We start from the raw sequence: 72,089 nt of genomic DNA, 5'->3' as shown, positions 1-72,089 counted from the left end.
CGGGGATCGTTTGTCACGGTGACAAACAGGTAAACCCCCTGTCCAGCCAACCCCTGGATCAGTGCTTAAGCTGCCATATAGGTTTAGGGGTGGGGAGGGAGGGGGATTAAAAACTGCAATATGGGTTTAGGGGAGGGGAGGAAAGGGGGGTAGGGACTGTCTGCCTTAATGTGTAAAAATGGGGGATGCTGTCTGCCGTAATGTGTAAAAATGGGGGATGCTGTCTGCCGTAATGTGTAAAAAGGGGGACGATGTCTGCCGTAATGTGTAAAAAAGGGGGACGATGTCTGCCGTAATGTGTAAAAAAGGGGGACGATGTCTGCCGTAATGTGTAAAAAGAGCACACTGTCTGCCGTAATGTGTAAAAAGGGGACGCTGTCTGCCGTAATGTGTAAAAAGAGGGACGCTGTCTGCCGTAATGTGTAAAAAGAGGGACGCTGTCTGCCGTAATGTGTAAAAAGAGGGACGCTGTGTGCCGTAATGTGTAAAAAAGGGCACGCTGTCTGCCGTAATGTGTAAAAAGAGGGACGCTGTCTACCGTAATGTGTAAAAAGAGGGACGCTGTCTGCCGTATTGTGTAAAAAAGGGCACGCTGTCTGCCGTAATGTGTAAAAAGGGGACTCTTTTTGAGTATTTTGTGTGTGGCCCTCGAATATTCGCTGGAAGTGTTAAGCGGCCCCCCAGCTGAAATAATTGCCCACCCCTGGTCTAAACAGTTACATTTCCAGTACACGTGTATGCAAATAATGACAAAAGCAAAAGGATTAGGCACATATCGTGGTCAGGGACTGTTACAGGATCTGATACAATAGTGCAGTACTGGATTAACATCAGGTCAGCTGGTGCAGTCACACAGGGACCCCCGACACACAAGGGTGCCCCCAAATCATCATAGGGGCACTGTGGCACATGTGAACTGTGGTTTCTGTGTGGCATAATGTGTACCTCCAACCAGTCCGGATTTTAGCAGAACAGTCCCGTTTTTTGGGCACTGTCCCACCTGCGGGCCACAATGTCCCGTGGGAGTTTGGGAGACACTTTGTCACACCTCTGCTCTAGCTGCAGCCTGTACAGAGCAGCAGTGAATGGACACTGCTCACATTCAGTGGCTGGAGGTAACCCATCCACTGCTGGAGTGCTGGGCTGCCCTGTCCCCGCTGTGAAGAGCAATCGGCGCACAACAAGGGGCTTGGCCTGAGACATTGCCATACCTCTTCCAAAAAGGCTCAGCCCCATTTTGGACATGTGCACGCCTCCCGATCACAGCTGCTTACAAGTTGGTAGATATGATTGATTATGTGAATTGGGGTTGCTACAGTGTGATTAACACATTTGCGGTGCTGGGAGTATTTACACATTATACTTTTTAATAACTCATTGACAATTGTATTGGTAGGGGCCCCCACAAATGGTATCTGCAAATGATAAGTACTGAATGTATCTACAGCGGACCACAGCTGATATCGGAGAAACCTATGGGGGCTACTTTCTTGTCTAATTTAACAAGCGCATTCTGGAGCTTTACCGGTAGTTAATACCATCTGAATATGGCGTTAGCCATTGTGGCCTGTAGACTACGTATAAGAAAAAGTATGGGGAGAGGGATCCTATTGGAGCTACGGTCCCTGCATTTGTACAATACAACAACCTGTATTACATCCTGGTGGAACTTAATTTCTTATTTCTATGAACAGTGGTGATAACAAATTCAGGTCAGGACCCGATAATTAGTAAATATGTCCCTTAGGGAGAATATAGATAGTGATGTTCCCCAAGAATGGTCATCTGGTAGACAGTAATATTTCACCATTGGACCAGAAGGGTATTTCATATACAGTATTTGATATGCTACAAACTGTATATGGAAGTGGTATCCGGTCTCTAGGTCGACCACACTTAGGTCGACACTGTCTAGGTCGACCACTACTGGTCAACAGTGAGCAGGTCGACATGGTTTCTAGGTCGACAGGGACTCTAGGTCGACATGTTCTAGGTCGACATGACAAAAGATCGACATGGGTTTTTTTTCCATTAATTTTTTTAACTTTTTCATACTTTACGATCCACGTGGACTACAATTGGGAACGGTAACCTGTGCCGAGCACAGCAAGGCACCTTGCCCAAAGCATGGCGAGCGAACACGGTGCACTAATTGGGGATCCCGGTCACTGTACGGAGAAAAAACAACACCCAAAAAAGTGCAAAAACTCATGTCGAACTTGTGTCATGTTGACCTAGTACATGTCAACCTAGAGTCCCTGTTGACCTAGAAACCATGTTGACCTACTTACTGTCGACCAATAGTGGTCGACCTAGACACTGTCGACCTATGTGTGGTTGACCTTGCATACGACACCCATGGGAGGTGGGAGGGATGTGTATATGGAAGGTGGGTGGGTCGTGCTGCACACCCTAATTTTAAACCTAATAAGAGGTGCTACCATGGTGAGACTTGTATTGCCACACAGCTAAAAAAGAGAAAATGTAGATACACACACTAAACACTAAGAACTTCGGCAATCAGAACAATTATAATGAATTCTGCAATTTAACATGTAGTAAAATTGAGGTTCTTAGCATAATTTTGCCCCCAAAATATGGGCCCATCTACTATACCATGGCCAGGTGACTTGATCAGGTGGGTTCCTAACATCCCTAAGGATCAAGTACAGAGCATGGGGCCATCAATGGCAAAATCAGCAACCATCTGTGGCAAACCATTAATGGTTGGTAACCATCAATAGGTGATGGCCACCTCTATGATGTGTTAAGTATGGAAGTCCTATTTTCTGTACACAGGGCCTAATTCGGAGATGTATTCAAACCCAGTGGGGGTATGCAATCCCAAAAAGTAGTGGTGGTGGTGGGGGGGGGGGTGTTGCCCCTGTTTCTGGGTTTGCTAAGGCCAGGTTCTGTCTCTTCCGACGTAGACTTCCTGGCCTTGGCTACGGAGCTGCAAGGGCTAATCTAAGCAGTGGTGTAAATTCATTCCTGTTGCCCGGAGGCAAGTCACAGTTTGGTGCCCCCACCCCTCAAGAAAAAAAAGGGAAAATTATATATAATTTGGGGCTAGGACAAAGATGACAGGAACAGCAGGGACAGTGCCAGGACAGGGATGACAGGATCAGTACTGAGATGACAGAGTCAGTATGGTGGGGCCAGGACAGTAGGGCCAGGACAGACTAAGACAGAGAGGACAGGGGTGACCGAGACAGGGCACAACAGAGGGAGCAGAAGAGATGGGTGACAGGACCAGGACTGAGAGGACAGTAGTGACAGGGCCGTGGCAGAACCGAGGGGACAGGAGAGATGGATGACAGGACCAGAACAGAGAGGACAGGGAGAGAACAGGGGTGACAGGGCCAGTATAGAACAGAAGAGATAGGAGAGAGGGGTGAAAGTGCCAGGACAGGGGTGACATGACCAGTACTGACATGAACAGAGACAGTATGGTGGGGCCAGGACAAGAGGATCATGACAGACTAAGACAGAGAGAACAGGAACAAGACAGGGGTGACAGAGACAGGGCAGATCAGGGGGGCAGAAGAGATGGGTGACAGGACCAAGACAGAGGGGACAGGAAGAGGACAGGTGTGACAGGGCCATGGCAGCACCGAGGGAAAGGAGAGATGGGTGACAGGACCAGAACAGAGGGGACAGGGAGAGGTCAGGGGTGATGGGGACAGTACAGAATAGAGGGGACAGGAGAGAGGCGTGACAGGGCCAGGTGAGAGATGACATGGACAAGATTGAGGTGACCAAGGCAGGACCAGGACAGAGGTAATAGGACAGAGGGGACAGGGGCAGAACCGAAGGGATAGGAGAGAGGGTTAACAGGACCAGGATAGGGGTGACAGGGACAGGACGGGGTGGCAAGGACTGGGCAGAGTTGAAAGGGACAGAACCAGGACAGAGGTGATAGGGCAAGGACAAAGGGGACACAGACAGAATAAAAGGGTCAAGAAAGAAGGATGATAGGGCCAGGATAGAAGTGACAGGGACAGGAGGATCAGGACAGGGGTGACAAGGACAGGCTATCTGTATGTGGCGGAGTGAGAAGGAGTAGTGGTGGTGGCAGCGCTCCCGGGCTCCGCCATGAAAAGGGATGGACACTAGCGCAGCCTGTAACTATGGCACCACTCTAGTTATGGCCCTGGGCTGTACACACTGCCAGCATCCGCTGGCACTGCTCTCCACTCGACGGGTCCTCTGTCTGTTATACTAGGAAGGGCACGGAACGGCTGGGGGACAATGGTGGAAGTACCCCCTTCAGGACTGGAGCCCGGCGGCAACTGACTCTGTTGTCTCTTGCAGTTCCGCCCCTGCATGGTGATTGACACTCCACTTGCGCAGCAGGAAGGACACAGAACGGGCAGCATGGGAGGACACACAGCCGGGGAGCTGGAGGCAGCATGGGAGAACAGGGAGGGGAAGACAGGGAGCGGGGGAGCTGGAGGCAGCAGGGTAGGACTTTGTTGATTATTAAAAAACAAAAAACTTGAGATGAGAATACATTATATTGCATTCGCTAAAGAAAAAAAAATGTGATACACAATCATTATAGTGATATTTAATTTTAAATTAATCAGAATGAAAAAACAATAATAGAGGAACAGCTAATAAAGACAAATAGAAAAATATGTTCAAGGTATGCTACAGATTTTTAGCTTTGTTTTCACCATGAAAAATTCATCTTGTCTGTAATGGTTTTTTAGAGTTTCAATTTGGATTTAATTTTTTTTTTTTTAATTATATTTGAGACATAATGTACAGCACTGCCCAACTATCTTGACTGTGGAGAGTCCCAAAGCCCTGTTGTTACCAGACTATAGGGGTAATTCAGACCTGATTGTAGATGTGCTAAATTTAGCACATCTACGATCAGTTTCTCTGACATGCGGGGGCGCCCAGCACAGGGCTAGTCCGCCCCACATGTCAGGCCCTAAAACCCCTCCCCCCCGCACAGCGGCGATGCTTTTGTACCTGACAAGTAGCTCCCTGCCAGTGCAGCTCCTGCACGCTGGCAGGGGGCTAATCATTGCTCCCCGGGTCGCAGCGGCTGCGTGTGACATCACGCAGCCGCCGTGGCCCGCCCCCCCAACGTTCTGGACACGCCTACATTGTCCGGACTGTGCCGTTGGCACGCCTCCTCCCGGTCCGCGACTGCCTCTTCCTGTCAATCAGGCAGAGGCGATCGCACCAATGAGATGCTTTCGCATCACACTGGGTGCACATGCTCACTGCGCATAGTAATTCAGACTGCAATCGCTGCCGTTGCAGAGATGCGGTCTGAATTTCCCCCAATGCCCCTTTCATGTCCATTTAAGGCCACATTCTGAAAGTGAATGAATCGCAAGTAGAATGCTAATGCGACTATACATAAGTCCTTATGCATACGTATTGCACTGCTGCACTTTTTCCATATACAAGAGCAGCGATCATTAGCAGGGCCTGATTAAGGGTCCTAGCCACCCTAGAAGTGGTTGCCCTCCGCCCCTTCCCCACTCCCCACCACCAATTTTTTTTGCGTAGATTTTTTTCTCTTATATTCAGATAAAAATCTGGAATTATGTGTCAAACTTGGGGAGAACCGTGGTCCGCGGCGCTGGGTGGGGAGTCGCTGCAGGCACTATCAATCTCCAATGATCCACACTTCAGCTCTGCCACTCTAGACTTACATGATACCTCTAAAAATGTTTAAGCACAGCCGAATAGCAGGAGAAAGTCCTGCTCACTCTATTTACTACTATCAGAACATTTCCTCCCTAAATCCTCACCTCACCTTGCAATACTGGCCAAACCACTTTTACCTACTTCTTCTCTATCACCAGCAGTAAAGCTCATCCCCTCCTCTCAATCTTGACCCTCTCTTCCTGCCCCCTCTACTAGATTCCCTCCTACCATCTCCGCTCCCTCTCTCTCACTGCTTTCTCCCACCTTGTATACCTCTTTAACCTCTCACAATCTGATATTGTTCCTTCCTCCTCCTCCAAATATGCCATTGTGATGCACAGACCTGCAGAATGCTTCAGATGGCCTCCGCTCCCCTCCACAGTCAGTAACAGCCGGTCCGCGGTGCTGGTTTGGGAGAACCGCGGTCCGCGGCACTGGTTGCAGAGTTGCAGCGGCCAATTCTCTCCTGGGCAGGGCCGCTGTACTTAACGGCTGCAGGCTGCAGTGGCTTTGGGAGCGCTGGTGGGTACGGCGGGTGATGTCATGACGTACGTGACGTCTGCACCCAGGGCAGCCATCAGCAGCCCTGGCTTCTAGCACCAATACCTGGAGATTTGCACCAGGCTATGAAACAACAGCTGGCTGATGCACAGGGAGGACTTCTTAAAACAAGCCTTCAACTGCGCATCAGCTCTCTGTGAACTTTTCCTGTAGGTCTGCAACTCTCCACCTATATGTAATATCACAATGTATGACCTCATATAGGGGTGGGGCGGTGCAGCAGAATCTTTTTTTGGGTGGGGTGGAGAGCCCTGTCTCTTTTGTCAGTGCTGGGCCTCACAATTTATTATGGCAGCCCTGTATGCACCCACTGTGCCCCCCCTGGACCCAACACTCCAGGCTGCAGCCTGATCAGCCTATTGGTTGATCAGGCCCTGATCATTAGCACGGACACCTACCCCATGCTGGTTGCAGCAGATCAGTCTGAAATTGATGTCCAGAATGCATATGTGGGATAGTGGGAAACTGGCTACACACCCACGACATAAGCACAAAACAGTTCTCTTGCATGCATTCGCACTGTTGCTGTCTAGGTGCCACCCAGAAATTCCCATTGAGTGGCTACAGAGAAACAGCGGACCTGTGAGCAATTCAGAAGCAGGCACAATATGTCCTGAATAGCTGACCGTCAAAGTTGGTTGGTATGCTGAAGATAATTAAAGATTGCATTATATGCATATAACTTATGAAAACTAGTGGATGTGTGTCTCATTTCTAGAACATAAAAACAATTTCCTTATAAATATTTTTAGCAAGTTTCTGAGACATTCAGGACAAAGGCAGCACACGCTAAACCATCAGGCTCCTGACAAACATTTACCATAATATTCTAATCCAAACTAGACTCTTCCGTGTTGTGATAAATGCTCAACTACATAGCACTGACGATAATTAAACTTGCTTGTATTTGACTGAACACAAATTTGTTTTCTAAAGTAGAACTTGTTAGGATATGGTGCACACTGTACCTGTCTCCTTCTTTGTATGAGTCTATGGGAGCATCCCCTAGTGTTAGAGGCAGAGTTATGTGATGTAGTTCCTGTTCCTCCATCTCAGAAAGAGTGTTGAGAGTGTGACACACACAGAGACTGAGAGACCTGTGTGTACAAGTGTGCAGAGCTAAGACTGGGAGCAGGTCTCAGCTACAGAGACTCACAGTGTTCCAGTGCATGCTGCATCATCTTCTCTACAGTGGGAGTCAGACTGCACGGCTGTGCAGTCCTCCATCCCACACCACCACAGACATCTCCTGATAAGTACCACTACCTAATGCTGTTACCTTGTGTGATATATGGGCTCCTAATTACCGTTATCAGTGTTACATCTGAGTCACCTGTGTACACTAAATAAACCTGTATTACTGTTTAAGTCATCTAGTGTGTGGACTGACGTCACTGCACCAGATAGCACAGTACCAACAGAGCTTACCTACCTGGTATTCTTTAGTGAGGTGATCTGATCTTCATTGAGGTGAACTGAAAATTGTTCTTCTTGATTCTTGATCACGTGTTTTGATAAACACAGTTCATATACTGATATAGAAAAATTGGTTTAATGCTTCTACACAAAATGCTTACAGTTTATGTGTCAGGTATCAGCGTTCAGTGGTATCTCACCAGCGCGCTGGTGTGCAGGCCTCTGGAGGTCACGGCCCCAGTTTGCTGCTGCATGAATGCCCTGTCCACGGAGCACAGTACCCATTGTCACTGTGTACCCCTGAAGTCCATCCAGCATGTACCCCGCTGTGTGCCCGCCATATGTACAGCATGGGCACCGCCATGACACTTGCGGTCAGCTGACCTGCAACACACAATCCTGCACTGTGTCTGCATACATGATTCAAGCATCCAATGCCTGCTGACCAGGGGGTATAAATCCAGATCATCAGCTCAGTCTCATAGCCTTGAACAATGCGTCACATCCAGTGCACAGTGCCTCCTGGCTCTAGTCTCCTGTCTCTGGTAATTTCCTAGCTCCAGTTTCTCCGTAGAACTACAGGCACCAGCCATCCAGCTCTGCTACAACTCTTCCACAGTCTGCTTCTACTTCTACATGCAGTAAGAGACTCTCCAGGTGCTGCTTTACCATTCTCACCTGTGTGTTGTTAATCTGCATCCAGCACTGTGCTTTTGCATCCAACACTTAGAACAACCAGCTTGTAAATTACCAACTGTCTCCTGCTATAGCCTTGCTTGGCTTTGTGGACTTTGTGCATTCCTACTGACTGTGTGAATCTATTGCTGTCGGTTTTGTCAAAGTCGAAAAATATTGCAGAACACACAGCACGTATAAAATACACACACATGCCCACTGCGCGTGCACTTGTTCCGCCGTGCGTGCACATATCCGCAATTTGCGTATGGTCGCTCCCGCGGTCCGGCGCGTGGTATGGGTATTTACGGCGGAGTTTGTGAACGCATGGAGAGCTATCACAACATTACATATTTAATCCAAATAGTGCACAATGTACACATAGTCTCCTTGCACCACATCAGAAAGTTATAGCTGTTTAAATGGTTGCAGAACAAAGGGATTCACCTTTACAGGAGGGGACAGACTTAGGTTATAAGGTGGTGTTTGGTATCCAGCTGTAGGGTATTTTAAGGGTAACATTCCGGTGTTGGTTTGCGGAAGATCGCATGTTCCTGCGGATAGTTAGGTGCAGAAGCAGAATATAGATATAAACTGTATTTACTGTATATTATGTATGCAGCGGGAATCCAGAGGAGACCACCCACAAGAGCAGTTGAGAAAGACATCGCCCACCTTTTCAAATCAACCTATGACCTCTCCTGTACTGTAAAGGTGCATTCCTGTGTCCAATGGACAAAGGGATTACAGTATCCATTGTATTGCTTTTGGAAGTATTGTATAAAAAGCCTGTTGCAGCCTGGCCGGACACAAGACTCTCAACGTTATCAACCTGATAGCGGAGGACCGGACCGGGAGGCGCATGCGAATATTCTCACGTATGTACATTGACTGTAGCCATTTACTCTGTTGTATTGTAGTGCATAATTTGTATTGTTAACCCCCTTTCAGAAATATTACTCTGTGGTGTCGGAACCCAGTGATTAACTACAAATCGGTGTTGTGTCCTCTTTTCCCTGCTAAGGTTTAAAGTGTATTACATTGACTAACTGTATAAGGTTTAAAATTGTATTAATTGGGTGTGTACGTGCTGCGTGTACTTTGTACCCCCAGCACGGCGTTTGTACGCAGAGTCCGTACATGGTACGGGACTCATTACGCAAATAGCGTAAAAGGTACGTAGAGTGCATATTAAGTCTATCGGCCGCAGCGGCTCCATGGTAAAAGTGTGTTTAAAGGTATAGCTTTATGTTTTAAGATAATATCGACATTATCAATTGGGGCATCGTCCGGTTTTTCCACATACCCGCAGCTTAGCAGGTTAAAGCAGACTTTATCTATCAGCAATGAGCGGACAGGTATCCTACGTAAACCTTTTTCTGGCCGCTGGATACACTGGAAACCCTATTTTATTGCTGGTTAGATGGCGTCTGCTCTGCATGGTTTGTAGGGATGCTGGTGGGACCCGTAGAGTAAATACGCAAAGCTATTTAAAAAGTCTGTGAATTTCTGTTTGGCGCCAAATGCGCACACAACACAAGCGTACACCTGTACTCTGTATACCTGCTCACATTGTTGCCATAAGTACTGATTACTAGATTCATTTAGATCTGTGCGGAGAAATTTGTTGCTATTTAGTTAAAATATAGAATAAATATTAAAGAAGTAAACGTAAAACACAAACACAGTCTGGCCTAGTTAAAAAGGTTTATACAGAAAGAAACTGTGTTGTGTTAAGTGAGCGATTATAGGTAATATCGCTTACATTTATAGAAGTGTGGGATTTGTACTATTGCGGACGTACGGTTTTTGTACACGTGTCTCGGACAAAGTACGGGACTGCGTACGCAACGTAAAGACATACACACGGTGGCGTGTTTACGCAATGTGCGTAAGGGTACGACCGCTAAGTACAAATTACACAATAGCATTGTTTAGTTTAGGGGCAGGACAGTAGCCATGCTACATTAGCACAAATTGCTCGGTTTCCAAGATTTAGTTTAAATAAAACCTTTTTTACTGTATTGCCTCTGGGAGTAAAGCTGTTTATCTGAATGAAAGATAATTTTCTGTAGAGAAAAACCAAAGTGTATTTGAGTGAGCGAACGTGAGTGAGCAAACGTAATAAAGGTTTAGTGGACCCAGGGAATTCGGGATCCCGTCGAGTGGTACATCAAGTGAGTGGAGACTTGATGGCGTCAGGCAGCTGACTCATGTTAATATAGATTTAAGTACAAAGGAGCAAGGTAGGCAATTGTGTTAGAGTACCGCGGCCCAGGGGGTTAGCGAAGGTTTACCCATTTAGTTTTTTTTTATACGCTCCGGCTGAGGATTTGCAGCCTGAAAATCGATTCCAGTGGTCGTACGGCAGATAAGTAACAAGTACCTATACGCTGTGCGATTGGACCGCGCGTTCATGGGTGCAATATTTAGCGCAACGTGATACCCTTTTTACGAGCTTTGCGTAAAATCGTGGTATCATTAGCACTGTATATAGCATACGCAAGCGTGATTTGTGTATAATAAAGGTTTAGGGAGTTTTAGCTGGTCTCTCTCAGGAAATCTCCAACGGCTTATATTTGCTGGAAAGGGTAAGTTATTCCCAGAAACTTCCAGTAAATAGAGGTTACATAGGGCCCTAAGTTGGGTACATTGCCTTCGCTATCGACAGTGTATGGTAGTACTGGCCAACGTGGGCGGTGAGCGGGTGAAGAGTGCTCAGAGAACTTTCGCTGTTGCCTTATATTGAGTATTTTGGTTTTTTTTGTGGGATTAGCCGAAAGGGCAATACCTGCAAAATATGGGGGCCAGTTGCTCAAGTAAGGGACGTTCAACCAAGGTTCAGGTTGACATACCGCGGCCCAGGTTCATAATGTGTGAAAAGTATGGACCACACACAGAAGTTTTATGCAATGAATGGGAACGTATGACTGCGGGAGATAGGGAACCATTCCCTAAGGTAGGCAGTTTTATACCAGAGGTATTGCAGAATTTAAGGATTAGGATATGTCTGATAAAATCTCGAAAACAAAGGGTCAGACACACAGATTATTTAAAGTTATGGCAGCAAGAGGGCGATATGCAAAGAGAATTAGCTCACGCAGCAGGTTCCAAACCTAGCAGGAAAATGATGGCAACCGCACCACCACCACCGTATATTGTGGGGGAGAAAGTGGCTACAGGCAATGGCATATTGGTATCCGATAAGAGTATAGTTGATAAATGTACGAACGCTAACCCTTGCCAGTTGTATCCCATTTTAAATTTTGCTCAGGACTGCGAGCAAGAAGATGAGCCCAGCACGATATCGGCACTCTCTCTAGTAGCCACCATACAGAATACTCAGGTGGGCACGGCCCAACCAGCAAGAGCAGTAGTAAGGCCCCCTACTGGAGGTATAAGTGAAGTCATGTCCACAGGTAAGTACGGTACCATACATTATGCAGGGACAATAGCACCTCAGATTGTGGAGTCAACTCCGAATGACGTAATTGAATTAAATCCTGTCAGGGTGATTGCAGTCCCCAATGGGAGGACTGACGCTCAGGGAGTCACTCCCATCAGGAACATTGCTATGCATTGTCCCTGGTCCCGGACAGAATTGAGGGCAATTATGTCAGAATTTCCCGATCCCAGAAAGGATCTAGTCGCATGCCAGAGGTTCATTAAAGAGTTAGGTAACACCACCAAACCCACAAACAAAGATTGGCGAACAGTGCTACGAGTATGTTTACCTTCCAATATTGACCCCACGAAATTCATTACTGATTGTAAATTAGACGCAGAAGTGCCTCTCACTGATGAGTACACTCAGGAGAATGTACGACAAATCAATCTGCAATTAGGAGTATATTTCCCTACTGTTGCCAAATGGAATAAAATCTTTTCCATAAGACAAAAAGAAGGTGAAATGGCATCTGAATATTTCCACCGAGCACTGCAGGAAATGGCTAGATACACTGGGATCGAGGGCATTAAGGACAATTTACATCACAGGGAGGTAGCTGTGTCAGTATTAATGGACGGGTTAAAAGAGACATTAAGAACAAGGATACAAACCACTCTACCTACTGGAGAGGTATCTCAGTGGCTGCATTAAGAGAATCCGCTATCGAGCACGATCGGAACATCATTAAGCACAGGGAGTCTCAGGGGGATAAGCTGATGACAGTAAGTATAAATGCTCTTACAACAAAACCGCATCAGCCAAAACCCAAGGGTAAGTCAGCCAATATATACACAGATTCTAGGTATGCCTTTGGAGTAGTGCATGATTTCGGGGCCCTATGGTGCCTCAGAAATTTTATGAAGGCAGCTGGCACACCTGTAGCGCATGCGTCCCACATAAAAAGGCTTCTAACAGCGATACAAGAACCAGACAGAGTGGCTGTTATCAAGTGCAAAGCACACACTTACAACCAAGATCCAATCTCACTTGGTAACAGCCGGGCAGACGAAGCTGCTAAATCAGCAGCCAGCACCCCCATACAAACAAACATCACATCACTGATGACATTCAACACAATCAACACACAAAAATTTATTGAAATGCAAAATTTGTGTTCTCCACAGGAAAAGGCGGTCTAGAGGTCAAAGGATATGGCCAGGAGTCCTCAGGACTCTGTACAGGTGGACAGGGTAAGCCAGTGGCCCCCAGAGCATATCTTCCAAGCTTAGCTGAGGCGGCACACGGTCTGACTCATCTGGGTAAAGAGGGTATGTGTAAGCTGGTGAGAGCCTACTGGTGTGCGCCAGGATTCTCTTCTCATGCGGGTAAGAGAGCAATGACATGTCTTACTTGCTTGAGGAAGAATATTGGAAAGTCAATACCAACAGAACCATCCCATATCCCTCCGACAGACGGCCCTTTTCAGGTAATACAAATTGATTTCATACAGTTACCACCCTGTAGAAATTTAAAATATGTGTTAGTCTGTATTGATGTGTTTTCCAATTGGGTAGAAGCGTTCCCTGTGGCCACAAATACTGCTACATTCACTGCAAAGAAAATTGTGCAGGAATTTGTGTGTAGATATAGTATCCCTAGAATAATTGAAAGCGATAGGGGTACCCATTTTACAGGTGAAGTCTTTCAGGTTATGTGCAAACTGATGGGAATTAATAGCAAGCTGCATACTCCGTACCGACCACAGGCAAGTGCGAAGGTGGAGAGAGCGAACAGCACTATTAAGAACAAGCTGAGCAAAGTGATGGCTGAGACTGGATTGTTGTGGCCAGAAGCTTTGCCACTAGTATTGTACAGCATCAGAACCACTCCCAGGTCCCCCCTTAACCTATCACCCTTTGAGATTCCTTTTGGCCAACAACCTCATGTAATGATAGACCCCCAGGATGATTTGAAATGCAATAACGAAGTGACTGTGAGATATTTGGTTAGGATGAGCCAGCAGTTGAGGAATCAAAATAGGAATCTAAAGCTGGTGATTCCTGACCTACCGAACAGTAATTGTCATGACATTGAACCTGGGGATTATGTAATGATTCAAAATTTTCTATGCTCAGGTTGCCTCATTGACAGGTGGGAAGGACCGTACCAAGTCTTGCTAACCAGCACGACAGCATTAAAGGTTGCCGAGAGAGAGATTTGGGTCCACTCGTCCCACTGTAAGAAGGTCGCTGACCCGGAGAGAACCCGTGCCAAAGAGCAGAGTGTAGAGAACATCGTATCACTGGAGTGTCTGTTCCGGGAAGGTTGAGAGGCAGGACTGTTGAGACGGCACCTGAGCGCGGAGAACAACAAGACCAGAGGCGGTTGTCGCACCAGTTTTTTTTATCATTTTCTTCATCTCCCACTACCCTCCTTCTCTCCTTCTCTTTCTCCCCCTTCTTGTTTCCCTTCTCTTCCCTTAACAAGATGAACTTACCCCAAGAGACTGCGTTCCGGGTTTTCCTGTTAATACTGTTGTTGACCAGGACAGTCTGTTTCGATGAGGGTCCCAGAGAGGTCGAGAAAGGATCTGGAATGGGTTCTGATGGCGGGGATGGATTTGTAGAATCTCAAGAGCAACACATCACTCGAGCAAAGGCGAGTATCAGAAAGCGATCTGGTAGTCAGGGAGCTCGGAGGCACTGTGAAGGGTTATTGGCTGAGGAAAATTGCATTTGTAAGAATTGTGAGAACATAGTCGAGGATGGGTGCATCCAGAGATGTCAGTCCAGCCTTAATATCAACATGGAACGTCATACATTGAGTGATTACCACTCACTAGTGGGTAAGGTCTTAAACCAGACAGAATGCTGGGTATGCTCACAAGTACCTCAAGGTCAGAGAAAGTCAGGATTAGTACCGTACCCTTTAGCAATAGATGAGGTACTCGAATTACGGGGTGGGAGACCGGTGGACAAGAAATGTAATATTTCTAGGCCCCCTAGTTTGAAGCTCCACCAGTATCATGTAGATAGATCCTTATTATGTTTCAATATTTCCAATTACCGAAAACCGTGAAATTGGGAAGTGACATGGAATAACCAGACAATGGCCTTTTCGCACAGAGCTGATAGGATACCCATAGACTCTGAACTTGTACGCCAAATAGCCAACAGTGGAAGGTATTTTCGGTATAGGTATACTCGAGGAAGCAAGACCATGTGGGTTGGAGAAATATCACCAGGGTACTGTGCTCATATCATCCAGCCTGATACTTGTACTGAGCAGATGGGAGAACTAGGGATTGGGTTTTTCACTTGGAAAGTTTGTAATATGGTAATGTCATATTCTGTCCCATATGTGCTCCCCGATGATGCCTATTTCATATGTGGGAGGAAGGCGTATAAGTGGCTTGCCCCGAACTCAGAGGGATTGTGTTATGTTGGAAGAGTGTTGCCAGAGGTCATGACCATAACCCATGATAAGATGAAAGATGTTCACCGCAGTGCTCAGGCTCCTTATACTCATACTCACTATGAACACATCGTCAAGAGACACCTCATAGAGAGGACAGAGCACGTAGCCTCTGATTTGATCCACGAATCCACCGGGATTCAATTCCTTCTCGCATTAGACATCACCCGTACTGCCAGAGGAATTATAAATTATAGGTATATCCATGCGCTAGCGAACTTGATAGATAATATCACTGAGATGTATGACGACACCTTCAGGTATACGGGAAGGGAATTACAAGCTTACAAGACGGAACTGATCCTGCACAGGATGGTCCTTAATTATATCACAGCGGTTACGGGTGGGTACTGTGTCACTTTGGCAACTCAATATGGTGTGAAGTGCTGCACGTATATTACAAACAGCACTGACGACCCCACAGAGATTATCGATCAAAAGATGGATTTGCAGTTGAAGTGGGAGTTCCGGAGGAGACACAACCTTACCCTGACCGCTGTGGGTAATGAGCTGACCGGCTGGGTCTCATGGTTGAACCCACGAAATTGGTTCTCAGGATTAGGAGAGTGGGCTCAAAATGTTATTATGAGTGTAGGAAAGTTTCTCCTTTGTATCCTGGGAGTCGTGATAATTATTGGCTTGATATTTAGGTGTGTTCGAATTCTAACGCGGCGCAAGCACGGCACAAAACTGATGAGTCTAAGGAGCGGGGGCATTGTTACAGCAGCAGATTTAATTTACGACCCATCCATAGAGACAGAGTTATGATAAGGATTGCAAATGAATTCCATGGCCTGTTTCTTTCACCCGTTTTTCCTTTGTCTCCCCCTCTGCCCAGATACACCCATCCGGAAAAGACATCGACCCTACCCAAGAATGATTATGAAAATGTTATGTGAATGTATTTTAGATATGTGTCTTATCTTCATCTCTACAACCTTCAGTTAATGACACACATAGTCAATAGGTGATATCCACATATACTAGCACTCACATATGTTCCCCCTCCATGTATCATCAACTAAATGTGCACCCCATTTGTTGGAAGAAGAAGCCGAAAAGAGCTCGGTAGTGTTTGTTGGCCCACTTACAGACCCTTAATACGGGATAAGAAGGATTTAATGTATACTTCGCAATACCTCGAAGCTTATCTAAAACATATACGGCACGATGATACATGCCCCTCAGACATGGATTCATACATACATGCTTTTTACTATCCCACTAGGTCATACATTTCCCGCCTACAACTCTCCTCCTACCATCCAATCGTCTGTAGATATTGTATTGGTATTTTTCTGTTTAGTGATTAGATAGTGGCAGTTATTGTTGACTGCCAAAGGGTGAACTGTCAAAGTCGAAAAATATTGCAGAACACACAGCACGTATAAAATACACATACATGCCCACTGCGCATGCACTTGTTCCGCCGTGCGTGCACATATCCGCAATTTGCATATGGTCGCTCCCGCGGTCCGGCGTGTGGTATAGGTATTTACAGCAGAGTTTGTGAACGCATGGAGAGCTATCAAAACATTACATATTTAATCCAAATAGTGCACAATGTACACATAGTCTCCTTGCACCACATCAGAAAGTTATAGCTGTTTAAATGGTTGCAGAACAAAGGGATTCACCTTTACAAGATAGGATGGGACAGACTAAGGTTATAAGGTGGTGTTTGGTATCCAGCTTTAGGGTATTTTAAGGGTAACATTCCGGTATTGGTTTGCGGAAGATCGCATGTTCCTGTGGATAGTTAGGTGCAGAAGCAGAATATAGATATAAACTGTATTTACTGTATATTATGTATGCGGCGGGAATCCAGAGGAGAACACCCACAAGAGCAGTTGAGAAAGACATCGCCCACCTTTTCAAATCAACCTATGACCTCTCCTGTACTGTAAAGGTGCATTCCTGTGTCCAATTGACAAAGGGATTACAGTATCCATTGTATTGCTTTTGGAAGTATTGTATAAAAAGCCTGTTGCAGCCTGGCCGGACACAAGACTCTCAACGTTATCGGAGGACCGGACCGGGAGGCGCATGCGAATATTCTCACGTATGTACATTGACTGTAGCCATTTACTCTGTTGTATTGTAGTGCATAATTTGTATTGTTAACCCCCTTTCAGAAATATTACTCTGTGGTGTCGGAACCCAGTGATTAACTACAAATCGGTGTTGTGTCCTCTTTTCCCTGCTAGGGTTTAAAGTGTATTACATTGACTAACTGTATAAGGTTTAAAAGTGTATTAATTGGGTGTGTACGCGCTGTGTGTACTTTGTACCCCCAGCGCGGCGTTTGTACGCAGAGTCCGTACATGGTACGGGACTCATTACGCAAATAGCGTAAAAGGTACGTAGAGTGCATATTAAGTCTATCGGCTGCAGCGGCTCCATGGTAAAAGTGTGTTTAAAGGTATAGCTTTATGTTTTAAGATAATATCGACATTATCAGTTTCCAGACCGATTACCGGAGTTATTCATTGCCTGTAATTACCACCATCGGTTGCATTACTTATCTACTGCATATTGTTCCTGTTTACCATCTGCTTCCAAGCCGGCCATCGATGTTTGCTATTGGCTTCCAGGCTGATCATCACTGTTTGCTAATCACACTGGTTTCCAGACCAGCCCATTACCTGTGACTGTTATTTTACCTGTCAGCTTCCTTGCTAAAAGCCAACTGTGTTGCCATTTGCTCCAGTTGCTGTTTATACCTCTGTGTGCTAAATAAACATAATTACGCACATGTGCAGGAACTTACTGCAGCCTCCTCGTTTCCTCCATCGCACCACCACTGACCCACTAGTGCCCCCTCCGGGAACAGACACAGTTTCAGACCTGACAATTTGTTCAAGGCACATGGACCTGGACGGCGGTCAGAGTGTGGGGGCAGGGGCCCTTCAAAGTTTAGTGTCACGACTCAATGGTCAAGAGGCTGCACAACAGCAAATTAGACAGTTTCTGCATAGGTATGTCTTCACGACTGGACACTCTACAACAGTCCCTTCCAAGTTCCATTGCTCCAGCTTCAGCTCCATCTCCAGTTCCCAGTTCCACAGCTTCAGGTCCTCCAGTTGCTACCGTTGCAGTGTCTCGTCTTCATCTTCCTACGCCGAGTAAGTTCGATGGCAATCCTAAAATGTGTTGTGGATTTTTGAACCAGTGTGAACTCCACTTTGAATTGCTGCCGCACAACTTCCCGACACTTAGAACAAAGGTTGCATACATTGTGTCCCTCCTGACTGGTCCTTCCTTGAATTGGGTCTCCCCGTTATGGGAGCGAGCAGATTCTCTTCTAAACAACTATACCGAATTTGTTGCTGCACTCCGACACATCTTTGATGAACCTGGATGTACAACATCTGCTTCCTCTGACATCCTCCAGATTTGCCAGGGAACACGCACCGTGGGACAATATGTCATCCAGTTCCAGACATTGGCATCAGAGATTAAATGGAATAATCAGGCGTTGGTTGCTGAGTTCTGGCATGGTCTGTCTGATCGTATAAAAGATGAGTTGGCAACCCGAGATCTCCCAGAGCAACTAGAAGCATTAATTTCCTTGCGTGAAGTTGGACTTGCGTTTACGCGAACGAACCAGTGAACGTTCTCGAAGTGACCTTCGCAAGCATCGAGTTATACCTCAAGTACAGTCCCTACTCACTGCTTCTGATGAGCCTATGCAAGTGAATAGGTCCCGCTTAACCCCTGAGGAGCGGTCAAGAAGGTTACGGAAAAGACTGTGCCTATATTGTGTTGCTACTGGTCACATGATTAGTGGACAACACCATGCTGATTGGACTTATTACGGATGGAGAGGAGCAGTACAAACAATTTTCAGCTAAATACATCGAAAACGGTTGAGATGATCGTTGATATTAGGAAGCTTCCCCCTACACTTTCCCCACTCACAACTGCGGACAGCGCAGTAGCTGTGGTAGACTCCTTCAGATTTTTAGGCTCCACAATCACCAAGGATCTGAAGTGTAAGACTAACATAGAGCGCATTGCGGGAAAAGGCCAACAAGGCTGTATTTCCTATGCTAACTAAGGAAACTCAATCTGCCGCAGGAACTTTTGATCCTCTTCTACTCGGCAATCAATCAATCTGTTCTCTGCACCTCAATAATAGTGTGGTTTGACTCGGCTTCAACTCACGACAGGAATAGACTACAATGAATAGTAAGGGCAGAGAAAAAGATCATAGGGGCAAATCTGCCGGCAATCAAGGATATCTACCAGGCTAGGGTTAGGAAATGGGTGGAAAGGATCATCTATGACCACTTGCTCATGACCTGTTCCGGTGGCTGCCATCAGAACTGCTAGACACAGGAACAGTTTCTTTCCCCAAGCGACTATCTTGATCAACTCAACACTTGCTTAGTCTATTAATTTTTCCCACTCGAACCATGTATTCAAGCATCCATTATGTTCCCTTCTCTATGTTTATGTCACGTTGTTGTTTTCTTTTCTTCTTTTTCTCTTTACTTTTTTCTGTCTGAGAGCTGTGGTTATCGGAAACAATTTCCTTGTGTATTATGTACTGATATACTGATGATTCTGATGATTGGTTCCTACCCTACTCGTTCGGGAACCACCAGAACCTAACTTGCAAAGGAGGAGTCAAGTTAGGAACTTTAACCAAAACTCCTTCTTCTCGAGACCTCATCCTACCTGTAACCCTGGAAACAGAATGGATTACATACCTTTTCTGCTTTAGTAGATTGTGGCACTGCTGCAAACTTTATTACACAGGCTGCAGTCGACAAAATCCATCTTCCTGTTTCAAAGTTATCTCGCCCAGTCTACCTCACTGCCGTGGACGGTAGTCGTATTGCTGAGGGTTCCATCAATCAGCAAACTAAGCCAGTGGTCCTGGAAGTGGGCTTCCTCCATTCCGAGTTCATTGAACTTTTGGTCATCCCTAAAGTCACTTATGAGATCGTACTGGGTATGCCCTGGCTTCAATTGCACAGCCCACAAATCGACTGGTCCACACTACAACTCACAGCATGGAGTCCTTCCTGTTTCCACTCCTGGTTGGCTCAAGTCCATCCCGTGAGATCTTCACGGTTAAAACTCCAGTCCGAACTTCCTGAGGCCTACAAGGATTTTGCTGATGTCTTCATGAAAAGGCCGCTGACGTTCTGCCTCCCCATCGGGAATGGGATTGTCTCATTGATCACATCCCGGGGAGAAAGCCACCCAGAGGACGCACATATCCTCTCTCCGTTCATGAAACTCAAGCCATGAGTGAGTACATAAAAGAGCATCTGCAGAAACGGTTCATCTGTCCTTCCTCATCTCCAGCAGGAGCGGGGTTTTTCTTCGTCAAGAAAAAAGATGGAGGATTACTCCCCTGCATTGATTACCAAGATTTAAATGATATTACCATTAAGAACCCCTTGCCATTAATTACGGAACTATTTGACAGAGTCAAAAGTGCCAGTATTTTTTACCAAGCTAGACCTTTGTGGGGCTTATAATCTCATCAGGATCCGAAGTGGCGATGAGTGCAAAACCACCTTCAACACCCGCGATGGCCACTATGAATATCTAGTGATGCCGTTCGGACTAAGTAATGCCCTGGCAGTGTTCCAGAACTTTGTCAATGAAATATTTCGAGATGTTCTGTACAAATATATGGTAGTCTACCTCGATGACATCTTGATCTTCTCCCATGACTTGGCTTCCCCTCCCCAACAAGTGAAAGAGGTTCTTCAACGTCTTTGACAGAATCATCTTTATGGTAAAGTGCACTTTTGAAGCTTCTTCAATGCCCTTCCTGGGGTACATAATTTCCGGTTTTGATCTTCAAATGGACTAAGCCAAGTTGGAAGGCATAGAGAACTGGTCTCTTCCTACTACACTCAAGTCGGTTCAGTGTTTTATTGGCTTCGCCAACTATTATAGAAAGTTCATCAAAGGATTTTCCACATTGATAGCTCCAATTACTTGCCTCATTCGGAAAGGCCGAATCCTTCCCAGTGGTCTGAAGAAGCAGTCTGCTTTTCAAAAAATTAAACAAGCTTTTGTTTCAGCTCCTGTGTTACAGCAGCCAGATGTCAACAGGGCTTTCGTTCTAGAGGTGGACGCCTCGACGGTTGGCATTGGCGCAGTCTTGTCCCAAAGCTGGCACCAATGGTAAGACTCACCCTTGTGGGTTTTTCTCCCATAGATTCTTACCCAGAACCGGCCTTAGCTATAGGCAGGCTAGGCATTTGCCTAGGGCATCCAAGCATGTCTTGGGGCATCCAAGCATGTCCCTGCAGTATCTCATGCTGGGAGGGATAGTCTGCAAACTAACTGTTACTTTCCAAATGTATTTAATCAGTAATTGTATACACTGCTGTTTACATTTGTCAAATAGAATGTGCACTGTCCCTTAAAGTTGGTTAAACTCCCTCCGACATACTTGAATGCCCCATACTTGTGAGATGACTGAGATGACAGCAGAAGCCTGGTAACTGCAATTCCTGGACATGTGACATTTCACTGACTATATAAGGTTATTACTGGATGGCTCCTTATGATACCACATGTGTATGTTTGAAGACTGCTTCACATAAATCTGACATCACCTATACTGCTTGTGCACATGGGGGAGGGGAACCCTGCCATCCTGTTTGTGTCCCTTATCCCTGTGCAAACCCCAGGTGTCTGCAGGGACATAACATTGGCAGTGTTCTCCCCACACTTTATTTCCTAGTCAGTCCATGCCATAAAATTCCCATGCCATCCAGTACTGTAACGTGGTCAGTAAGTTGCGTTGCGCTATTTCTATATGAAACATCAGTGCAGCGTGACTTTCTGACAAGTCAGACTGGAGGGCAGAGCATATCGCTCGCACAGTATAAAATAAAGGGCATGCAGTTGCCGGGAGTAACAGACACCAGCAAACATACTGAACAGTGAAGAGAATGGATAGTTGCTACATGTAAGATACTGGTCTTTTTGTATAACCAGCAAGTGTGGCAGTATCTAGACATTACTGCTATCTGTTTCCAACGAGCAAGCAAAAATAAAGGGTGAGGCTTGCAAAGGATGGCATATCCTGTGAGGTCACATCCCTTGTACGGGTGCCCCTTTTTACGGGTGCGAGCGCAAGCACTCCCCCACCCATCCTGCCAGCCCCATCTCACAAAACGCAGTCATAAGTTTTATAAATAAAGCTACTAACATTACTATTGTGGGGCATATGTGTCAGGTACATTATTGTGTGGAATTATGTGTATTATGGGCATTACTTCTGTGGGGCATATGTGTAAAGTGCATTACTGTGAGGAATTATGTGTTTTATGGGCTTTACTAATGTAGGGCATATGTGTAAGGTTAATTACATTGTGGAATTATGTGTATTATGGGCATTACTAATGTGGGGCATATGTGTAAGGTGCATTACTGTGTGGAATGATGTATATTATGGGCATTACTGTGTTGCATTATGCAGGGTTGAACTGGCCCACAGGGTAAACCCCCAGTGGGCCCCAACTGCCTGAGTGTTGCTGGATCAGATGCAGAACTAGCGGCGGTGCTAGGGGGCACCAGACAGAATTTTGCCTAGGGCATCAAATTGGCTAGGGCCGGCTCTGTTCTTACCCGCCAAGATGAACTGCTCCATCGGTGAACAGGAGCATCTAGCAATTAAACTGACCCTTGAAGAATGGAGGTATCTGTTGGAGGGCACAAAGCTTCCGATTACCATCTATACCGACCATAAGAACCTCCTTTTCAGTGTCTAAATCCTCATCAAGCAAGGTGGGCCTTATTCTTTTCTCGTTTTAATTTCAAGTTGCAGTTTCGTCCTGGCTCTCAGAATGTTAAAGCAGACGCTTTATCATGCTCCATGAGTTCCAATGAAGAATCTACAGAACAAGTCACTCGTCCAGTTCTCAATCCTGTAGTTTTTGCTTCCACTAATGTATCTCCAGTTCCGCCTCCTAGCAAGATGTTCGTTTCTCCTGCACTTTGTCCAAATCTCCTGTCTTGGGCTCACACTTCCAAGTTCACTGGTCACCCTGGGATCCTCAAAACTTATTATTTATTATTATTATTTATTACCAGTTATTTATATAGCGCACACCTATTCCGCGGCGCTTTACAGAGAATACTTGGCCATTCACATCAGTCCCTGCCCCAGTGGAGCTTACAATCTACAGTATATTCCCTACCACATGTACACACACAGATTCACGCTAGGGTTAATTTTGTAGGGAGCCAATTAACCTACCAGTATATTTTTGGATTGTGGGAGGAAACCGGAGTACCCGGAGGAAACCCACGCAAGTACGGGGAGAATATACAAACTCCGCACAGTTAGGGCCATGGTGGGAATCGAACCCATGACCTCAGTGCTGTGAGGCAGTAATGCTAACCATTACACCATCCGTACTTATAAATTCTTGTCTCAATCCTACTGGTGGCCTCATATGAAAGCTGATATCCAAGAGTTTGTGGCTTCATGTCACAAGTGCGCCTAGCATAAAGTTCCTCATCAAGCTCCAACTGGTCAACTGTTGCCATATTCCATACCAAGTCATCCCTGGTCTCATCTGTCGATGGATTTTATTTTGGATCTACCTCCCTCCAAAGAGTACGATACCATCTGGGTAGTGGTCGACAGGTTCTCTAAGATGGCCCACTTCGTTTCCCTCATTGGCTTGCCTTCTGCTCCAAAACTTGCACAATTATTTTTACGTGAAATCTTCAGATTACATGGACTGCCAACTGAGATCATATCCGACCGTGGAGTTCAATTTGGGGCAAGATTCTGGAGGGCCATATGTTCTGCCTTGCAAGTCAAATGCAAGTTCTCCACAGCATATCAACCGCAAACGAATGGGCAGACAGAGAGAGTAAACCAGGAGCTTGAGACCTTGTTAAGACTCTACATCTCTTCTTCACAAGACGACTGGGTAGATTTACTGCCTTTGGCCGAATTTGCTCACAATTTCCATTATCATACAGCCACTGATACTACTCCTTTCTTTGCAGTTTATGGTCAACATCCCAGAGTTCTGGATTTCCAAGATCTTCCCGTTGTTGATGTACCCGCAGTCTCTTTAGTTCTTCAGCAGTTCTCTCAGATTTGGAAAAAGATTAATCTCTCTCTCAAGAAAGCATCTCACCAGTACAAAGTGTTTGCTGATCGGAAAAGGCGAGCAGTTCCCCAACTCATTTCATATTTCTCTCCTTAGACCACTGATTCTTAACCGTTTTCAGAAAGCTCTTCCAGCGGCTCCAAAAGTTCAAATTCATTGGGGTGTAGAGTATGAGATTGAGAAGATCCTGGATTCCCGTTGTCGGTATGGTCGTCTACAGTATCTGATTGACTGGTCCGGGTATGGTCCTGAAGACTGGAGTTGAGTCAACGCCACTGATGTACATGCTGCATGGTTAGTCCAAGCTTTTCATAGACTTTTTCCTTCCAAGCCTCATGGGTATTCAGTGCCCACCCATAAAAGGGGGAGTACTGGCAGGAATCAACATTCAGTGTTATCTCACTTACCAACGCACTGGTGTGCAGGCCTCCGGAGGTCATGGCCTCAGTTTGCTGCTGCATGAATGCCCTGTCCATTGTCACTGTGTACCCGTGAAGTCCATCCAACATGTACCCTGCTGTGTGCCCGCCATCTGTACAGCATGGGCGCCGCCACGACACTTGTGGTCAGCTGACCTGCAACACACAATCCTGCGCTGTGTCTGCACACATGATTCAAGCATCCAATGCCTGCTGACCAGGGGGTATGAATCCAGAACATCGGCTCAGTCTCATTGCCTTGAACAACGCGTCACATCCAGTGCACAGCATCTCCTGGCTCTAGTCTCCTGTCTCCGGTGATTTCCTAGCTCCAGTTTCTCCGTAGAACAACAGGCACCAGCCATCCAGCTCTGCTACAACACCTTCCACAGTCTGATTCCACTTCTAAATGCAGTAAGAGACTCTCTACAGGTGCTGTTTTACCATTCTCACCAGTGTGTTGTTAATCTGCACTCAGCACTGTGCTTTTGCATCCAACACTTAGAACAACCAGCTTGTAAATTACCAACTGTCTCCTGCTATAGCCTTGCTTGGCTTTGTGGACTTTGTGCATACCTACTGACTGTGTGAATCTATTGCTGTCAGTTTCCAGACCGATTACCGGAGTTATTCATTGCCTGTAATTACCACCATCGGTTGCATTACTTATCTACTGCATATTGTTCCTGTTTACCATCGGCTTCCAAGCCGGCCATCAATGTTTGCTATCGGCTTCCAGGCCGGTGATCACTGTTTGCTAATCACACTGGTTTCCAGACCAGCCCATTACCTGTGACTGTTATTATACCTCTGTCAGCTTCCTTGCTAAAAGCCATCTGTGTTGCCATTTGCTCCAGTTGCTGTTTATACCTCTGTGTGCTAAATAAACATCAATGCGCATATGCGCAGGAACTTACTGCAGCCTCCTCGTTTCCTCCACCACACCACCACTGACCCACTAGTGCCCCCTCCGGGAACAGACACAGTTACAGACCTGACATTATGCTATTGGCTTTCTACTACCTGGGAGAAGGTTACCCTCACGCCAGTTTAATTACCAATGCACTTTGCTTCTCTGATTTATAGATATCTGTTCATATAGGCACGTCAACACTCCCTTTTTCCTACCCTATCCTCCCTTTCCTTTCCTCCACTACTCCCATTCTTCATCTTTAGGCTGAGTTTTTCGCTCCTGATGTTTCTTTGTGGGTAATTGAATACCGGCCTTTTTATTAAATAAATATATATGATATATCCTCCCATGTGATAATTAATCCTTATCAAGTTCCACTTAAAGTGTGTTTGTTTATAACAAGTTACTCCTCCTTCATTTAAATGCTTTTAAATTTTTCTCCTGTTTGACCAGACTACATAAATATGAGCTACACTATCATGGCTGATTATGTAATATTCAAGTACAAACAGCCTGAGCAATTTGAAATATGTACGTCACTGGTAAAACTGCACTTAAAATCTTATTGTGCAATGGGTTGCTTAGAAAAATATAGCTCTTTGGAGAATAAAGAAAGCAATTATAAAAAATAAAAATTAAAAAAATTGCAGAGATACTTTCAATGCACCATCTCTCAAATTGCCTTGACACAGACCGCCACCTATTTACAATGAAGCTTTTAGCTAAAGCATTAAACAATTCCATTATTTTTGGCAATCATAGCCATGGCCGTGACCTATTTATTACAAAGTACCGCTATAGAATGCACTGCAGTGCTTAATGCTGATTTTCTCCATTACATTAAAGCTGAAATTATTGGCATGACATGTCTTCCATTAGTTTGCTTGGCAAGTTAATAAACATTTACAAAGGACAACTACAGTATCATGGACCCTCTTACCTTATTACATTTCTATGGGCCTAATTCAGCATTAGTTGTAGTTGTGCGAAAAATTAGCACAACTACTACTCTTTCCACTATTCCACTAACATGTGGTGGGCCATCCAGCACAGGGCAAGGCCGCCGTGCATGCCAGGTCCTCCCCCCTACGCTGAAATGCAAATGCTTCGCTAAATAGCGAAGCCCTTGCATGATTAGGGTAGCCCCCTGCCTCCACAGCCTAGAAACGGTCCAGACACGTATGCGTTGTCCAGAGCACTCCCCCATCGCTGCAACGCCACCCCAAAAACAGCATCGATGCCCCCACCCCACGAATGCCTCTGCCTGCCAATCTCACTGTGTGCACACGCGCAGTGCAGCGCTCCTACGCATGCGCACACTGCACAAGGGCGCCTGTATGCGAACGCACCATTGATGTGTTCCATCTGAATTAGGCCGTAAGTCAGCAACATCTGATGTAACCCAGTTAATTTTGATTTTCCACAAGTACCCTACAGATAGGTGTTGCTAATTTAGGACTACTGTACCATGATAGTAAATTGCTTCTCATGCCAGATGGGAATGTTGGCATTAATGCCTATAAACAATTAATACATGCTGGTATGGCTCTTTGAGAGGATCACAATGCATTTCCTGTCCAGCAGAAACAGATACCATTCATTTCCATTCTGAAACAGACTGCAATGTTAATTGCAACAAGCTCATTAATGCAAGTTAATGAGCTTGTATTATTACCTTGTACTGCTTATCATGCTGAATTTCACATTTATATTATGACAGCAACAGATGGTAAACATAGAGATCAATACTAACCACTGCCGTATTGTCATTGTTCTACGCTGGGAACACAGCTTCAGAAGAAATTAGACAGAAAGTAATCTTAAAGAAGATGATTACACTTTGTGCAGGTCTGTAAAAATATAAAATAAGACTTAACTTTCTTTAGTACAATTTGCAGTTATTGGATTACTATGAATGCTCTGGAGACTTTATAAAATCCATGGATTTCTGAGAAGAATAAAATCATGCTGTATAATTTGTGAAAGCAGACTTTAGTTTTCCACATTCAGTGCCAGTTTATGAAGTGTAAACATCCAGTACATGCTATTTCAACACAGCTGAGAAATATTCATCGAAACATATTTCCTTGTAATGTTTAGATCTGAGAACTCATCTGAAAGATGTTAGACTGGCTGGAAAAGGAAGGTGCTTATCATAACAGGGGTGTTCTGAGATATTAGGTCTGTTATGAAATGTCTAAAAAATGAAACCAATCCTTATTTCATGAAATACTATTTCCATGTGCATGAAAGCATATCTGCTGAATCATTTGTGGCCAGCAGGTATAACATACGTATGCGTGGCAGGCAATTATCCTTATTTGGTTCCCAGAGCTATAGAGAAATAAATTATTGGGAATATGAACTTGATTATTGGGTCCTGGAAAGCTGGCTCTTTGTAGTTTTCGTCCAGACTTGTTATGGATGGGAAACTGAAATGGTAAACTACAGTGTTTTATCATGGATATTCATTCACAGCTTTAAAGGTCTAACCCCTGACAGGAAATTCTAAAAATTACATAGAAACAGCAATTAAGTGCATGTTATGCTAATTAACCGGGCACCATAGCCAGATTAAGGGGGGGGGGGGATGCAGGGCATACTGTACCCCGGGCCCCCCTTTGTCAAGCCCCGCCCAGAGCACACTGACATCACTAGCTTTCCATCTTAGGCAGCAGCATAACCAGCAGCCAGAATGCGAGCAGGACAGTATACAATGCAGGCAAAGACACAGGAATATCATGTTTTATGAGTTACCGACAGAGCTTTCTGACCAGATGAGAGATAGGAGGGTGGAGAGAGCCCTTTAGCGACACAGGGATCCCAACTTCTCCTACTCCCCACCTGGGTGTCTGAATCCTGTGTAAACTGTTATGCAACTAAACCATTTGGGTTTAGAGATAGACACACACAAAGAGTCCTCCTGAGTCTTATCCTAGTGTGTAAGTAGTACAGAGGCTGCTGCTATACTTGAATGTGACAAGATAAATTATTTTATTTTTCTATGTGTATTTTAAGGTTAAGTTGTCTTTGTTCCACTACAAGAAAAGTTTATCAAATAGTTGTCTTTCTATTAAGTGGAGCTATAAACAGTACCCAGGCATTATTAAACTATTAGTTAAAACTAATATACACCATTGGTTTAAATTTAATATACACAATCTATACCTCCCACCATGACCCATTTCAGGAGGGACAAAATGCTCTCTACCTGGACTTCATTCTTAATTTATGATTGCAATCACCTGTGTTGAAGTACCTTTCTTAGTTCAACACAGGTGATGCCAATCATATATTAAGTGGGAAGTCCAGGTAGAGAGCATTTTGTCCCTCCTGAAATGGGACATTTGGGAGGTATGCACAATTTAATATACATCTCCCACCTTTCAACAGGGCCCCTCTGTCTTAAGTGCCCCGGGCACCCCCAAGGCTTAATCCAGCCCTGCTGGGCACTGTTACTTTGTGTAAGATTCTGTGTAGAACAGAGGGTCCATCATGGGGTTAATTCAATAATCTGCAAAGCGGATCACCCCACGAGTTAGTGAGATTATAAACCACCCTTACAGTATACAGTAGCTTTGAACTTATGGCTTTGTGTTCACATGCCAATGCCCATAGGGCTACGTACAAAACAATGTGATACAGGGTAAGATCGAGCCGCGAAGCTCCCTTTGCTGGTGTTTATACACTGTTGTTTCAGCAACACACCTCCCTCACAGCTAATATAAGTGATCCCTATAATGAAGTAGTACCATGGCTGCATCTGTATGGAAATGGCTAGGATGCTAGGTCTTGCAATCAGTTTTCACAGAATATTCTCTAATTATCCAACCCAGCTGCTAGTTTCAGGAGTGCTAAATGTAGGATATCCGACTCAGGTGTCCTAAATATTTTGGGCCATTGCAATAAGCCCAAAATAACCCTAATTTTACTTTTAATCTTGGGCTGTGTCTCAGTGATGTCTTAAGTGTCAATGTGGACTGTGATATTACACATTTTGCTAATTATATCTGCTGTGAGTATAAATACTGTTGAAAGTATCAAGTATCAATCCATTATTTTTGGTCTCCAGGTATATATTTTGAGTTATAATACACTAGTCTGACACATGGATGGTGTCATATTGAGGTTCTCCAAACCTGCTTACCTCTCCCGGTGCTGTAACTATTTCTTATGGGGATTTATGGCAAGTCCCCGCAGCCCAGATTCCACATATCTTCCAAACATGGATTCTGGGTGATAGATTCGTGGGTAGTACGGATGGTGTAATGGTTAGCATTACTGCCTCACAGCACTGAGGTCATGGGTTTGATTCCCACCATGGCCTTAACTGTGTGGAGTTTATATATAATCCCTGTGCTGGCATGGGTTTCTTCTGGGTACTCCAGTTTCCTCCCACAATCCAAAAATATACTGGTAGGTTAATTGGATTTAATTGGGTTCCAACAAAATAAACCCTAGCATGAATGTGTTTGCGTATAAAAATGTTCTAGGGAATGTAGATTGTAAGCTCCACTGAGACAGGGACCGATGTGAATGGACAAATAGTCTCTGTAATGCGAGGCGGAATATGTGGGTGCTATATAAATAACTGGTAATAATAATAGTGTTTCCTGAGATACAGTGTGGTAGAGGGCCTAATTCAGATCCAATCAAGGGCAGCGATCGCAGTCTAGCCCTTTCTGTAGTGGGCTCGCGCAGTGGATGCACTGCATGTGCGCATCAAGTACAGGCCGAGGTGGTCGCGGGGTGGGAGATGGCATGCCCGGACACACAGCCACTGTGACCCAGAACATTTTGGGAGCCACTTGGCAGGTGCGAAAGTGGGGAGGGTTAGAGCCTGACATAAGTGAGCCCCCTGCATGTTTCCGGAGATCTGCACATGCGCAGTAGACTCTGGCATGATGAGTCTATTTGCTGCCAGAGGGGGCATGTAACGGAGGCTGCACGTGGGTTCCCTCCTCTTTTAAAATGCCCATGGACAGAGAGGAGCTGAGTATGAGAGAAGGAGGGGAGAGAGACTGGAAAGAGAGAGAGAGATAAGGGGAGAGAGACAGAAGCTGGAGAGAGAGAGAGCAATATGGGGAGACAGACGCTGGGGAGAGAGAGAGACAAGTTGGAGGAGGGGGAGAGAAGGAGAAGGGTAAGAGAGTGGGGATAAGGGTGGAGAGATAGAGGGGGATATGGGGAGAGAGAGAATAGGAGAGGGCTAAGGAAATTCAGAGACAGTAAGGAATTGCGTAGGGACAGTATCGACAGTAGGGAATTGTGACAGAGCATCAGAAGAAAGACAGGCATAAGAGAATAATTAGACGGTATAGAGCGATGAGTGACAATGGAACATGCAGCACAGTGTGTGCTGAGAGTAATGGGCCCTACACACTGGCCAATTACACTGAAAGATATGAACGATGTCGTTCATTAAGGAACGAGATATCGCTCATATCTTTCAGTGTGTAGGCACCAACAATTAATTTTTTCCTGTCCAGGAGGAATGTAGTAGGGAGCAGGGGGAGAGTGAGGACGGGGCAGCAGAAAGACAGCAGCATCAGTTTGACGATAGACAGTACACTGTGGGGTAAATGTATGAAGCAGTGAAAAGAGTGGAGAAGTGAGCCAGTGGAGAAGTTGCCTATGGCAACCAATCAGAATTGAAGTAACATTTATAATTTGCATACTATAAAATTCTAAAGAGCAGCTGAATTGGCTGCCATGGGCAAACTCTCCAGTGGCTCACTTCTCCACTTTTATTACTGCTTCATACATTTACCCCTGTGTGATACAGATACTGGGAAGAGGGAGAAGGGAGAGAGAATGTGTGAGAGAGCACCAGGCAGCCAGCTGATGCCATGCAGCAGGGCTGTGGGAGGAAGAGCTGACCATCCACAGCCCCCTGCTCCAATGACAACCATACCCATATATGGCACCTGCTCTCAGGATTGCGCTCTGCCAGCTACTGCATTTCTATAAAAGGTACCAGTCCATTCACCCCAGTAACAACTTTGACCTGGACGTGCCAGGCAAGGAGGGGGAGCCGTCTGGTGGTGCCACCCACGGCCAAAGGGTAGTAGAGAAGTACTGTCAGACTGTACCTGGTGAGAGTCTGTTACTGCCGGCGCGGCACCGGTGTCCGTCAGCACCGCACTGCACTGGGAGCTCCCAGCAGCAAGGGCTGCTGGGAGCTGTAGTTTATTTTGAGTCTGATTACAAGTGCGGTGCTGCCGGACACTAGTCTGATTACTAGTGCAGTGCGGTGCTGACGGACACCAGCAGTAACAGACTCTCACCCAGAGCCGGTCCTAGCCAATAGGCATTATAGGCAAATGCCTAGGGCACCTAGAATGCCAGGGGCATCCATTCCCAAGGCTAGGGCCAGCTCTGTTATCGCAGCCAGGAGGAGAGAGGAGAATTAGGACGGAGACTGCAGCAGCGGCACACAGAGCCAGATCTCTGCTCACACAGGCAGGAAGTGACTTTACTTTCACTTTCTGCCTGCCCTGTGGCTGAGCACAGACGTCAGCTGCAGAGGAAGCCAGGCACTGAGCCTACGGATCCAGAACCCTGCCCCAGCACTGCAGCATCACAGCACAAAGGTAAGATATGGATGGGATAACGGGGGACTTACGGAGAGAGGAAAGTGGCTAATAACACTACTATGGGGACGGACTGGATTTATGAGGAGTGGGGGAAGGGGATAATGACACTGCTATGTGGGAGTGGGAGACCTATGGGGAGTGGGGGAAGAGGGGTAATGACACTGCTATGGGGGGGGGAGAGACCTATGAGGAGTGGGGGAAGGGGGGTAATGACACTGCTATGTGGGAGACCTATGGGGAGTGGGGGAAGGTGGCTAATAACACTGCTATGGGGGGAGACCTATGGGGAGTGGGGGAAGGGGGGTAATGACACTGCTATGTGGGAGACCTATGGGGAGTGGGGGAAGGTGGCTAATAACACTGCTATGGGGGGAGACCTATGGGGAGTGGGGGAAGGGGGGTAATGACACTGCTATGTGGGAGTGTGAGACCTATGGGGAGTGGGAGAAGGGGGTTAATGACTCTGCTATGTGGGAGACCTATGGGGAGTGGGGGATGGGGGTAATGACACTGCTACTGATAAAGCTAAATATTTATCTTATATAAAACCCTTTATGAGGTCTAAGAACACTGTACGTTATTCACGTATGGAGTACCGTAAGGGTACGCTCGTTGCGTAGCAATCGTTTAGCCGTAGTCGAGACGCTCAAGCGTCACGTTCGCTCACGGCCAAGAGATCACAGGCAGGCACGCTATTGGCTGCCGTCTAACGTAATGATTCGCTATAGCGTAGCGGACGCTCGGGACCACGAGGAGATCACCAGCGGCGCTGACGCTCACAATGTTAAACCTTTATATCTAAACCATAAACAATGTAATATGCTGTAAAGCCTTAGTGTAGAGATAGGGTGTAGATGCAACCTAGTGTAACCTTATTAACTTAAAAGCTGTTTGAGCGTCACTGACGCTCTGTGAATACTTAACACTACAAGAAATACACAGATACCTGGGCTTAGGGTCCAACGCCTAATATATATATATATTATGAATGATATACTTGCAAAAGAATTAACACAATACAAGTCATACACTACAATATAACATAGACTACCTAACCAGATAACTACACAGGAAATACAATACAATACAATTATGTTTTAAGGGAAAATAAGAGAGAAAGAGGAGAAGAGAGAGAGAGATAGAAATGGCCCACAATAACAGTAAGAACAATATGATTGCGGAGAAACACTTACACACAAGGGGAACGATCGCATGCGCCTCAGGACATCCAGCTCCCGATTTTCAGCAATGATAACCGTTGAAGAGTGAGCTGGATGTGATCGGCTTGTCTATTTATGCCCCACACACAATACAATTCAATGGTCCCTACAATCTCATTGTTCATTGGACACAGGAATTCGGCTTCGCATTATAACAAAAGGTCATAGGTTGATTCATACAGGTGGGCTGTGACGATTTCCAACAGCTCAGGTGGGTGGGATACTGGGTTTCCCGCCGCATGGCTAAGTAAGAGCAAATAATAGTAAATGGACATAAACTTCTTATGTCCATAACTATTCGCACGAGTGATTAATCCGCTCCAAACCAACACCGGAATATTGCTAATTAAATACTCTTCCGATGGGTACTAAACACCACTGTATGACTCCTGTTAGACCCTTCGTACAATACAAAGAGGGATCCCTCTGTCCAGGAACATGCTATATTAACTAAACTTTCAGAATCTATCAAAGGGACCATGATCTACAAAATACATTATATAGTTAAAATATGTAACGATTGAGTCGCACGCTACGATCACATAAACTCTACCGTAAATACGCATACCGTGCGCCTGCGGGTGCCCGCGACTGTGAGTATGCGCACGCACGGGAGAGCGTACGCATGCACAGCGCGGACGTGTATGAGGTGCAAATATGGCAGTGTGTATAGAGATATTTTTCTGACTTTGACAGTCCACCCTTTGGCAGTCAACAATAACTGCCACCTTCTAAAACATTTCAAAAAGAGAAAAATATATGTCAGGGGTTAATACATTTCCATGGTTGGGTAAGGGAGGAGAGTGGAGAGGGTGTGAAGAGGGTATGACCTAGTGAGATAGTAGAAGCATGTGTGTATGAATCCATGTTTGGGGGGGGTCATGTATCATCGTGCCGTACGTGTTGTACATCAAGCTTCGAGGCATTGCGAAGTATACATTTGAATTCCTTCTTATCCCGTGGTACGGGTCTGTGGATGGGCTGTCAAACTTTACCGAGCTCTTTTCGGCTTTTGGTTGTAACAAAATGGGGGAGCACATTTTAGTTGATGATACATGAATGGGGGAATATGTGATTGCTGATATCTGTGCCTGTATTCCCTATACTATGTGTGTAATTACCTGAAGGTTGTAGAGATGAAGAAAAGACATAATTACGGTAAATGCAGTGGTATTCTATGTCAGGTAAATGAACATTTGTCGGTTGAAGTCTTGTTCGGTGTCTGTTGAATGCAGTCTTCTTTGTGCTTTTGCCCATAAGGTGCGAGCAAAAGCTTTGTCAATGTCCATAGATTTACAAAAGTGTTGGGCTAGCGTAATTTTAAAATTTCTAGGGAAACTGGGGATCTATGGCAAAGTTCATCAAAAATCTGTGTATCAGGTTGTCAAAGCTTCTTCTTTAATCCATCTGTTGTCTGTATATCGGCTCATCAAATTCCTCGTCCAAGTGGGTCTTTTTACCTTGGAGGAAACGGAAAAACAGGTGAAAGAAACGGACCGTAGAAATCGCATTTTCATCACATCATTGTTTCTACATTTGGGTCATAAATCAAATCCATTGGAATTACAGTTTCCTCACTCCTCAGACTCATTACCCTAGTACGACGATTGCACTTCATTAAAGCCTGACCGCATCTAAATATCAAACCAATTGATATGACAACACCTAAGATACATAGAAGAAACTTCCCAACATCCATTATGACTCCTTGAGCCCAGTCTCCTAAACCAGAGAACCAATTTCGTGGGTTCAACCATGACACCCAACCAGTCAGCTCATTACCTACAGCAGCGAGAGTGAGATTGTGTCTCCTGCGAAATTCCCACTTCAGTTGGAGAATATCGTCCATCTTTTGGTCTATGACCTCGACCGGGTCCTCGGTGCTATTCGTAATATATGTGCAACATTTCACGCCGTATTGTGTTGCCAGTGTGACACAATATCCGCCTGTTACTGCTGTGAGGTAATTAAGAACCATTCTATGCTGTACCAGTTCTGTTTTATAAGCTTGAAGTTCTCTTCCAGTATACCTAAACGTGTCATCATACATTTCAGTGATATTATCTAACAAATTTGCAAGCGCAGATATGTATTTATAATTCAACACTCCTCTGGCGGTGCGAGTGATGTCTAACGCGATTAGAAACTGAATCCCGGTGGATTCATGGATCATGTCAGAGGCTGGATGCTCTGTTCTTTCTATCAGGTGCCGTTTAACTACGTGCTCGTAATGGGTGTGAGTATAAGGAGTTTGGGCAACACGGTGTATGTCTTTCATTTTGTCTTGTGATACAGTCATTACTTCAGGCAGTACTTTTCCAATATAACACAATCCTTCAGAGTTTGGGGCAAGCCACTTATACGCCTTTCTCCCGCATATGAAATATGCATCATCGGGGAGAATATATGGGACGGAGTAGGACATAACCATATTACACACCTTCCATGTGAAATCTCCTAACCCTAATTCTTCCATCTGCTTAGTACACGTATCAGGTTGTACGATATGTGCACAGTATCCTGGTGATACCTCTCCAACTCTCGTAATCCTATTTCCTAAGGTATACCTATATCGGAAAGATTTTCCTCTACTGGCTATGTGGCGTATAAGCTCTGTATCTGTAGGCATTCTATCTGCTCTATGCGAAAAGGTCATGGTTTGGTTACTCCATGATACTTCCCAATTTCCTGGCTTTCGGGGATTGGAGATGTTAAAACATAATAGGGACCTATCCACATGGTATTGGTGGAGCTTCAAACTAGGAGGGCTGGAGATATTAAACCTCCTGTCCACCGGTCTCCCACCACTTAACTCAAGTACCTCCCCTAACGTTAAAGGAAATGGTACTAGCCCTGATTTGCTATGACCTTGAGGTACTTGAGAGCATACCCAACAATCTGTTTTATTTAACACACTACCCACTAAGGAGTGATAGTCACTCAATGGATGCCGGTCCATATGGATATTAAAACTGGATTGGCATTTCTTAATGCACCCATCCTCCACTACGTTGTCACAGAGCCTACAGATACAGTTTTCTTCAGCTAACAATCCTTCACAATTCCTTCTATTGTCAATGCTATCGGATCGTTTTCTGATACTCGCCTTTACTTGTTGGTTAAGTTATTCTTGGAAAATTACGCCTCCATCTTTATCATCAGAACCCATTCCAGAACCTCTCTCGACCTCCATGGTACTCTCGCCGGAACAGACTGCTCTGGTCAACATCATGGTCAACAGGAAAATCCGGATCACAGTCTCTTGGGGCAAGTCCATCTTGTAGGAGGAAACGGAGAAGAATGAGAAGGGGGAAAAAATAATTTGAGGGAGAGGGGATGGGAAGTTGGAGAAAAACAATAAAAGGGAACAGGGGATCGACAACTGCTTTTGGTCTTGTGATTTTCAATGCTCAGGTGCCGCCTCAATCCTCCTGGAACAGACACTCCAGTGATACAACCTCTACCGTCTGTTCCTTATCACGGGACCTCTCTGGATCAGCAACCTTCTTACAGTGGGACGAATGAACCCAAGTCTCTCTCTCAGCAACCTTCAATGCTGTAGTGCTAGTCAATAAGACCTGGTATGGTCCTTCCCATCTGTCAATAAGGCAACCTGAGCGTAGAAAATTCCGTATCATTACATAATCCCCAGGTTCAATGTCATGACAATTACTATCTGGTAAATCAGGAATCACCAACTTTAGATTATCATTTTGATTCCTTAACTGTTTACTCATGTTAATCAAATATTTTACAGTCACTTCATTGTTACACTTCAAATCATCCTGAGGGTTAATCATAACATGCGGTTGTCGACCAAACAAGATTTCAAAGGGAGACAGATTAAGAGGGGACCTGGGAGTGGTTCTGATGCTGTACAGTACAATGGGTAAAGCTTCTGGCCATGTCAATCCTGTCTCTGCCATCACTTTACTCAGTTTATTTTTAATAGTGCTGTTCACTCTTTCCACTTTCGCACTCGCCTGTGGACGGTATGGAGTGTGCAGCTTGCTATCAATTCCCATCAACTTACACATTCCTTGAAAGACATCACCTGTAAAATGGGTACCCCTATCACTTTCGATAATTCTAGGGATACCATATCTACATACAAATTCCTGCACAATTTTCTTAGCAGTAAACATAGCGGTATTTGTGGCCGCCGGAAATGCTTCGACCCAATTTGAGAAAACATCTATACAAACAAGTACATATTTCAAATTTCGACAAGGGGGTAATTGAATAAAGTCAATCTGTATTACCTGGAAAGGGCCGCCGGCAGGTGGGATATGAGATGGTTCTGTAGGTATTGCCTTTCCGATGTTCTTTCTCAAACAGGTAAGGCATGACATTGCTCTTTTACTCGCATGAGATGAAAATCCTGGGGCACACCAATATGCTCTTACCAACTTGCACATCCCTTCCTTGCCCAGATGAGTCAGCCCGTGAGCTGCCTCAGCTAAACATGGAAAGTATGCTCTGGGGGCCACTGGTTTACCGTGTCCATCCGTCCAGAGTCCTGAGGACTCCTGGCCATATCCTTTTGCCTTCCAGACTGCCTTTTCCTGTGTGGAACACAAATTTTGCATCTCACACAACTTCTGTGTGTTGATGGTATTAAATACCATCAGTTGTGTGGTGTCTGTCTGTCTGGGGGTACCAGCTGCTAACTTAGCAGCTTCGTCTGCTCGGCTGTTACCAAGTGATACTGGGTCTTGGCTATATGTGTGTGCTTTACATTTGATAACAGCCACTCTGTCGGGTTCCTGTATCGCTGTTAGAAGCCTTTTTATGTGAGCTGCATGCGCTATCGGTGTACCAGCTGCCGTCATGAAATTTCTGAGGCGCCATAGGGCTCCGAAATCATGGACTACCCCGAATGCGTATCTAGAGTCAGTGTAGATATTGGCTGATTTGCCCTTAGCCAATTCACATGCTCTGGTTAGGGCGACCAGTTCAGCAACCTGGGCTGAGTGAGGTGGGCCTAGCGGTTCCGCTTCTATGGTGCCTTGGTCATCTACGACTGCGTATCCAGTACACAAGTCTCCCGAGTCTGACTGTCTATGACAACTACCGTCCGTGTAGAACGTAAGTTCTACATCTTCCAGTGGGTTGTCACTGATGTCAGGCCTTGCGGTAAAATTTTGGGTCAAATATTCCATACAATCATGTGTGTCTTCCTTTTGTATTAAATCCTCCTTCCCCACCACTCTCATCCTCCACCCTTTGTGCCTGTCCAGGCACACCTGGGAGATATGTTGCAGGATTTAATGCACTGCATCTCCTTATGGTGATGTTTACGGGGGCCATTAGTGCCAATTCCCATCTTGTAAACCGCGCTGATGAGACGTGCCTGGTTTGGGCAGAATTCAGCAAGGCTGACACTGCATGTGGTGTATGAATTGTGAGGTTGTGACCTAGCACTACATCTTCGCTTTTCGTTACTAGCAATGCTATCGCAGCAACGCTTCGCAAGCATGTGGGGAGGGATCGCGCTACCGTGTCTAGCTGAGCGCTGTAATATGCTACTGGCCTGCTGGCATCACCGTGCTTTTGGGTTAGTACGCCTGCCGCGCAACCAGCACTTTCTGTTCCGTACAGCTCAAAGGGTTTCCCATAGTCTGGCATACCTAATGCTGGTGCCTGCGTTAGGCACTGTTTAAGTCTCTCAAATGCCGTCTCAGACTCGTCTGTATGCGAAATCCGATCAGGTTTGTTTGAGGAGACCATCTCCTGCAAAGGTAACGCTAGAATGGAAAATCCTGGGATCCAGTTACGGCAATACCCACACATTCCTAAAAACGTTCTGATCTGTTGCTGGGTTTGTGGCAGAGTCATGTCTCTAATTGCTTGAATTCTATCAGCGGTCAGGTGTCTCAGTCCTTGTGTTAGACAGTGTCCCAAATATTTTACCTTAGTTTGGCATAATTGCAACTTGTCTTTGGAAACCTTGTGTCCTGTGTCTGAAAGATGAAACAGGAGCTGTTTCGTATCCTTCAGGGATGCTTCCAATGAATCAGAACACAGTAGTAGTACATCCACGTACTGTATTAATACAGATCCACTCACTGGTTGGAAAGACTGTAAACAATCATGCAAAGCCTGGGAAAATATACTTGGACTATCTATGAATCCTTGTGGTAATCGAGTCCATGTGTATTGGACTCCTCTGTATGTAAATGCAAACAAATATTGGCTGTCAGGGTGCAGAGATACCGAAAAGAAAGCGGAGCAGAGGTCAATAACAGTGAAAAATTTCGCAGTGGGAGGGATTTGCATTAGGATGACAGCTGGATTTGGCACTACGGGGAACTGACTCTCAACTATTTTGTTAATCCCCCTTAGATCCTGCACTAGCCGGTAACCCCTCCCCCCACTCTTTTTCACAGGGAAGATGGGACTATTGGCAGTGCTGGACGTTCTTACCAGAATGCCCTGTTGTAGCAAGCGCTCTATTACTGGGTAAACTCCTAACTCCACCTCTGGCTTCAGAGGGTACTGTGGGATTTTTGGAGCTATCCTACCATCTTTTACTTGTACAACTACCGGAGCTACGTTTGCCATTAATCCAGTGTCCTGTCCATCTTTAGTCCAAAGTGACTCTGGTATCTGAGATGTCATTTCTTCTACTTGGGAGGGAGTCCTATTTGTCATAATGGTATGTGACATTAATTTTGATGGGGAGTCTAACATGTCTCGCACTTCCTGAGCGTGATTCTCAGGTATGTCCAAGAATACACCTTCAGGAGTACAATAAATGATGCACCCCATTTTACACAGTAAGTCTCTTCCCAGGAGATTGGTCGGTGCCGATGCAGCCAGCAAAAAGGAATGCTTGGTATGTAAAGGCCCTATTGTAATCTCGGCTGGCTTGCTAACAGGGTAATGCTGGACTACTCCTGTTACTCCCATGGCTGGAATTGTCCTACCAGTGGTTCTCATGCCCACTGTCGAATTTATCACTGATTTGGCCGCCCCCGTATCTACAAGAAAGTTTAATGATTTACCAGCTACATTAATTGCAACTTCGGGTTCACTTCCAAGGCTTGCAATCAATTTTACTGGCTGCAGATTACAGGTATGGCCACACCCCTATTGGGTATGGTGACCTCCCTGAATCCCGCTGGCAGCAACTACTTGTGAGGGAGTTAGCTGGGAACTACCAGAGGCGTGCCAGTCTCTGTTCGGGGGGTATCTTTTTGTTTCCCCTGTATGTGGCTCATAACTCCGTCTCTGTGGACCCTGATCCCAATGTCGTGTGTCGTGTCGTTGTCTAGGGGGTTGATAAGATTTTTGTACATTTCTCGATCTACAGTCTCGTGCAAAGTGTCCCTGTTTGTGACAAAAATAACATGTTACCACATTTGACTTACCCACAGGGTTTGGTGATATTAACACAGGCTGTTTTGTGGTCAGGGCCTGTATACTTACTGACATTAACTTATCACCTTGTGACTCCCTGTGTCTGGTGATATTCCGGTCGTGATCAATAGCAGCCTCTCTCAAAGTAGCCACAGACAGACCTCGCCAACATGGTTGTGTGGTCTGTACCCTAGTCTTTAATGACTCTTTTAAACCATCCATCAGTACCGATACTGCTACTTCTCGATGGTTTATGTTTGTTTTAATGTCCTCTATGCCTGTGTATTTTGCCATCTCTGATAATGCTCTGTGAAAATACTCTGCAGCTGTTTCTGACTCCTTTTGTTTAATGGAGAATATCTTGTTCCATTTAACTACCGCTGGGAAATACTCCTTTAACTGTAAGCTTATTCTTTTTACATTATCTTTGTTGTACACATCTGTAAGAGGTACATCCTGATCTAATCCACAGTCAGCTAAAAATTGAGTTGCGTCGACATTGGAGGGTAAACAAGCTCTTAGCAGTACTTGCCAATCTTTATTATTGGGCTCTAAAGTGTTTCCTAGGTCTCTGATGTATTTTTGGCTAGCAACTAAATCTTTTCTAGGGTCAGGGAATTCAGACACTATGGTCCTTAATTCCATTCGGGTAAACGGGCTATACATGGCGATGTTCCTAACAGGAGTGACTCCTGAAGTGTCCGTTTTCCCATTTGGCACTACTATTACCTTAACAGGATTAATTCTAACAACATCATTCTGTGTAGATTCTGCAGTTTGTGGTGAAATAGTTTCAGCATAGTGTATGGTGCCGTACTTACCCGTTGATACGACCTCACCTGTCCCTCCGCTAGGGGGCTTTGTTACTAATCTTATGGGTTGGGCCGTGCCTACTGTTGTTTCTGATATGGTGGCTGCTAGAGAGAGCGCTGATATTGTCGCCGATTCGTCCTCTTGATCACACTCCTGGGGAAAGTTCAAAACAGGGTACAACTTGCACGGGTTAATACTTGCATTGGTTAATTGGTTAACATTATCTTTAACATTTACACAGTTGCTAAGTGTTTGTTTGTTACACCTTAGTGCGTCATTCTCCGCAACCAATTTCTCTCCTGATATGTATGGTGGCGGTGGGGCCGTGGCTATCAGTTTCCTGATCGAGCCAGATCCCGCCGCCTGAGCCAATCCTCTCTGTATGTCACCCTCCTGTTGCCACAACTGCAAATAATCATAATGCTTGATTCGTCTCTTTGCTGATTTAATGAGACATATCCTTCTCCTTAAATTCGTTAACACTTCTGTGCTGAAGCTACCTACTCTTGGGAATTTCTCCCCGTCATGTACTGTCATTCTCTCCCATTCATCACATAAAGCTTCTGTGTGACTTCCGTACTTTTCACACATTACGTACCTTGCCAACTCGACTGGTCGGTTTATAGAATCAACCCGAACCGAGGTTGATCGCCCCCTTCCTGAACAACTGGCCCCCATAATTTGCAGGTGTTACGGAACCTTACAAAAAACCAAGATATTCACGATAGGTTGCCGGTGAAGTTTACCGAGCACCTCACTCACTCGCCCACGCCGACCAATACGACCTGATCACACGGATATAGTGCTGGCGTACTCGACCCAGGGCCCCATATTAACCTTTGCTTACTGGAACATGTGAGTGTGATCCGCAGAGCATTAACCCTTTCCAGTAAAGGTGTGGTTGTCAGATAGTTCCTGAGTGACCAGCGAACTTCCCTTTTTGAAAAAATAAAAAATTACACAAATCACGTTAGAATGTACAAATAGCGTTTATGACCTTCGTACACAAATAGTACCGGTCAGGTTTACTAATGCACACAATTACGTGCGGTACAATCGTTCAGCACATAAGCAACTAATCTTATGTACGGAGCGACCAGCGGAATCGAAAATTGCGGCTGCGAATTCCTTCAGCAAGAGCTTGTATGGCCTATATGGGTGTTGCACCAACCCTTTTTTTTGGTGTTGTGCCTGTGGACTCTATAGCGGACTTCCTTGTCTGCTGTACCTAGACCTCCTGGTCTGTTATGACCTCCTGGTCTGCTACAGTATGACCTCCTGGTCTGCTATACTCTAATGCTCAAATTTTATGTTTAACCAAGGATGCTTCCTTAGCCACCGTGCATGTCACTTACACGTATGTACCTCACGAGAACTCGATGATTTCTTTTGGTTCAATCCTCAAAATTGTAAAAACAAGCACTCACTCACCACATATACACTTTTGTTTCTATTTCTATTTCTGCGCAGAAATTTCTCTTTAGACCAGATGTGTTACAAATTAGGAGAAGGATCTATTAATTTAAATTTCGAATTTAAAATAGATTTGCGCTACTTATCGCCTGTTGTGCTATTTATCGCTTGTTGCACTATTTATCGCTTGTTGCGCTATTTATCGCCTGTTGCGTTACTTAAAAATCAACACTATCGTGTGACTTGAGTTACGTGTGCGTACCCAGACGCTCCGTTGCGTAATTTACGCTGCGTGCGTCGGCCCTTTGCGTACGCGAGTCTCTCCCTTTGTTAGAGACACGTGTACACCAGTCTTTGTCCACCGTAACACAACTAACACGTTTATCAATGTAGATGATTCTCGATCATCTACCGCACACCACACCAATCTCTCCTTTTACCTTTAGGTAGAGCTGTGTGTATTTCTATACCTTAACTGTATTACCTTACTTTTTAACTATGAAATAGCGGCAAATCTCTCTTAGTACGTTTATCAATTATACAATGGCAAACAGGAGAGTGATATATGAAAATACACGAATGAAAAGAAATGCAGATATGCGTGCGTGTGTACGCAAGACAGAAATAAACAGTTTTAAAAAGACACTATCGTTTTGTTCTTACCTCCGGTCCCGGATTCCTTCAGCACCCTTTACTAAGCGAAGCAGACGCTTATCCAAACAGCACTACGAGGAATATGACCTCCCGCCCTTTGCTGCTGGATAATGTCTGCTGAAATTACCTAGTGCAGATATGTGAAGGACGGGCGAGCCGCCAATTGATAAAGCTAAATATTTATCTTATATAAAACCCTTTATGAGGTCTAAGAACACTGTACGTTATTCACGTATGGAGTACCGTAAGGGTACGCTCGTTGCGTAGCAATCGTTTAGCCGTAGTCGAGACGCTCAAGCGTCACGTTCGCTCACGGCCAAGAGATCACAGGCAGGCACGCTATTGGCTGCCGTCTAACGTAATGATTCGCTATAGCGTAGTGGACGCTCGGGACCACGAGGAGATCACCAGCGGCCTGACGCTCACAATGTTAAACCTTTATATCTAAACCATAAACAATGTAATATGCTGTAAAGCCTTAGTGTAGAGATAGGGTGTAGATGCAACCTAGTGTAACCTTATTAACTTAAAAGCTGTTTGAGCGTCACCGACGCTCTGTGAATACTTAACACTACAAGAAATACACAGATACCTGGGCTTAGGGTCCAACGCCTAATATATATATATATTATGAATGATATACTTGCAAAAGAATTAACACAATACAAGTCATACACTACAATATAACATAGACTACCTAACCAGATAACTACACAGGAAATACAATACAATACAATTATGTTTTAAGGGAAAATAAGAGAGAAAGAGGAGAAGAGAGAGAGAGATAGAAATGGCCCACAATAACAGTAAGAACAATATGATTGCGGAGAAACACTTACGCACAAGGGGAACGATCGCATGCGCCTCTGGACATCCAGCTCCCGATTTTCAGCAATGATAACCGTTGAAGAGTGAGCTGGATGTGATCGGCTTGTCTATTTATGCCCCACACACAATACAATTCAATGGTCCCTACAATCTCATTGTTCATTGGACACAGGAATTCGGCTTCGCATTATAACAAAAGGTCATAGGTTGATTCATACAGGTGGGCTGTGATGATTTCCAACAGCTCAGGTGGGTGGGATACTGGGTTTCCCGCCGCATGGCTAAGTAAGAGCAAATAATAGTAAATGGACATAAACTTCTTATGTCCATAACTATTCGCACGAGCGATTAATCCGCTCCAAACCAACAGGAACATGCTATATTAACTAAACTTTCAGAATCTATCAAAGGGACCATGATCTACAAAATACATTATATAGTTAAAATATGTAACGATTGAGTCGCACGCTACGATCACATAAACTCTACCGTAAATACGCATACCGTGCGCCTGCGGGTGCCCGCGACTGTGAGTATGCGCACGCACGGGAGAGCGTACGCATGCGCAGCGCGGACGTGTATGAGGTGCAAATATGGCAGTGTGTATAGAGATATTTTTCTGACTTTGACACTACGTGGGAGACCTATGGGGAGTGGGGGATGGGGGTAATGACACTGCTATGTGGGAGACCTATGGGGAGTGGGGGAAGGGGGGTATTGACACCTATGTGGGAGTGGGAGACCTATGGGGAGTGGGGGAAGAGGGGTAATGACACTGCTATGTGGGAGACCTATGGGGAGTGGGGGAAGAGGGGTAATGACACTGCTATGTGGGAGACCTATGGGGAGTGGGGGAAGAGGGGTAATGACACTGCTATGTGGGAGTGGGGGCTCGGGGTCTAATTGTTCTGCTATGGGGAGGGGGCATGGGCATGCACACAGTGTGTGGCATGTGTGCACAGGCACACCCTGATGTTGGGCACCCCCCACATGCCTAGTCAGAATATTTAATAATGAACCAGCCCTGGCCAGCACTTGCTGACTAATTACACGTAATACACACTATGCAGTCACAATGTGCGGGTACCGTCTCTTCCCGGCTCCCCTTGTGACACTGTCCGCCGTGATTCCTATTTTGCCAATGGAGCGGACACCGCATACCAGGAGAAGGTTCTGTGTGTGACCCGTACTGGCTGATAGGGGGAGATCTGTCTCAGGGTGATGGGGGAATCTAATATATTGGGAGGATGGAACTATTCTGTGCTAAGGGAGATAATGTGTCTGAGAGGAAGGGGGATCCCTGTACTAGGGAAAATAATCTGTCTGAGGGACCAAGGTGCAGGTGTGAGAGATGGAAAGTGGGAGTGAGGTGCAGGAGAGATGGAAGCTGGGACCAAGGTACAGGTGTGAGACATGGTAGGTGGGAGTGAGGTGTAGGGGAGATAGAAGGTGGGAGCAAGGTACAGGTGTGAGACATGGAAGGTAGGAGCGAGGTGCAGGTGTGGGGGATAGAAGGTAGGAGCAAGGTACAGGTGTGAGACATGGAAGGTGGGAGCGAGGTGCAGGTGTGGGGGATAGAAGGTGGGAGCAAGGTACAGGTGTGAGACATGGAAGGAGGGAGCGAGGTGTAGTGGAGATAGAAGGTGGGAGCAAGGTACAGGTGTGAGACATGGAAGGTGGGAGTGAGGTGCAGGTGTGGGGGATAGAAGGTGGGAGCAAGGTACAGGTGTGAGACATGGAAGGTGGGAGTGGGGTGCAGGTGTGGGGGATAGAAGGTGGGAGCAAGGTACAGGTGTGAGACTTGGAAGGTGGGAGCGAGGTGCAGGTGTGGGGGATAGAAGGTGGGAGCAAGGTACAGGTGTGAGACATGGAAGGTGGGAGTGAGGTGCAGGTGTGGGGGATAGAAGGTGGGAGCAAGGTACAGGTGTGAGACATGGAAGGTGGGAGCGAGGTGCAGGTGTGGGGGATAGAAGGTGGGAGCAAGGTGCAGGTGTGAGACATGGAAGGTGGGAGTGAGGTGTAGTGGAGATAGAAGGTGGAAGCAAGGTACAGGTGTGAGACATGGAAGGTGGGAGTGAGGTGCAGGTGTGGGGGATAGAAGGTGGGAGCAAGGTACAGGTGTGAGACATGGAAGGTGGGAGCGAGGTGTAGTGGAGATAGAAGGTGGGAGCAAGGTACAGGTGTGAGACATGAAAGGTGGGAGCGAGGTGTAGGGGAGATAGAAGGTGGGACCAAGGTACAGGTGTGGGGGATGGAAGGTGGGAGTGAAGAAGAGGTGTGAGAGATGGAAGGTGGGAGCGAGATGCAGGGGAGATGGAAGGTGGAAGCGAGGTACAGGGGAGACGGAAGGTGGGAGTGAAGAAAAGGTGTGAAAGATGGAAGGTGGGAGTGAGGTGCAGGGGAGATGGAAAGTGGGAGCGAGGTACAGGGGAGATGGAAAGTGGGAGTGAAGAAGAGGTGTGAGAGATGGAAGGTGGGAGTGAGGTGCAGGGGAGATGGAAAGTGGGAGCGAGGTACAGGGGAGATGGAAGGTGGGAGTGAAGAAGAGGTGTGAGAGATGGAAGGTGGGAGCAAGGTGCAGGGGAGACAGAAGGTGAGAGCGAGGTACAGGGGAGACAGAAGGTGGGAGTGAAGAAGAGGTGTGAGAGATGGAAGGTGGGAGCAAGGTACAGGTGTGAGACATGGAAGGTGGGAGCGAAGTGCTGGGGAGACGGAAGGTGGGAGTGAAGAAGAGGTGTGAGAGATGGAAGGTGGGAGCGAGGTGAAGGGGAGACGGAAGGTGGGAACGAGGTGCTGGGGAGACGGAAGGTGGGAGTGAAGAAGAGGTGTGAGAGATGGAAGGTGGGAGCGAGGTGCAGGGGAGACGGAAGGTGGGAGCGAGGTGCTGGGGAGACGGAAGGTGGGAGTGAAGAAGCGGTGTGAGAGATGGAAGGTGGGAGCGAGGTGCAGGGGAGACGGAAGGTGGGAGCGAGGTGCTGGGGAGACAGAAGGTGGGAGTGTAGAAGAGGTGTGAGAGATGGAAGGTGGGAGCGAGGTGCAGGGGAGATGGAAGGTGGGAGTGAAGAAGAGGTGTGAGAGATGGAAGGTGGGAGCGAGGTGCAGGGGAGACGGAAGTTGGGAGCGAGGTGCAGGGGAGATGGAAGCTGGGAGTGGTTTCGGGATGAGTGTTACGGGGGGCGATTGCCTAATCGCCTACTCCTGAATCCGCCAATGGTATGTAGGTTAACTACAAGTTATATTAGTTGGAGGGCTGAGCACTCCCAATTTAGCTACATTTTTGCGTATTTTATTCATGGTTTCATGATCTTACTAATCTAGTGAAATTTGAAAGTGTTTATAAATTTCCTCAGTCTGGTGGGAGAAGATTATTATTATGCAGGCCTGACAATAGCACTGTGGAAATCCTAGGCACTGCCTTTACCCCTTTCAATGTTCCCCTTTGGAGCGGTGCACCCTACAACGCACCCCTCCCCCCCAAAAAACCCCCCCAAAAAAACCACCTTCTGCTTTTCATTGTAGCAGACAGGAAGGTTTGGGGGCTATATTACCTCCTACTTTCAATATAACATCCAGTACATCTAGTCCGGAAGAGTTGCACTGTGCAGTGACATCATATCCTGGCACCACGCACACAGCCTATCACTGACTTTGAGGAGCAGCAGCTCCTCCATATCAGTAGCCAGTGAAGCATTTGGGAGCACAATGAGGACATTAGAAATACTGGATGAATAACATTTTTGTGTGTGTTCCCCCTCGGTTGTTAGTGCCAGCCATGGCCGGACTGGCCATTTGGCACTTCTGGCATATGCCAGAAGGGCCGATGGACAGGTGGGCCGAATCGGTCACTTAGAGAGCCGGGAAGGCCGCGTGCAGCGCAGCCTCCGGCTCTCTGGTTCCGTGGTCTCCATGGAAATGGGGGCGTGCCGTGAGTCCACGCCCCCGGACTCGCCGCGCGTCCCTCCCCCCCAGCAACCGTCACCATGGTAATGGGGGTGTGCCATGAGTCCACGCCCCCATGACTTGCGGCACACCCCCATACATCGCGCGACGCACCCCCTGTGATGTGTGCGTGCTCCCCCCCATGACGCAAATGCCAGGGCCAAATCAAGGCCCCAGTCCGTCGCTGGTGCCAGCCCTGGATCTAAGTAGAATATATATTTGAATCTGTTAGAATTTTGCACTCAGCAGGGGCATTTCTAGAGAGGGGGAGGCCCGTGTGCAGGCTCCGTCTGGGCCCCCTCCTCTCTAGCCAGCAGCACTGTATGGCTCTGCAGCAAATCACCGGGCAAAATGGCGCCTCTGCCATTTTCCCAGTGATTTTCCTACTGCGCATGCCCGAACCACCGGGAAAATGGCGTTGCGCCACTTTCCTAATGATTGCAGTGCTGCTGCGCGGTGGGACTCCGGAAGGTAAGTATTTTAATTAATGGGTGCAGGGTGTGCGGTGTGGGCCCCCCTGGACCTCCGGGGGCCCGTGTGAACCGCACACACTGCACCCATTATAAATATACCAGTGGCACTCAGTAAGGCTTCACATGTATTTCCCAAAATATATGTGCTGACCTTGTGACACCCTTCAGCTCATTTCCATATGTTTTACTCCTTCAATTACACTCCTAGGCTAGGAGATACACAAGGTGCATTTCCGAATCCTACTGTCTTTAGGGGTTGGGTATGCGTGACCGGCGGTCACCATACTGACACCGGAATCCAGTTTATAGTCCCACTCTATGGGTGTCGTGGACACCCACAAGTGGAAATAGTCCCTTTTAGTCGGCATGCTGATTGTTGGGACTGTAAGGGAGCGGGATTCCGGTGCTGGTATTGTGATAAGCGGTCTCCTGAACCCCTTGGTCATGTAACTGTCTCCCATCTTTAGAATGCATCTTTACAGTCATTCCTCCAAATCATCCCTCTTAAGAGAGGAGGGGGCCGTATGCAGGCTCCAATTGGACCACGTCTCTCTGGTGATATTTGCAGCTCTGCAGCCAGTGTCGGGCCGATGGAGCAGTAAGTATAATTAAATGATGCCCATGGGCCCGTGTGCACTGCACACCTTGCACCCATTGTAGATATGAAAAAACGTTTTGCTATCCCTAATGCACACTGAGTGAAAAATATAATATATCAGATAATACAGAGATCTTGGTTGCATATATTTGCAGATATAGGGTTAAGCACCCAGGCTGAACGGCAAGGTGTCTCTGTCACTGTGAGTCCCTCATTCTGGGTGTGGATCCCATCATGTCAACACAGGCTGGCCACCCTAGGGCAGCACACAGGTGAAAATTAGTAAGGGTTAATAAGAAGCACATAAGTGCTAGCTAAGTGATAAGTGTGATTAAAATAATACAAAAATATATAAAACATGATAGGGGAAAACATACGGACAAGAACGGACAAGGTGTATCTGTCACTGGGGACCCTGGGGTGGCCAGCATGTGCCGACATGATGGGGTCAAGATACACTTGAGGTAGATGAAGCTTTCAGGTGGAAGCACAATCTGGAGAGAAAGTCACAGCAAAACTAAGATGCAGGCATATAAACAAGACTGTTGAATTCAGCAGCTGATTCCAGAAGAGCTGTTACTTGAGAGCACTTTAGACACTTGTAATTAGTGCAGAGCAGCTTGAAGCAATACTGGCTTCAAGCTGCACTGAGAGACAAACATAAAAAGTAATATCTGTAGCTTTGATTACTGAGGCTTAGCTGAATAGATGCACTGGGAACACAGAAGAAAACAGTTGCATAGAAGGCTTTAGCAGCGCTGATGCTTGCAGAAAGGGAACCCAGCAGTACTGAGGCACACATATCACTAGGAATTGCAGACTTGCTGCTAAACAGGAGCCATGGTTCAGTTGGCAACAGGAAATGTTTACATAGGAGCTGCAGTTCACAGTTTGGCTGCTAGAGTAAGCTGGGGCAAGGAGTACGCTGACTGGGGAGATGCGGTCAGCTAACAAGATCCACATGGCAGCATTCATGCTCCACAACACAAGTGCAACAAGAAAACCTGACCGGCAGAATAGATAGCAAAGGTAAGTTACATGGTGAAGTTCCGGAGTGAGACAACATCATACCGCCTTGAGTCCTGTTGGAGAAAGAGCGCTATATAAATAAAATTATTATTATTATTATTACCTAAGGCTCTATTCATTATCATGTAATTTATGCAAAAGCAGGTGAAACTTAAAATTGTCACTTACTTTTGTAAAAATTAAGTGTCAGTGCTATTCATTATAAAGATAATGCATTAGATATCATAGAGATCTCCTGCTTACCTTCAGTCTCGATCTGGCCTGCTGTCCCCATACACTAGTATGGGGACCTAAAGTCAACAAGACTTGAAAACACTACATTTTCAGAGTTTGCAGGAACATTTGCCACCTTCAGATGGCATTTGTTCCCACACCCCTGTTGCTTCCCTATAAGAAAGAGTCCCAGTTGCAAAAAGTGGATCAATTCAAATCCCTCCACCACTATTCTGCACATATGTCTGAACCCAAGTTCACCCATGTGCAGTAGTTTGACAGTGCTAAGTTTCACCGTTACTAAAAGGAAAGGGTTCGTGGGGATCTTTGGATCAGCTATTTCCATTCCAGAGCAATGTTGCTCTCAATAATTAACATAATGAATAGGCCCCTAAGTGATCTCAGTGTTCCCAATTTTACCTACTTTTACTAGTTGCTCAGCCTTCATACATACTTCTTTACACTTCCACTGCATTACTGACCAGATACTACCAGATGCTGACACTACAACATGCATAGCATTAACTTTAGACATTTATACTGTAACTTACTTTGGGGTCTATTCATAAAGCAGTAAAAAGAGTGGAGAAGTGAGCCTGTGGAGAAGTTGCCCATGGCAACCAATCAGCTGCTCCGTACAATTGTATAGTATGCAAATTATAAATGTTACTTCAATGCTGATTGGTTGCCATGGGCAACTTCTCAACTGGTCCTTTTCTTCACTCTTTTCACTGCTTCATGAATAGACCCCATTATACTCCTTTCAAACCGCCACTTTGACTTGGGTTATTGCTAGGTTAACTCGGGATTGCTGCTTGGTGTAAAAGGGTACCTGGAAAGAAAATCCCGGGTTGATTGACCCAGGAATCCAACCTGGGTAGAGACCAGTTAGAATAGTCCGTCCCGGGTTCCATTTACAGTACAAGGAGAGCCAGATCCTAGGCTCTTGGAGCTGGTCTATAATCACCATTATGGTCTATAAAATGAATGCTGATCTGTGAAAAATAAATATAATTGTGTTTTTAACTTTATTTCTTGTGCGCTGTGACAGTTTCTAATTTTTCCTACAATTTTTGGGGCTGAGTATTCCTCATGTTCGCAGCAGCAAAGAAATAAGAAATTTAAAATAACTATAGAGTATTTGATCAGATGTTTGAATACACACCTTTTGCTTCTCCTATAGCAGACGCCTTTCCAGGGTGAATTAGGTCCACTCTGTACTCAGATGCACCCAGGTTTTACGTATGGACAAGGCGACTATCGGAGGCTGGGCTGGTGTAAATGCAGTACGGGGAGATGTTCACCTGACACAACCTTATTATTATGCTAAGTCACAGACTGAGGAGTATATTCTTAACACAATCAAAATGTACATGCAACAATGCACAGGGTGTTATAAGCAACGAGACTGTACATACAAATGATTTGTAAATGCAATAATGCACAGGATGTTATAAGCAACTTAATTAAATATTAATGCAACAATGCACAAGGTGGATACAATAAAGAAATGTAGGCAAGACAGTGCTTGTGTGGAAATTCCACACCAAAACCTGAATACAAGGCTAGCTGGATCAGATCAGGAAATCAGTCAGGCAGGGTCTTAAGGGAATAAAGGGCATTTCACAAGCTGACAAGTTCTCACATGAGCTGACAGGTTCTCACAAGAGCAGGAACTATCACCAGCGATTTGGGAGAGGCAAGGAAGGGAATATAAATGGTGCTGCACCAATCAGAACCCAGTAATCAGAGATGAGATAATAAATGAAAGGACATGCAGCTGTGCTGCTGCACATCCACAAGTCACTGAGAGACTAGTTGCTAGGCGCTCAGCAGCTCCCAGCCCCACCTGCGGTAGCATTGCTAGGCACAGGGTTGGACCCGGAAGCGCCGGCTGATGGAGGAAGTGCAGCGTCCCGGTCACTTGGAAATGCCGGGACCTGCCTCCTCCATGAGCCGCGCTGCTGCTGATAACAATTACACACCGCTTAAAACAAAAAAATTACATAAAAATCAGAAAAATGGAAAAAACAAATAAGAAATTCAAATGATAAAAAAATGTTGAAATCAAATCGAACTTCAAACAACATAAAAGGACATATTGGACTATTAAAACATGCTGATATCATCAGTCCTATTTGTTTTTGCTAGGAATAGGCGCTATTCCAACTGTCATCCACCGGAATATAAGCAACAATCAGATATAGGCATATCTTCTCTGTACTAGGTGTACTATGCAATAATCTGCAGTGAGTTAACACAGCAGTCCTTGGTCCTGGCCAGGACTCTTAAAAGGGTTATCCTGTGCAATTGTCGGGCATGTGCCCACTCACTTCCACCTGGAGGAGCCTGTCCCTTCCCAGCTCCTTGTGCAATGAAAGGACTATTGTGAGGATGATTTCCCAGGATATTTCCCCTCTTTAGACTCGGTGGTGTGCTGCCGGCTTGTGCATAGAACAGGGCTTCTAACGCATTTCTCCACCTCCAAAACAGACTCAGCGGCTTCCTCAAAGGTAATGGGACACTTGTCCCCCTCTTGGATTTATATACCTGTATCCTGCTGGTATGTATCTCCCGTTGTGGGCTCAGGTGTTTCCACTTCTGCTCATAATTCTCACCCAAGCCTCATTTCAGATTCTCTATGTGTGCATGCGTGATTACTGGGTTGGATGTTAGCGCGGACGTCTGCTGCGCATCAAGACTCACTTAGTCCTTAGTGCGCATATGTTAATTGTTAAACGACTCCACATTATCATAGGTAGCCTGCTGTATTCCAAGTCTCATTCAAAATGTATTTGGAAGTGTCAACATTGTAACATGTTTTGTTACATAAACAGTTATTTTGTTCTCATTTTATCTTATGTTACATTTAGGCTTCCATCATTTAATGCCTAACTCTTCCTTCTTGTATTATGGATGTTTCATTATCGAGATTCTCATACACCAATGGACCTGGAGTTGTCTATATAATTAAGATTATTTTCAGTAGTGGATACCTAGACACTAGATGGATAATCGATAATTATAAAAATAAAAAAATAAAAAAAATACCAATTTTATAATGAGAAAAGAAATAACAATAAAATAGAGAAAGGACATAATAAGTCAGTAGATTACAAATCCAACTCGTGTAACGAGTGACCCAAAACAACGTTTCCCTCCTATAGTCAATACAATGTATTATATTATGATCTTGGAGTATTTTTCTTTCTGTCACGTAGGTATTATACCATATACCACATGGAGGATAGACTACTTCCAGCTTTCCATATAGTATGCCTAAAAAGTACCTTTATTAAAAAATGTACCTGTATTAACAAATGCCCACATGTGTTGGACATGACACGATAACAAAGATAGTAGAGAGAGAGAGAGAGAGAGAAACATATGCGGTTGGAGAAAGAGTATGTTTAGTCCATAACAGTGTGGAAATATTTTATCAATATTTTATGTAGGTTTCTATCGTAAACCACCATAGGTACATTGGCTAGGCACCTTCGGGCCAAAGATTCCCAGAATTCTATGATGCTGATGTTGCCACAGGCCCATATTTATAAGTAACTCCTATCATAGACCACATATAGAATAAATCTCGGGAAGGGTCTGTATATTAGGAAACAGAAACAAGGATATACAGGTCATAGCTCCACTTTAACTCAGTCTGAAGAGTCTAAGTCACTGTGCATATCTGAACAGTGTATTCTGGTCAATAATGGGTATATTTTCATGTGCCATCCCCCGGGTATCTTCCTCCCCGCATAATGGAGAGGACTCCCCATGGTCCAGACGGACCTCGTGATTTTATTGGGTTGTTATCTCCATCACCAGGTCAGAAAAATTCAGGATGGGAGATTGGATTTTATCACTCAATTCGACTGTAGCATTCAGACCCCCTGGAACCAGTGTACTCAGCCTATATATCCAAAAAGCTTCACGTTTACACAACACTTTGGGGGTAATTCAGATCTGATCGTAGCAGAAAATTTGTTAGCAGTTGGGCAAAACCATGTGCACTGCAGGGGGGGGGGGGGGGGGGTTCAGATATAACATGTGCAGAGAGAGTTAGATTTGGGTGGGGTGTGTTCAAACTGAAATCTAAATTGCAGTGTAAAAATAAAGCAGCCAGTATTTACCCTGCACAGATTCAAAATATCCCACCCAAATCTAACTATCTCTGCACATGTTATATCTGCCCCCCCCTGCAGTGCACACGGTTTTGCCCAACTGCTAACAAATTTGCTTCTGCGATCAACTCTGAATTACCCCCTTTATACCTATCCCCACCTCTCTGGGTCTTTTTTTATCTGTTTAATTGCTATTATGGTTTCACTGTCCATTCTGTTACTTTGACAGCTAGATACATACTTAGAGAGTGGGTGTGTTATTATACCCTTAATAACATTCCTTCTATGTTCCAGGAATCGTACGTGGACCGTCCATGTGGTACGACCCACATACTGTTAACCACAGTCACATTTCAGTAAGTACAGTATATGACAAAGGATGAACTACAATTCAGTAAATCTCTAACCTTAAATGATTCCTCAGTTCTCGTGGAGCTGAACTCAGTGGTTTTTTTTTGGGTGTATTTACATGTGAGACAGTGTGACTTGCCACATCTATGAAACTCCAATAGTTTACCTGGAAACCATATGGTTTCAGAAACTTCCAGCCCTTTGTTTTCATAATGACGATGGACAAGTCTCTTCTTCAAATTATTAGATTTCCTGAAAGTAACTTTACCCCCTAGATGTTCTTCTTCTTTCAATTCTTCATCTAGAAGTAGAATATGTGTGTTCTTTTTAATTATTTTTCTTATTTCATGTGCACTCCCATTGTACTGTGTAATAAAGTTCACTGATCTTGTTTCCTGACGTATTTTCTTATTCTTGTTCAATATACCAAATAAGTTGTTTCTATCCATCCCTTCTACTTCTTGCTTTGCTGCCATCCCTAGCTCAATTGGATATCCTTGCTCAAGAAAAGAGTCAGTCATATTTTTTGCTTGATGTTCAAATGCCAAATTTGAAGAGCAGTTGTGCGTCAATCTAAACAGTTCACTTTTCAGAATATTGTCCAACCGACTTTTGAGATGTGAGCTGTCATATCTCAGGTATCTGTTCTGATCTACCTCCGTTGTGTATGTCTCAGTACAGAGGCTATCATCTCTAACACTGACTGTGATGTCTAAAATATTAATCGTGGATGAGCTGTGAAGACAAGTAAATTTCAAACCATACTTATTATTATTAAAACTATCCGTGAATAAGGCCAGTGATGTCAGATCCCCTTCCCAAATTAAAAATAAATCATCTATGTATCAACCATAGAGGACCAGACCCATACCGAACCCCGCCCCCCACACATGTACCTCCTTGCACAGTGTCTATTCATGGGAAACAGAGGGACTGGGGGCATGCCACAGCACAGAGAGCGCTGGCCATGCCCCCATAGTGACGGGAAATGGGGGCATGGATAGCGATCGCGGTACTCCCATGAAACCACACCCCGTTTTACATAAGCCATGCCCCAGGATTGCTTTTATAGATGTTTGGGAGGTATGGCATAGCAGCACAGGATCATATCAAAGGATCTGTATAGCAGCACAGAATCATATCACAGGATCAGTGCCCCTGACATCCCCACACTCCCTTTTGGATGTTAATCACCATCAGAAGCCTCGTTCTGTTCTCTGAACACATTCTTAAGAGCAGATCACAGGTGCAGTTTAATTAATTAGCCTTGCTGATGGCTGACAACTGATTGAGGAAACACCTGGCCTGGACCCTTCAGTCCTGCTGTTTCTGCTCTGCTAAACTTAACTTGGGAACTGCATCCACTTATTAAGACAGTGTTTATAAAGTTGTTCTAAGCCATCTTGCGGGGATCAGAATGAAATACCGACGGTCGGGATGCCGGCCGTTAGTATAAGACAACGGCATCCCGGCCATCAGTATGCCTGGTGAGTGCAGAGAGTCCCCTTGTGGGCTCGCTGCGCTCACGACACTGCGAGCTCGGTGGCTTGCTGCACCCACCACAGGTTCTATTCCCGCTCTATAGGTGTCGTGGATACCCACAAGTGTGAATAGCCCCCGTGAGCTGAGATTCTGGCTGGCGGCATTGTCAGCAGTCAGGATTCCGGCGTCGGTATCCTGACTGCCAGGATCCCGACTTCCGTCAATTTAACTGCATCCCAACCTACGTACCTCCTATATTAGTGTTATTATGTACTAATATTATGTACTCTTGTCACATATATGTAATTAACATTATTGATCTGACTAATACTTCTTTGCAAGGTCAAGTTGTAATATGGTAAAATTAATTAGTTTTATTAACTGACTTTCATGGATGCTGATTACAGAGAAGAACTATAACAGATTGTACGAGCCTTAAGCATATGGAATACACTTGTTCAAAGAACTTGATGTTTGGCTGATCACTGAATAGAAAAGTCATATGAATGAAAGTTTACATTTCAAGTGCCTTTGAATGACAATTTGGAATAAGGGCAATCATTGAAATCCATTTCATGCTGAAATTACCTGAAATGTAATATCAGAGGCATTCATTATACTCACAGCAATTATTTCAGGACATGAATGTTAACAAATGGTAATCTGCATCTTGATGATTACAGAACCATTATTAATTATGAATAGACTGTGTTGTCTTTTCATTACACTAATGGTAAATTATATTTAAATTGTGTATATATTTACTTTGTTTTAAAATTGTAATTTATTTTGACTCTGTAGTACTTGAGAAAAGTTGCATCCATCTTTTATCGTCTATCAATCAGTTTGAAGTATTAGCTTGGAAAAAGTGGCATTACCATATGTATTTTCATGCAATTTTTTAAATTATGTATTACCAATTTGTCTCCCACTGCTGGGTAATCTAACCACCTTGTTTTATTCAGTGGTGAATTTTACCCTATACTGTACCTGATATGCAACTGTAAACCTGGATTTTATACTACTATTTAGAATACTTTATAGCACATTACGATCCATGCCTATCCAGAAATGTTTTCACTTTAACGTGTAAACGCCGCTTTACCAACCAGTAACACCCACTCAAGGGAGATCCAACTGAGATCAATACAGGTATGAATCACCCATTAGTGCTCTAAGTTGCGTATGCAGTCCCCAACTGAAGCATAGGGGGTTATTCAGGTCGCTATCTCAATGCGACCACAATTTACCCTCAATGGTGCAAATGCACGCGTGCAGATTCCATCCTGCGTGTGTGTGGCTACCGAATGCGATCGGGTCACAATGGGTGCGAAAGTCTCTGGTTGACCAGCAGAGGCATTTGTGGGGCGGCGACGGACCTGTGCGGGGGCATCGCGGGGAAAACGAGGACGGATCAGCTGCGTGACATCACACACATTCCGATGTAAAAAATTACAGTGGCCCTCCTGCATACGCAGCCTAGCTGCGGCTGCAGGAGGCATCCTTAATTTTTGCATGAGCAATGTGATCGCAATTGTTTTACATTCGCATCGCTGAGCCCTCCAATTAGCATGCTGGACGCCCCCCAGCATGCTACAGGGGATAGCATTTTTAGCAGAATCTGCAATCCGTACTGAATAACCCCCATAGTGTTTGAAAAATTACAAGATTCATACACAGATGGAATTGCATGCAATGCAGAATCAGGCCCTAATTGTGGGACTACAATTCTTGCAGTTAATTAATCACAATTTCTGAAATCTATTTTCTGCTTCTCTGTTTCAACCTTTATTTATTCCAAAAAGCTTCAGGCAGACTTACTTTAAAAAAAATAATAAATAATAATAATGATTGTTTGCCATAATATACTCAAAAGGGCATATTGCTGACTCGGACCTATTCAGTTAGGTCCTGTTTCCCCTGCACGTCAAGCTCTGAGGGTACACTATTCCTGCAGCCTCATGAGCTGCGAGGAAAAGTCAGCGGTAAAATGCAGCCTCTTGGATTTAACGCGCTGTAATGATTATTATCAATCAATTGGTAGTGTTTGAATGCTGTGTATGCAGTACTGAAAGATCTCCGCAGGGTTGCACCTCTCATTACTGGTGTGCATCCCAGGAACTTAAAGGCCGCCACCGCCAACCCAGGTGAAGAGTAAAGAAGACATCATGGCAGTCGTGGCAGTCCTGGCTGGGTGGTGGCCATGCAAAAGAGCTTAAAGGCCGCTGCCCCCCAGGTGAATACAAAGGACACCTGCTGTGAGGAGGCAAGGGAAAAAGGAAAGCGTTAACTCCATGGCGCAAGTTCTGTGTTCTTAAATTGAAGCCCTCAGTCTGCAGAAGTCACACACAGGAAGTCTGCCAGAAGCAGACAGCAAGGGACTGTTCCTTCCCCTGGAAAGACGATCCACCAATCAGAAAGGAGGATATAAAAAGAAACCAGGACGGGGGAATTGTGGGAGTCAGGAAGGTGCTGGGTAAAAGAGACTGTGTGTGTGGAGGTGATGGTGCACAGCTAGACTCACTGGAATTTGGGGTGTCATCCCCTCTTAGTGTCATCAGTGAGTAGCCACTCTGCTTTGCTGCCCAGGACTGGAAGAGATATAGAAACGCTGGTAAGGACTTTGCTGAACTCTGAGTGGACTTTATTAGTATAATCCTGCTTGCTGGTCACTGGATTTCTGGGTCTTTATGAATAAAGATCACCTTGTTTTCATTGTAACCCGCTCCACTGTGTGATCCCTGATCCCCAGGATACCCAGGTCACCTGGTATCCTCACATTTGGTGGCAGCGGTGGGATATCACATAGTTCCTGTAGCGATTCCAGGGGAGTGAGAAGAAGCAATGCCAACACCACAGAATATATGCTTGGAGAGACAGCCAGGAGTTGTGGCCAGCCGGCAAGGGGAAAATGCAATGAGAGAGTAGGAGAAGTTTTACCGTACAGCTCGGAAACCACACCTGCAGGGATTTTGCAGGATGAAGGAACTGAGACCCAGGAAACTCTGGTACTGCGGTTGTTGGAGTGGGATCAGATGCACCTAGAGGATCCCGACCGCCTGATTGATGATGAAGAGGGACCAACAGGCAGTGGTAGCACTTCATCCAGTAAGTTACCAGAGTCGACTACTGCCAGATCTGGCTGGGGGCGCTAGATGAAGGTGCAACCCCACAGGAGAGAGCTGGAGTGATCCAAGCTATACTAGGAGTACAAATTCCTACTGGCAGTCGAATTCCGGAGTCACCCCTAAGTTTTGGAAAAGAGTAGCGATGCTTGGGATTTAAGGATGTGCCCACGGGTGTAGTATGGCTGACCGGCGGTCAGGAGACTGCCGGTCAGCATACCGACAGCGGGATCCCGGCAGCATACCGACGCCGGGATCCTGGCGGGGAGGGGTGAGTGCAGCAAGCCCCTTGCGGGCTCGCTGCGCTCGCCACGCTGCGCTCGCCACGCTGCAGACTCGGTGGCGACCTGCGGTCGCCACGGGTTCTATTCCCACTTTATGGGTGTCGTGGACACCCACGAGTGGAAATAGTCCCTGTTGGTCGGCATGCCGACCATCGGGATAGTGAGGGGTCGGGATGCTGGAGGAGATCATGTGACTGTAGGTCTCCCGACCGCCGGTCACATGAATACCACCCGTGCCCACATTTCGGGAGAATGAAACAGACATCGACACTCACCTCCAGATCTTTGAAAATCTTATGGGGGTGCATGGAATAGAGCCAGCTGACTGGCCAAAGTACTTGGGTCCAAGTATCACTGGCAGGGCTCTGGAAGCCTACTGAGCCCTAAGTTCCCAGAAATGTGGACTGTATTTCTGTATAAAGAAGGCATTGCTAGCTAAGTTCCAGATCACTGAAGAATCTTATCGTCTCAAATTCAGGACACTGAATAAAGGTGGGACTGATACCTACTAAGAGTTTGCTAGTCAGCTACGGCAAGCCTGTGGTAAATGGCTTGAAGGAATTCAGGCCTCCACTGTAGAGCAGATCATCAACCTAATCGTGGTAGAACAGCTAATGATTAAGATGGCACCAGAGGTATGGGAGTGGATCGCAGACAGGAAGCCCAGTACTCTTTAAAAAATGCTAAACCTGGCGCTTCAGGAAGGCACAATCCACATGACAATAAAATATAAAATATATGTTTTATTAAAAATCAAATATAAAAATACAAGTAGTACTCCCGGGAGCTAATTAGTCACAATTGGTGTACACAATAATAGCATAGAGCATTTCTTGTAACATTAATTGCAATGTATATCTAATGTTACTGCAGAATCACGCAGTCTCAATTATTATAAGTGTCCAGTACAGGACAATGGCAGATTATATAGTCCTTCTAATCATTCTTAATAGACTCACATGTACAGATCATTAGGATTCTCAGCTCCTTACTTATGGTAAATACACAGTGATGTCCTGTGTGTAAATAGAGACACCGTACCTGTAACACTGTACGGTGGGGGTCTAGTAACTTGAGACTTAGCAAGGTCCCAGCAGGCATGACCCAGATCACAATATTCCTTACAGGTGTGTGAGGATGGTCACTGATGCTAGATGTAGCGCACTGGAGAATTCAGATATACCTTGCTGTGAAGTCTGTCAGTGTTGTCCCAGTTGTCACAATACCGGCCACCGGGAAGCAGATAATGTGTAGCCATGGATCTGGTCGCTGCAGCGCATCCAGGTGCGGTGGGCGCCCCTCGACTCTGGCTGGTCACCGGAGGAAACAGCTGACTGATGAAGGATCCTGTGTGCCAGATAATGCTGCTGTGTCAGGCGCAACCAGCACCACTCTAACACTGCTTAATTAACAGTGGATACTGGATCTTAACTGTCAGATGCTCAGTGCCAAATGGTGATGTTAGCAACATGTTTCACCACTCTATGGGGTGTTGGCTGCCCCTAACTGCAATAGAAAGTTCATTGTGCAGACAGACGCTTCAGGGTGTGGAGCAGTGTTGTGCTAGGTGGGAGAAGATGGTAGGGAACACCCAATCGTGTATCTATCTTGTAAGCTAGCTGACCGAGAGATAGCCTACTCCACTATCGAGAAGAAGTGTCTAGCCATAGTCTGGGCCTTAAAGAAACAACCGTATCTTTATGGTAAAGAATTCACTATTGTTACTGACCATAACCCATTAAATTGGCTAAATAGAACCTCGGGGGAAAACGGGAGGTTGTTGAGGTGGAGTTTGGCGTTACAAAGTTTCAACTTTTTCATTTCTCATAAAAAGGGAAGGGATCATCACAATGCTGACGGGTTATCGAGACATGAGGAAACAAATGCCAAACTTTGCAGATTTTCAGGCTGAGCCAAAAGTCAGGACTCTGACATTGGGACCATGCCTGTCTCCTCGATTTAAGTAGGGGGAGGTATGTGAGGAGGCAAGGGAAAAACAAAAGAGTTAACTCCATGGCCCAAATTCTGTGTTCTTAAATTGAAGCCCTCAGTCTGCAGAAGTCACACACAGGAAGTCTGCCAGAAGCAGACAGCAAGGGACTGTTCCTCCCCTCTGGAAAGACTGACAACACAATCCACCAATCAGAAAGGAGGATATAGAAAGAACCAGGAGGGGGGAATTGTGGAAGTCAGGTAGGTGCTGGGAAAAAGTGACTGTGGGCCAAAAGTAATAGCGTGAGAGCTTCAGAAAGTGAGAGATTTGGGTGGTCATTCTGAGTTGTTCGCTCGCTAGCTACTTTTAGCAGAAATGCAAACACAAAGCCGCCGCCCTCTGGGAGTGTATCTTAGTAAAGCAGAATTGCTAACGAAAGATTAGCAATTCCGCTATTAAGTATTTCCTTGCAGTTTCTGAGTAACTCTAGACCTACTCCTAGATTGCGATCACCTCAGTCCATTTAGTTCCTGGTTTGACATCACAAATACGCCCAGCGTCCGGCCAGCCACTCCCCCGTTTCTCCAGCCACTCCTGCGTTTTCTGCTGGCATGCCTGCGTTTTTAGCACACGCCCGGAAAACGCTCAGTTACCACCCAGAAACACCCACTTCCTGTCAATCATTCTCCGATCAACAGAGCGACTGAAAAGCTTAGTTCGCCCGTGAGTAAAATAACAAAGTTTTGTGTAAAATTGCATGTGCAGAACTGCCGGATTTTAGCCTATTAGCAATTCTGCTAAAAATAGCAGCGAGCGAACAACTCGGAATGACCACCATGGTAAGGTTTTGCAGTTTTTTTTAAAGTGGCAATCATTTACACAGCAAAACCAACCTGGTTTTTCAGTGTAAATGATTGCCACTTTAAAAAAAGCTGAAAAACCATTACCAAATCTCTCACTTTCTGAAACTCTCACTCTATTACATTTGGCCCTGTGTGTGTGGAGGTGATTGTGCACAGCTAGACTCACTGGTGGTTGGGGTGTCATCCCCTCTCAGTGTTATCAGTGAGTAGCCACTCTGTGTGCCTTGCTACAGCTGTCATTGCTGCCCAGGACTGGAAGAGATATAGAGCAGCTGATAAGGACTATGAGGTAATGAGTGGACTTTATTAGTATAATCCTGCTTGCTGGTCACTGGATTCTGGGTCTTTCTGAATAAAGATCACCTTGTTTTCATTGTAACCCGCTCCACTGTGTGATCCCAGAACCCCAGGATACCCAGGTCACCTGGTATCCTCACACCCGCTGCCAAACTCTGCAAAGGGAAGGGCCTCTCTCTTCTCCTCCTCTGGCCGGGCTGCCTTTTTTTTTGTTATAGTCAGCGGTCGTCCGTAGTACATGGCCCTACTGTTGGTGCCCTCCGACATGCATGTCACAGCACCCAAGACACTAGCCCCGCTCGACACGCCCTTGTTACGCCACAGAGAGATTGATTAATTGAGAGGGGTATAAAGGGAAGTCCAGGACACTATGGTGTATACTGTCTACTTGTTGTTGTTTTGGGAGTAGTCCTGTTGGAGGTCAAGTCTAGTGACCGAAATGCAGACCTATGACATGCTAAGATGGTGACACGGTGTGAGTAATAAATGTGCGCCCTATATTCTGGAATAAGTGTGATTGTTTCCATTATATGAGGAGCATTGGGCTGGCATCCATATATTACCAGAGCTTTTTTTTCATATAGAGTGTGTCAGAGGCGTCACTTACATGTGTAACGCCTGGTGCGGCATCTATAAAAAGGAGGCATGGCTTTGCGGGTCACTGGCAGAAGGAGGAGTAGCTTCGCTGTGCTGGGTCATACAGTAACTATGCTTCCCAACCCCCGTTTCCATCACTACAGGGGTATGGGAGGTGCAGGCTGACCCCGGAGATTGAAGTGCTGGCTTCTTCACGGAGACAGAAGCCGGGCACTGCACGTAATGTTATAGTGCAGCACCCGTCTCCAGTTACTGGGCAGTGGCTGACACTTTGGTGACATCCCGCACCCTTGTTGGGACACCACTGGAGTGTGAGTGTGTGTGTGTGTGTGTGTGTGTGAGTGTGTGTGTGTGAATAAGTATATAGTATACTATATAGAAAATTGGGCATGGAGCATATATTGCCCATCATATTGTCCACAGCAAGTTTCTAAACGTTCTGGAAACGTGGAAATTCAAAACTATTCCCACTTCTCAGATAGAAGACCAGTACTGGAAACTTGATGAAGAACATACAGTATATTTTTCCTATACAATGTCTAACATATTACCTCTGTCTGTTAATATCCAGTGTCATTGTATAACGGTTTTGTTCTCAGTTGTAGAAAATAAAGGAATATGCTGGTACTATATAAATAAAATAAATGTTAATAAATATTAACAAATAAACATAATACAAACACATTGTAAGCATTTCTGACTTTGTAAGTTGTAACTGGCTTTGCCACCACTAGATAGCACTGTTTAACTAATATACTGCAAGTTATAAATGTGTTTTCCATTTTCCTAGTATTCGTTATAAATGGATTTGCGTGTGTGTGATATATGTCCTAGTATAGCAATGCTTAACTCACACAAAATTGCCACTGAATGCATATTACAATAAAGTGTGATACTACTAAGGGGGATATTCACGTAGCCACGCAGATTTTTCATCCACAAAAATTGGGTTGGCGGGGGGTCTATGGATGGGGGCTACGGGTGTTTAAACAATTTTTTTTCAGCCGATTCAATTACTCCCCATTTTTTACACCTGAAAATTTTTAAATTTTCGGTCGACATCACACAAGATCCAGGATAAGTTCCTCTGTGTTTTTGAGGCTGCAATCACAAAAACTGCCCATTTTGTCAGGGAGTTTTTTTCACCTGCCGCAGGTCATGGAAACAGGACCGGACTGGCCCAGAGGGGTCCTGGAGAAAACCCCACCGGGCCCCACTACCTGTGGGCCCACATCCTGCACTAGGGATCAGGTTCCAGATTGTGCACTTGAGTTATACATGAGTTATACATTATACATATGTTACATTATACCGCATAGGACTATGGTGTATTTTATATAGTGTATTCCTGTTATTAGCCTACAGTAGGACATTATCATGCATGTACTCGCAGTATTTACTATATATTTATCAAGGGGCCCAAATCTTGTACTCTGAAATGGCTAGCCAAACCTCTGTAGGGGCTGGCCACATCCTATCATTGGCCCCGCCCCTTACATCCCCCCCGGTGGGCTCTTCATGTCCTAGTTTGACACTGAATGAAAATCCCCAATGAGTGCCGGCTTTGGGGCTAATTAGATAGCCCTGGGGGATCAATTAGCTGCAGTAAATTAGCAGCTAATTGAATATTCCCCTAAGTGTGTGTAGCAGTGGCGTAAGTTCGTCCCAGTCACCTGGAGGCATGATAAATGTTGGTGCCCTCCTACATATACACACACATACCATATGTAACTATCCGGCACTCAGGGTGAACTGTAGTAGCGTGCTCAGGTACCTTTCCCAATAGTAATATAGAATAGATACACATACAAAGTGGACACACTCCAAGTCAGTCATTACAATAAAACAGACTGCAGCATACCTTTATAGTACACCTACTATGCTCCCTCACCCGCCAGCGGTTCTCGATGGAGACGCTTTGGCGCAGCGGTGTGCCGATATATATATAAAAAACACATAAACACCTCATTCACTTAAAAACACACACGCCTCTTTCACTTAAAAACACACACACACACGCCTCTTTCACTTAAACACACACGCCGCTTTCACTTTAACACACAATCGCCTTTCACTTAAACACACACATGCCTCTTTCACTTAAAAACACACACATGCCTCTCACTTACACATGCCTCTTTCACTCACACACACACACACACACACACACACACACACACACACACACACACACACAGATGCCTCCTTCACTTAAAAATAAACACACACGCCGCTTTCACTTAAACACACACACTTGCCTCTCACTTACACACACACACACACGCCTCACTTACACACACGCCTCTCACTTACACACACACACACACACACACACACACACATGCCTCTCACTTACACACACACACACACACACACACACACACACACACACACACACACACATTCAGAAATGGACACCCCTCCATATATTTGTATGGTAGCGTGTACCCAGACTAGGTGTGTGCTCTGTACATAGGAGGTCATCCCGAGTTGATCGTAACCCTGCAAAATTTTACAGGGCTACGATCATGTCCATAGACATGCGGGGGGACACCGCCGCATGTCAGTGGCGCCCCCCCCCCCTGCAGAAGTGCAAAAGCATCGCACAGCAGCGATGCTTTTGCACTTTAGGAGTAGCTCCCGGTCAGCGCAGCTTTAGCGTGCTGGCAGAGAGCTACTCATCGCTCCCCGGGCCGCATCGGCTGCACGTGACGTTACGCAGCTGCTGCGGCCCGCCCCCCCATGGTCCGGCCACGCCCACGAAACGGGGGCCACACGCCGCCGCTCCCCCCGCGCGACCGCCTCTGCCTCAATCAGGCAGAGGCGATCGTAGCGTGGCGACGGCCTTAGGCCGTCGGACATGCGCAGTTCTGACCCAGTCATGCCGCTGCGATAAACTGCAAAGTGCGATCGGGTTAGAATGAACCCCATAGTCCTGTAGAAATGCTCAAATGCCTCCTTTAATCCTTGCCTCTCACACACATGCCTCTTACTTACACACACATGCCTCTCACTTACACACACATGCCTCTCACACACATGCCTCTCACACACACACACACACACACACACACACACACACATGCCTCTCACACACACACACACACGCCTCTCACTTACACACACATGCCTCTCACACACATACACACCACACACACACACCTCTCACTTACACACACATACCTCTCACTTACACACACACATGCCTCTCACACAAATGCCTCTTTTACTTGAACACAAAACTTTCCTTACACACACACACACACACACACACACACACACACACACACACACACACACACACACACACCTCACTTAAAAACATGCACACACAAAACACATTGCTTCCAACATTTATTAAACCCCCCCCCAGTACCCCCAACTACCCCTTCCCCACCCCCCCCACAGTGCAGCTTGAGGCCAGTGCCTACCTTTGGCTATCATCAGCCTGACGGAGGAGCAGAGAGCTTCATTCGGCTGGCTTGCTTAACTGGAAAGGCCCGGGAGGAGCTGCGCTCTGGAGCTCCCCCTAGCTGCAGCCAGTGCCAGCTCTCTGTATATTCAGGAGGCAGCTTCCGTGTCACTGACACAGCTCCTCCGTCTGCAAGAACGATTAAAAAAAAGTAGCAGCAAGCAATCGTCAGGCAGCGGGAGACAGTGGAGGAGATGTGCACCCTTGAGGTCAGGAGCCCGGCGGCAGCCGACTCCACTGCCTCCCACAGTTCTGCCACTGGTGTGTAGACTAGTGATGAGCTGTTCGGTTTTGACTGAGTTCTTCCTGCCAAATTCATATCTGAAAATGAGGTAAAACATCTTTCATGTACATATTTTCTGCAAAGATTACATTTTGCCTCATTTGGTGGGAAGAACAGAGTCAAAACTAAACGGGTCTGTGTATGCCGCCCCCACAACATTTTCCATCTCTCAATAGATCTCGCAATGTGCATTGGGATATTTCCATGCTGAAACAGCAATGGCCTTAACTAAACATTTGCTACAAAGTGGGAAGCACACAGTTTTCTACTATGCTATTATATGCTGTAGTATTACCATTTATTTTATTGGAATAAAGGTGACCAGGCCAAACCATGAGGAACAGATCATTATTCTTCCTGAACAAAACATTCCAATTTGCATTATACATTTGAGCAAGGACCTTGCCCACCAGAGAATGTATTTTCACTGCTCCATAATCTAATGGTGGTGTGCTTCACACCATTCCTGCTGGCACTTGGGATTGCGCATTGTGGTCTGAGGCTTATGTACAGAACACTATTCCTGTCCTTCTGAAACTGATGAAGGTGACTTCCTCTTCATGATACTGTAGGAAAAAATAAAGAAACATAATTACCCATAGAGAGGAAGATATAATAATAATAATAATAATAATTTTATTTATATAGCGCTCTTTCTCCAACAGGACTCAAGGCGCTTTACAGATATCAAAAACAATGCACATGATACAGAGGATTTGAGTAATACAATAGATAAGCCACACAGACATAAAAGAAAACCTTAAGCACACAGAAAGCATAATGCAGGATTGGTGTAGGCATTTTGGGTAATAACTTCCAAGGGTTGTGTATTCCACCCTCACATGGTACCAGGTGCGGCAACCATATTGGGCGCTCAGCGTAGGATTACCTAGGGTGGAATAGTCCACCCCTAGAAGAGATGACACAAAATGGGGGTGATTTCAGAGTCCTACAGTTCAGAGTAGGGTACCATCAAAACCATCAGGCCTATGTATTTTTCATCCCATCCACAAGTGTACCATATGGGGCAGTTATGTTGGGCGCACTTTGAAGGTTACACTGTGGGAGGTGGGCCATACAAGGGCCAAGTTCATATATGGGAAGACTGATGCTTATGTAGTAGTATGATGTACCCTGCATGTAGGGCACAATGGAAAGGTGTGCAATCAGTGGAGGTAAACATTACAGGAAAAACACATGGTGGGGTGGAAGCGAGCAATGGAGAAAAAAACAAAACACAATTGCAGGCAACTAGTGGCAGAAGTAGGATTGGGATAAAATTTTGATCAGATCTTAGTACCGGTGGGTTGGAGAATGTGGTGGGCATACTCAGAAGCAATGGGGATGTCCCTGCTGAGCCTGGTCCTGGTGCTGTGCCCCCACAGTTCCCTGCTCATCTTGATGGTTAGGCCCAGGGGCAGACTTGATGTTCTCAGCCAGAGAGGTGGTAAGCCTGGTCTTGGTGTTCTCAAGGTAGCTGGAACTTTTCACTACAAAAACTGGGAATTTATTTGTTCCATACATGGCTGTGTTTAACACATATGCTGTCGTTTAATTTGTAAAAGAATACCCCCTAACTTACTTCACCCCTCTGCTATTTGAAATGTGGCTATAATATCTACAGTACTAGGTCACACGGATAATGACGTGAGAGCATAAATACATAGATACATTCAGGGGCAATGTAGGATTTCTACAGGGGAAATCCTTGCACAGGGAATCTTATTTAACAAGTATTAGATATTTATGCAACCACATTACCTCTATATTAACCACTGTGAATGCCAAATTGCTTTCTCACAAATATTTTAAATGGCCGCTCTAATATATATTGTAAACGCCTACACCTCTTATTACCATTTGCCATGAATGTGCGCTGTACATCGCAAAACACCGCATCCCATAAGAGAAAACAATACACCCACACATTATCTGAGTTCCAAAGCTCATTGATGTATATATTTGTTATTAAAAGGATATGGATTCAATATATATTATAATGTAAAGTATACCTATAATTACATGATTACAACTCACACAGTAAGCAGTTAAAACATACAGTTACAGACAGTTACAGTTACATACAGTTACAGGCCAGCATACGATACCATTATCCTTAAGTTATATAAATTTGTCTCTCCATATCACTCTCTCTCTCTCTGTAAAATCATACAAGAACTCCATCTTCCTCTGAGACAAAACAGCAACTGGCTTCCTGTGTGATCAGCAATGTGTTATCTAGTTTGGGGGAGGGAAGTTTCTCATTCATGATGAGTCACTAGTCTATTCGTGTGCTGAACAGGTTCAGCCTTGGGGATGTCCAAAGGGGCTGGCCTGAGCTTCCTGTCCACTACCTGTTTGGAATATCTATTGTTCTAATAAAAGTGATTTTAGCTTTTATACATTTAATCATAACTATTTGTTGCAATGTCCTACAACTTAATAACAAGTATCAAATGAATCTACACATTAATCTGCTTGCTTTAATACCAAATATGACAGGTGTATCTGGTTTCGTTCAAATAATACACATACATGACATTACTTCATTATATATAATTTTAAATCATCATGATGTCTGGCGCTTGATATTATTATAATTATGTACTGCATGAAATAAGTGTCAAATCCATCTCTGTGGCATGTCCGTGTAAATGCGTGTGTTACCATATATTGCTGTGCTCGCTGCGCGTATTTGCAAGAATAGCGACTCATAATGTGTGTAGTTTGTATGTTCTTTTTATGTAATATTTTTGACTTCGACAGTCCACCCTTTGGCAGTAAACAATAACTGCCATCAATTATTAACATAAGAGAAAAAAAATATGTCAGACAATAATCGGTGACCTAGACACAAGTATGTATTCATTTCGCAAATCAGACACTTGACTATATTTGGAGAAGATGGGGAGGAGGACGAGACATTCTCTATATGCACTCGGCGGTCACGGGACCACTGGTTGGGTGTGGGACAACATTCAACCTATAGAGTATGCTGGGACAGTGCTTTGGCCTATAATGTCTGATTTGCGATGAATATTTCACACATACATATACCTACGTCTTTGCACACTGATGTTTGGGTTCGATTGAGGTTCTGCTGGGTAGAAGAAGAAGACACAAACAAATCGTGAAAGTGATAAATAAAATTTTCATGATCTACATATTCCTATCATTTTCTGAACATTGTTTCCATTTCTGGAACGTATGCTAGGTCTGTTTAATAATTGAACAAGGGTTATAAGTAGTGTCCTTCCTAAATAACATAAACCTTCGGAGTTCGGGGAGAGCCACTCATAAACCTTTCTTCCACATATATTAATGAGCTCTTTATCTGCAATGTGTGACTAGCCATTGTCTGATTGTTCCTGATTACCTCTGAACTCCATAACTACTAGACCTTTGATTTTTCACTGATTTTAACAAACTGATCGGCTAATCCTGGGATCCTATAAGGAAATCTCTCCTTCCTCCAGAACCAGTTCCAGTCCCACACTCGACTCCTCATAAAAAAACCTTGCAAAAATAGAATATCCTGAAAGAAAATGTTTGTCAGCGGGAAAGAGAGAAAAGAGAAATAGAACAAAACAACTCTTGTTCATAACAAAACAATTACAATGACTGGTCTTTCTGCAATCCTTTAGTACGCTAAGGTAGTGTTCAACAGTGCCGCCTCTCAGTCTTCATGGAACAGAGTCTCTGGTGATACTTTTGCGATCTCACTCCATTTACGAGTTCCTTCCGGACTACCAACTTTCCAGCAATGGGAATCGTGGACCCAAGTCTCTCTCTCGGCTACTTTCACTGGGATAGTGCTGTCAACAAAACGTGGTCTGGTCCTTCCCACCTGTCTATTAGGCAACCTGAGCGTAAGAACAGTCACACAGTCTCTTGGTTCACAATCAAAACAGTTAGCACTTGGCATACCAGCAATCAACAGTTTCAAGTTCTTTTGTCAAGTTCTCAAATGCTGGCTCATCTCGATAAAGTACTGTACTGTCACCTTATTGGTGCATCTCTGATCATTGTGTGGATCAATCATGACATGAGGTTGTCTTCCAAAAAACAACCCAAAAAGACACAAATACGAAAACCAAAACAAAAACATTTCGAAAAGGGTGATTCGTTGAGTGAAGATCTGGGAGTGGTTCTGATGCTACATAATACTAGTGGCAGTGTCTATGATCACAATAATACAATTTCAAGCTTTGCTCCTACTTCTAGGGGTACCATTATCTACACACAAATTTCTGCACAATTTTTCTTTGCGGTAAACACAGCAGCATCCGTGGCGGCAGAAAATGCCTCTACCCAGTTTGAGAAAACATCAGTGCACACCAATACATAACAATAATTCCTAAAGGGTGTTAACTGTACGAAGTCGATTTGTATTTCCTGAAAAGATCCATCTGCAGGAGGGATATGGGATGACTCTGTTGGTATTGCTTTACCAATATTCTTCCTCAAGCAAGCAAGACAGGTCATTACTCTCTTACCTGCATGAGAATAGA

This window comes from Pseudophryne corroboree, chromosome 4 (assembly GCF_028390025.1).
Source record: "Pseudophryne corroboree isolate aPseCor3 chromosome 4, aPseCor3.hap2, whole genome shotgun sequence".
Classification (NCBI taxonomy): domain Eukaryota; kingdom Metazoa; phylum Chordata; class Amphibia; order Anura; family Myobatrachidae; genus Pseudophryne; species Pseudophryne corroboree.
Note: the sequence above shows the minus strand (reverse complement) of the source record.